This window comes from Bufo gargarizans, chromosome 5 (genome assembly GCF_014858855.1).
Source record: "Bufo gargarizans isolate SCDJY-AF-19 chromosome 5, ASM1485885v1, whole genome shotgun sequence".
NCBI lineage: Eukaryota > Metazoa > Chordata > Amphibia > Anura > Bufonidae > Bufo > Bufo gargarizans.
The window spans coordinates 143,940,579-144,012,667 of NC_058084.1; positions in this window are offsets into that span (position 1 = coordinate 143,940,579).

Genomic DNA, 72,089 nt, shown 5'->3' on the forward strand with positions numbered 1-72,089 from the left:
TTCCCGCTTACAAAATGTATCTGATAGCATATGTTTACAGACGATGTTCATTATGCAAAAGGATACTTATAAAGAGAACAATTGGTATTACACCAATAACATTACAGTACAATACAGTTGAGGGTGAGGCACATACCCTCAGTTTGCCTCATAAAAAGTAACAGGAAATCAGGAGACAATGCAAGTATCCAATCGTTATTGAGCTTACAATCCTTTGATAGAAACTGAATTCTAAGTTCTTCACTTTAGCAAGAAAATAAAATAAAATTGAGACTGTAAAATATAAGGTCTATTGAGCAGCGCAACGGCCCATGCTAGAAGATGATAAGTAATTCATTGTGCATAATAGGGACTCAACATCCAGGGGGACCATGTCTTTTTCTTTAAAGTCTGGCTTAACATTGAGTCTGGGAGAAGTCTCTCAAGTCTACATGTGGTATTTAGAGTTTGGATTACTTCGGAGATTGCTGGAGGATTCACTGCCTTCCAATGTCTAGTGATAACCAATTTAGCACTGAGTAAGATATGTCCTATAACACGTCTGTCATCAAACAGTAGATCATCTATATAAAGGAATAAAAGGGCTAATGCCGGGGAAGGAGACAACCGTATACCAGTGGTTTGAGCAATCAGATCAAATATCGAACCCCAAAAGAGAGTGAGTTTAGGACATGCCCAAAGTATATGGAGAAGAGAGCCGGTATTACCACATTCACGCCAGCAACAAGACGAAGTACCAGGGTAAATGATGCTCAGGCGATGACTGCGTATAGTACCACCTAAGAAGGGTTTTAATCCCGGCTTCATAATGTGCAACACACTTAAATGTAATTCCAATAAAACGGACTGCCTCAGCCCATCTCTCCTCCGAAAATGAAATTAGCTCACTTTCCCACTTCAATAAGGGAGGAGATTTGCTAAAATTAGCCTTCTCATTTAGTATATTGTATAAATGATGAGTGGTATGATGCCTGAATAGAGAAGGTGACTGGAAAATCCTAATCACCTCTGATTGAGATCTAGGAGGGGAGAGAAGGAAATTACTGAGGCAGTGGTCTATTCTAATATAGGAAAGAAATTGGGAGGAAGGTAAGCAGTATAATTGGCGTATTTTATCAAAGGAAATCATGGCCGAATTCTCCACTAATTGGGCAGCGGACATAATGCCAGCTGCGGTCCAGGGTGAGAGATCAATATTGTTTATACACAAACTTAGAGTGTTCATCGATACATGCGGTAAAATATTGAGATTGGTTGTGCCTTGTGATAAGTGGAACTTGGACCACAGTACAATAGCCTGTTTCACCATAATCAGAGGATGATCTATTCTCTTAGGTTTTAATAGAGATAGGTATTGTAAATCCTTCAACGATCCATTAGGGGTAAGTATGGATCCCATCTTAACCCACGGTTTTGTTGAAAGTGGATTCCACCACTCTCTAGTAAAAGAAAGATTAATAGAGAGAAAGTAATCTTTAATGGAGGGAAGGCCCAGTCCACCCACTTGTCTCCTTCTAAACATAATAGATTGGGCCACTCTAGGACGACTAGACTTCCATATATAGCTATTAATAATTTTTTGAGCGTCTCTGAAGAAGGAATCAGGAACTGGAACAGGTAGCGCACGGAAAATACAAATGAGCTTGGGTAAAGTCATCATTTGAAAGGACGCTTTTTTTTTTCATATATATATATATTGCAGTTGCCTGGCTTCCCGTGTGTGAGAGGCTGCAGGCTCAGTCATAGACAGCACTGTGTGCACAGTGCACACCATTCATACAGGGTGTGACAGAAAATACCTTGCAGATAAAAAAAATTATATTTAATATTTTTCTGTGATCTAATCACATTTGCAAGCCCGTGTGTGTCAGGCGCCCACACATACTGTATTGTGGCCCTGGCTAGTGGCTGGCTAGGCCTGCACTCATACCGTTACAGGGTGTCATTCGCCCAAATACCTTTCAGAAAAAAAATTATATTTAAAATTTAACTGTGATCTAATCACATTAGCAAGCCCGTGTGTGTCAGGCGCCCACACACACTGTATTGTGTCCACTGGCTAGTGGCTGGTTCGGCCTGCACTCATACCGTTACAGGGTGTCATTCGCCCAAATACCTTTCAGAAAAAAAATTATATTTAAAATTTAACTGTGATCTAATCACGATAGCAAGCCCGTGTGTGTCAGGCGCCCACACACACTGTATTGTGTCCACTGGCTAGTGGCTGGTTCGGCCTGCACTCATACCGTTACAGGGTGTCATTCGCCCAAATACCTTTCAGAAAAAAAATTATATTTAAAATTTAACTGTGATCTAATCACATTTGCAAGCCCGTGTGTGTCAGGTGCCCACACATACTGTATTGTGTCCACTGGCTAGTGGCTGGTTCGGCCTGCACTCATACCGTTACAGGGTGTCATTTGTCCAAATACCTTTCAGAAAAAAAAAATCTATTTAAAATTCAACTGTGATCTAATCACATTTGCAAGCCCGTGTGTGTCAGGTGCCCACACATACTGTATTGTGTCCACTGGCTAGTGGCTGGTTCGGCCTGCACTCATACCGTTACAGGGTGTCATTTGCCCAAATACCTTTCAGAAAAAAAAAATCTATTTAAAATTCAACTGTGATCTAATCACATTTGCAAGCCCGTGTGTGTCAGGCCCCCACACATACTGTATTGTGTCCACTGGCTAGTGGCTGGTTCGGCCTGCACTCATACCATTACAGGGTGTCATTCGCCCAAATACCTTTCAGAAAAAAAACCTCTATTTTAAATTTAACTGTGATCTAATCACATTTGCAAGCCCGTGTGTGTCAGCCAGGCCCACACAGACTGTACTGTGCCCACTGCCCACCACTTATTTAGAGTGGCACAGTACCTTGCACGCATAGTAACACTTATCTAATAAAAAATGACAGGCAGAGGCAGGCCACGCCGCAGGGGCCGTCGTGTTCGTGGTGCTGTGATTTCCACTGGCCCTGGAATAATGCCCAGTGTTCAGAGGTCACGTACCCTGAACCCCAAAAATTCTGAGAAAATAGTTGACTGGCTTACACAGGACACCCAATCTTCAACAGCTTCCGCTAAGAACTTTAGCGCACCATCCTCCTCCAGCTCAGCTTTGGTCACCACTCTCCTGCCCGCCGCCACCACCACCACTACCATCACATGAAATTAGTGATGCGCAACCATTATTGCCAGGGGATGTAGATAACAGGAATATGTCTCAGTCAGGCAGCATTACACACATGGACGTACAGTGTGATGATGATGATGATGATGTTGTACCCGCTGCTGCTTCCTTTGCTGAGGTGTCAGATACAAGTGAAGCGGTTGATGATGACGATGTGTCTGTGGATGCCACGTGGGTGCCTGCTCGTAGAGAAGAAGAAGAGGGGGAAAGTTCAGAAGGGGAGACAGAGAGAAGGAGGAGATGAGTTGAAAGCAGGGGGAGGTCGTCGCAAGGAGCTAGTGGCACAGTCAGACAGCATGTATCGGCACCCGGGGTCAGCCAGACAGCACGCCAATCAACGCATGCTGTTGCCACCACCAGAATGCCGTCATTGCAAAGCTCAGCAGTGTGGCATTTTTTTGTGTGTCTACCTCTGACAACAGCGATGCCATTTGCAACCTGTGCCAAAAGAAACTGAGTCGTGGGAAATCCAACACCCACTTAGGTACAACTGCTTTGCGAAGGCACATGATCGCACATCACAAACGCCTATGGGATCAACACAAAAGCTCAAAGCCACCATCCTCCTCCTGGTCCAGCATCTTCAGCCACGTCAACCACTGCTGTCCTCCTTGCCCCCTCTAAACCACCCGCCACTCCGCCTCTCACCTTGAGCAGTTCCTTTTCATCTGCCCACAGTCAGGTGTCTGTTAAGGAAATGTTTGAGCGGAAGAAGCCAATGTCACAGAGTCACCCCCTTGCCCGGCGTCTGAAAAGCTGGCTTGACGGAACTCGTAGCCCGCCAGCTTTTACCATACCAGCTGGTGGAGTCTGAGGCCTTCAAAAAATGTGTTGCTATTGGAACACTACAGTGGAAGGTACCCGGCCGAATTTTTTTTTTCTAATAAGGCAATCCCAAACCTCTACTCAGTGATTGAAAAGGAAGTCATGGCATCTCTGGCATACAGTGTTGGGGCAAGGGTCCATCTGACCACTGATACCTGGTCTGCAAAGCACGGTCAGGGCAGGTATATCACCTACACTGCGCATTGGGTCAACCTGCTGACGGCTGCCAAGCATGGAATGTGTGGTTCTGCAGCGGAGTTGGTGACACCGCCACGACTTGCAGGCAGGCCTACTGCCACCTCCTCTACTCCTCCTACTCCATCCTCTTCCATAACCTCATCGGCTGAGTCCTCTTCTGCTGCGGCGTCTGGCTGCACATCAACTGACCCCCTCCCCAGCTCCACAGGGGCTATTCCACATCCCGGATACGACAGTGTCACGCTGTCTTGGGGTTGACTTGCCTGAAAGCAGAGAGCCACACCGGACCAGCACTCCTGTCCGCCCTGAACGCACAGGTGGATCAGTGGCTGACCCTGCACCAACTGGAGATCGGCAAAGTGGTGTGTGACAATGGAAGCAATTTGTTGGCGGCATTGAATTTGGGCAAGTTGTCACATGTGCCGTGCATGGCACATGTGTTGAATCTGATTGTGCAACGCTTTGTGTCTAAGTACTCAGGCTTACAGGACGTCCTCAAGCAGGCCAGGAAGGCGTTCCTACACGGCCATGGCACACTTTGCAGACATTCAGCGCCGAAACAACATGCCAGTGAGGTGCTTGATTTGCGACAGCCCGTCTGCTCCAACAAGAAAAAGCCGCCAACAAGTATTTGTATGACCGGGGTGCTAGGACAGCCTCTGCAGAGCTGGGAATTATTTTTGCCACGTTACTGGACGCTCATGCGCAATGCCTGTAGGCTCATGCGTCCTTTTGAGGAGGTGACAAACCTAGTCAGTCGCACCAAAGGCACCATCAGCGACCTCATCCCATTTGTTTTCTTCCTGGAGCGTGCCCTGTGAAGAGTGCTGGATCAGGCTGTAGATGAGCGTGAAGAGGAAGAGTTGTGGTCAACATCACCACCAGAAACAGCCTTGTCATCATCGCTTGCCGGACCTGCGGCAACGCTGCAAGAGGAGTATGAGGAAGAGGAGTCAGAGGAGGAATGTGGCTTTGAGGAGGAGGAAGACCAACCACAGCAGGCATCCCAGGGTGCTCGTTGTTGTCACCTATCTGGGACCCGTGGTCTTGTACGTGGCTGGGGGGAAGAACAGACCGTCAATGACATCAGTGAGGAGGAGGAACGGGAAATGAGTAGCTCAGCATCCAACCTTGTGCAAATGGGGTCTTTCATGTTGTCATGTCTGTTGAGGGACCATCGTATAAAAAGGATGAAGGAGAATGACCTGTACTGGGTGGCCCCCGGTATGAGCAGAAAGTGGTGGAAATGTTACCAAATTACCGGAAGTCAGAAAGAATGCAGCAGTTCAAAACCAAACTAAAAAATATGCTTTACACAGCTTATAAGGGGGATGTCACAGCACAACGGGAATCTAACTGGGGAAGAGGTCAAAGTAATCCTCCTCCTACCACGACCACGGCAGCAAGGACAGGACGCTTTACAGATGTGTTGTTGATGGAGGACATGCAGAGCTTTTTCAGTCCTACACATCGCCACAGCCCTTCGGAATCCAGCCTTAGAGAACGACTCGACGGACAGGTGGCAGACTACCTCGCCTTAACTGCAGATATCGACACTCTGAGGAGCGATGAACCCCTTGACTACTGGGTGTGCAGGCTTGACCTGTGGCCTGAGCTATCCCAGTTTGCGATAGAACTTCTGGCCTGCCCCGCTTCAAGTGTCCTGTCAGAAAGGACCTTCAGTGCAGCAGGAGGCATTGTCACTGACAAAAGAAGTCGCCTCGGTCAAAAAAGTGTTGATTACCTCACCTTCATTAAGATGAATGAGGCATGGATCCAGAAGGGACTGACAGTAGGGGATACGTTTAACTAACAAAAGGCCTGATGACATGCCTTGGCCTCAAAATGGTCCCCACGCTGCTGTATTTAATGTCTGCATACCGGATGACTTTCGTGAATTCTCCGCCACCAACTAGGGTTCAAGCCGCATGTTTTAGTCACCTTTCTGCCTTGAAAACATCAATTTTTCCGGCCGCTGATACAACAGCGGCTGCAACAATAACATTGTTTTTCAGGCATGTGTACATGCCTAATTTTTCTGGCCTCTGGTGCTGCACTGTGGCTGCAAAAAAAAAAAAAAAAAAGGCACATACAAGTGTAATTTCCCCTTTCGTGATCATTACCTTGTTATGGTGAAGGGGCTTGCGTATCACAATGAAGCGATCATCACCTCTATGAGTGTGTTGGCAATGTTGCCACACCCCAGATGATAAGGCCGTTGTTTCATTATGATCAGACCAAAAGCGATCGGGACGGCTGTATGTTTTTTCATTGAAAAAACTTACATTTTTTTAGTTATCTTTTTTTAAGTTGTATGGGTGGGTTTTTAATACATAAAATAAAAAAATCATAATAAAGTCTCTTAAAGGGTTTCTACCACTTCCGTGTCACATATTTAGCTGTCAGACACTAGCGATCCGCTAGTGTCTGCTCTGCCCAACCATCCTAATATAATTGCTTTTGGGGCAGCCGTTTTGCTAAAAAAAGAACTTTTATTAATATGCTAATGAGCCTCTAGGTGCTATGGGGGCGTCATTAGCTCCTAGAGGCTCCGTCTACCTTCAGAAACTGCCGCCGCCCAGCGCGTCCCTCCAGCCCGCCTATCTCTTCCTGAATGCGATCCTCCTTGTGAGCGCCTGTATTCGGCGCATGCGCAGTGAATGTCTGACAGCTTCCCTGCTCAGACATCTCCACTGCGCCTGTTCCTCGGAGCACTATGGCGTCATCGCGCAGGCGCAGTGGAGATGTCTGAGCAAGGAAGCGGTCAGACATTCACTGCGCATGCGCAGAATACATACGCTCACAAGGAGGATCGCATTCAGGAAGAGATAGGCGGGCTGGAGGGAGGCGCTGGGCGGCGGCAGTTTCTGAAGGTAGACGGAGCCTCTAGGTGCTAATGACGCCCCATAGCACCTAGAGGCTCATTAGCATCTTAATAAAAGTTCTTTTTTTTAGCAAAACGGCTGCCCCAAAAGCAATTATATTAAGATGGTTGGGCAGAGCAGACACTAGCGGATCGCTAGTGTCTGACAGCTAAATATGTGACACCAAAGTGGTAGAAACTAGGGATGAGCGAACTCGAACTGTATAGTTCGGGTTCGTACCGAATTTTGGGGTGTCCGTGACACGGACCCGAACCCGGACATTTTCGTAAAAGTCCGGGTTCGGGTTCGGTGTTCGTCGCTTTCTTCGCGCTTTTGTGACGCTTTCTTGGCGCTTTTTGAAAGGCTGCAAAGCAGCCAATCAACAAGCGTCATACTACTTGCCCCAAGAGGCCATCACAGCCATGCCTACTATTGGCATGGCTGTGATTGGCCAGAGCACCATGTGACCCAGCCTCTATTTAAGCTGGAGTCACATAGCGCCGCCCGTCACTCTGCTCTGATTAGCGTAGGGAGAGGTTGCGGCTGCGACAGTAGGGCGAGATTAGGCAGATTAACTCCTCCAAAGGACTTGATTAACTGATCGATCTGCAGCTGTGGATCATTGAGCTGCTGATCCTCAATTGCTCACTGTTTTTAGGCTGCACAGACCGTTTGTCAGTCTCATTTTTCTGGGGTGATCGGCGGCCATTTTGTGTCTTGTGGTGCGCCAGCACAAGCTGCGACCAAGTGCATTTAACCCTCAATGGTGTGGTTGTTTTTTGGCTAAAGCCTACATCAGGGTGAAGCTGTCACACCAAGTGCATTTATCCAGCAATAGTCTGTTCATTTTTTGGCCATATACAAAATCAGGGGCAAGCTGCGCCTGTCACCAAGTGCATTTAACCCTCAATGGTGTGGTTGTTTTTTGGCTAAAGCCTACATCAGGGTGAAGCTGTCACACCAAGTGCATTTAACCAGCAATAGTCTGTTTATTTTTTGGCCATATACTACATCAGGGGCAAGCTGCGCCCGTCACCAAGTGCATTTAACCCTCAGTAGTGTGGTTGGTCAAGCTGTGACACCAAGTGCATTTAACCAGCAATAGTCTGTTCATTTTTTGGCCATATACAAAATCAGGGGCAAGCTGCGCCTGTCACCAAGTGCATTTAACCCTCAATGGTGTGGTTGTTTTTTGGCTAAAGCCTACATCAGGGTGAAGCTGTCACACCAAGTGCATTTAACCAGCAATAGTCTGTTTATTTTTTGGCCATATCCCAGTCTAATTCTGTCACTAAATCCATACCGGTCACCCAGCGCCTAAATACTAGGCCTCAAATTTATATCCAGCTAAATCTGTCCCTAGTGCTGTAGCTGGGCGAGTTATTTAGTGTCCGTTCAAGCACATTTCTTGTTCTGGGTTGAAATACAATTCCCAATTTAGCAATTTCATAATTTAGTGGTTCCTGCTATATCAGAGCTATTTGAAATCTATCCCAAAAAGGGTATATAATATTGAAGGTGCACATTGGGTCATTCAGAATAACTTCACACACACCCGCTACTGTGTATTTCCAAGTCTAATTCTGTCACTAAACCCATACCTGTCACCCAGCGCCTAAATACTAGGCCTCAAATTTAAATCCCTCTAAATCTCTCGTTACCCACCGCTGTACTGTTGTTGCTGGGCAAGATATTTAGTGTCCGTCAAAGCACATTTTTTGTTCTGGGTTGAAGTACAATTCCCAATTTAGCAATTTCATAATTTAGTGGTTTCTGCTATATCAGAGCTATTTGAAATCTATCCCTAAAAGGGTATATAATATTGAAGGTGCACATAGGGTCATTCAGAATAACTTCACACACACGCTTCTGTGCATTTCCAAGTCTAATTCTGTCACTAAATCCATACCGGTGACCCAGCGCCTAAATACTAGGCCTCAAATTTAAATCCCTCTAAATCTCTCGTTACCCACCGCTGTACTGTTGTTGCTGGGCAAGATATTTAGTGTCCGTCAAAGCACATTTTTTGTTCTGGGTTGAAGTACAATTCCCAATTTAGCAATTTCATAATTTAGTGGTTTCTGCTATATCAGAGCTATTTGAAATCTATCCCTAAAAGGGTATATAATATTGAAGGTGCACATTGGGTCATTCAGAATAACTTCACACACACCCGCTACTGTGTATTTCCAAGTCTAATTCTGTCACTAAACCCATACCTGTCACCCAGCGCCTAAATACTAGGCCTCAAATTTAAATCCCTCTAAATCTCTCGTTACCCACCGCTGTACTGTTGTTGCTGGGCAAGATATTTAGTGTCCGTCAAAGCACATTTTTTGTTCTGGGTTGAAGTACAATTCCCAATTTAGCAATTTCATAATTTAGTGGTTTCTGCTATATCAGAGCTATTTGAAATCTATCCCTAAAAGGGTATATAATATTGAAGGTGCACATAGGGTCATTCAGAATAACTTCACACACACGCTTCTGTGCATTTCCAAGTCTAATTCTGTCACTAAATCCATACCGGTGACCCAGCGCCTAAATACTAGGCCTCAAATTTAAATCCCTCTAAATCTCTCGTTACCCACCGCTGTACTGTTGTTGCTGGGCAAGATATTTAGTGTCCGTCAAAGCACATTTTTTGTTCTGGGTTGAAGTACAATTCCCAATTTAGCAATTTCATAATTTAGTGGTTTCTGCTATATCAGAGCTATTTGAAATCTATCCCTAAAAGGGTATATAATATTGAAGGTGCACATTGGGTCATTCAGAATAACTTCACACACACCCGCTACTGTGTATTTCCAAGTCTAATTCTGTCACTAAACCCATACCTGTCACCCAGCGCCTAAATACTAGGCCTCAAATTTAAATCCCTCTAAATCTCTCGTTACCCACCGCTGTACTGTTGTTGCTGGGCAAGATATTTAGTGTCCGTCAAAGCACATTTTTTGTTCTGGGTTGAAGTACAATTCCCAATTTAGCAATTTCATAATTTAGTGGTTTCTGCTATATCAGAGCTATTTGAAATCTATCCCTAAAAGGGTATATAATATTGAAGGTGCACATAGGGTCATTCAGAATAACTTCACACACACGCTTCTGTGCATTTCCAAGTCTAATTCTGTCACTAAATCCATACCGGTCACCCAGCGCCTAAATACTAGGCCTCAAATTTATATCCCGCTGAATTTGAATACAATACATTGGGCCAAATAATATATTTGTTGTTGTGGTGAACCATAACAATGAGAAAAACATCTAGTAAGGGACGCGGACGTGGACATGGTCGTGGTGGTGTTAGTGGACCCTCTGGTGCTGGGAGAGGACGTGGCCGTTCTGCCACATCCACACGTCCTAGTGTACCAACTACCTCAGGTCCCAGTAGCCGCCAGAATTTACAGCGATATATGGTGGGGCCCAATGCCGTTCTAAGGATGGTAAGGCCTGAGCAGGTACAGGCATTAGTCAATTGGGTGGCCGACAGTGGATCCAGCACGTTCACATTATCTCCCACCCAGTCTTCTGCAGAAAGCGCACAGATGGCGCCTGAAAACCAACCCCATCAGTCTGTCACATCACCCCCATGCATACCAGGGAAACTGTCTCAGCCTCAAGTTATGCAGCAGTCTCTTATGCTGTTTGAAGACTCCGCTGGCAGGGTTTCCCAAGGGCATCCACCTAGCCCTTCCCCAGCGGTGAAAGACATAGAATGCACTGACGCACAACCACTTATGTTTCCTGATGATGAGGACATGGGAATACCACCTCAGCATGTCTCTGATGATGACGAAACACAGGTGCCAACTGCTGCGTCTTTCTGCAGTGTGCAGACTGAACAGGAGGTCAGGGATCAAGACTGGGTGGAAGACGATGCAGGGGACGATGAGGTCCTAGACCCCACATGGAATGAAGGTCGTGCCACTGACTTTCACAGTTCGGAGGAAGAGGCAGTGGTGAGACCGAGCCAACAGCGTAGCAAAAGAGGGAGCAGTGGGCAAAAGCAGAACACCCGCCGCCAAGAGACTCCGCCTGCTACTGACCGCCGCCATCTGGGACCGAGCACCCCAAAGGCAGCTTCAAGGAGTTCCCTGGCATGGCACTTCTTCAAACAATGTGCTGACGACAAGACCCGAGTGGTTTGCACGCTGTGCCATCAGAGCCTGAAGCGAGGCATTAACGTTCTGAACCTGAGCACAACCTGCATGACCAGGCACCTGCATGCAAAGCATGAACTGCAGTGGAGTAAACACCTTAAAACCAAGGAAGTCACTCAGGCTCCCCCTGCTACCTCTTCTGCTGCTGCCGCCTCGGCCTATTCTGCTGCTGCCGCCTCGGCCTCTTCCTCCGCCTCTGGAGGAACGTTGGCACCTGCCGCCCAGCAAACAGGGGATGTACCACCAACACCACCACCACCACCTCCGTCACCAAGCGTCTCAACCATGTCACACGCCAGCGTTCAGCTCTCCATCTCACAAACATTTGATAGAAAGCGTAAATTCCCACCTAGCCACCCTCGATCCCTGGCCCTGAATGCCAGCATTTCTAAACTACTGGCCTATGAAATGCTGTCATTTAGGCTGGTGGACACAGACAGCTTCAAACAGCTCATGTCGCTTGCTGTCCCACAGTATGTTGTTCCCAGCCGGCACTACTTCTCCAAGAGAGCCGTGCCTTCCCTGCACAACCAAGTATCCGATAAAATCAAGTGTGCACTGCGCAACGCCATCTGTGGCAAGGTCCACCTAACCACAGATACGTGGACCAGTAAGCACGGCCAGGGACGCTATATCTCCCTAACTGCACACTGGGTAAATGTAGTGGCAGCTGGGCCCCAGGCGGAGAGCTGTTTGGCGCACGTCCTTCCGCCGCCAAGGATCGCAGGGCAACATTCTTTGCCTCCTGTTGCCACCTCCTCCTTCTCGGCTTCCTCCTCCTCTTCTTCCACCTGCTCATCCAGTCAGCCACACACCTTCACCACCAACTTCAGCACAGCCCGGGGTAAACGTCAGCAGGCCATTCTGAAACTCATATGTTTGGGGGACAGGCCCCACACCGCACAGGAGTTGTGGCGGGGTATAGAACAACAGACCGACGAGTGGTTGCTGCCGGTGAGCCTCAAGCCCGGCCTGGTGGTGTGTGATAATGGGCGAAATCTCGTTGCAGCTCTGGGACTAGCCAATTTGACGCACATCCCTTGCTTGGCGCATGTGCTGAATTTGGTGGTGCAGAAGTTCATTCACAACTACCCCGACATGTCAGAGCTGCTGCATAAAGTGCGGGCCGTCTGTTCGCGCTTCCGGCGTTCACATCCTGCCGCTGCTCGCCTGTCTGCGCTACAGCGTAACTTCGGCCTTCCCGCTCACCGCCTCATATGCGACGTGCCCACCAGGTGGAACTCCACCTTGCACATGCTGGACAGACTGTGCGAGCAGCAGCAGGCCATAGTGGAGTTTCAGCTGCAGCACGCACGGGTCAGTCGCACTACAGAACAGCACCACTTCACCACCAATGACTGGGCCTCCATGCGAGACCTGTGTGCCCTGTTGCGCTGTTTCGAGTACTCCACCAACATGGCCAGTGGCGATGACACCGTTATCAGCGTTACAATACCACTTCTATGTCTCCTTGAGAAAACACTTAGGGCGATGATGGAACAGGAGGTGGCCCAGGAGGAGGAGGAGGAGGATGAGGAAGAGGGGTCATTTTTAGCACTTTCAGGCCAGTCTCTTCGAAGTGACTCAGAGGGAGGTTTTTTGCAACAGCAGAGGCCAGGTACAAATGTGGCCAGCCAGGGCCCACTACTGGAGGACGAGGAGGACGAGGATGAGGAGGAGGTGGAGGAGGATGAGGATGAAGCATGGTCACAGCGGGGTGGCACCCAACGCAGCTCGGGTCCATCACTGGTGCGTGGCTGGGGGGAAAGGCAGGACGATGACGATACGCCTCCCACAGAGGACAGCTTGTCCTTACCCCTGGGCAGCCTGGCACACATGAGCGACTACATGCTGCAGTGCCTGCGCAACGACAGCAGAGTTGCCCACATTTTAACCTGTGCGGACTACTGGGTTGCCACCCTGCTGGATCCACGCTACAAAGACAATGTGCCCACCTTACTTCCTGCACTGGAGCGTGATAGGAAGATGCGCGAGTACAAGCGCACGTTGGTAGACGCGCTACTGAGAGCATTCCCAAATGTCACAGGGGAACAAGTGGAAGCCCAAGGCCAAGGCAGAGGAGGAGCAAGAGGTCGCCAAGGCAGCTGTGTCACGGCCAGCTCCTCTGAGGGCAGGGTTAGCATGGCAGAGATGTGGAAAACTTTTGTCAACACGCCACAGCTAACTGCACCACCACCTGATACGCAACGTGTTAGCAGGAGGCAACATTTCACTAACATGGTGGAACAGTACGTGTGCACACCCCTCCACGTACTGACTGATGGTTCGGCCCCATTCAACTTCTGGGTCTCTAAATTGTCCACGTGGCCAGAGCTAGCCTTTTATGCCTTGGAGGTGCTGGCCTGCCCGGCAGCCAGCGTTTTGTCTGAACGTGTATTCAGCACGGCAGGGGGCGTCATTACAGACAAACGCAGCCGCCTGTCTACAGCCAATGTGGACAAGCTGACGTTCATAAAAATGAACCAGGCATGGATCCCACAGGACCTGTCCGTCCCTTGTCCAGATTAGACATTAACTACCTCCCCATAACCATATATTATTGGACTCCAGGGCACTTCCTCATTCAATCCTATTTTTATTTTCATTTTACCATTATATTGCGATGCTACCCAAAGTTGAATGAACCTCTCCTCTGCCTGTGTGCTAGGCCTAAATATATGCCAATGGACTGTTGCAGTGGTGGCTGACATGAAGCCTGATTCTCTGCTATGACATGCAGACTAATTCTCTGCTGACATGAAGCCAGATTGTCTGTTACGGGACCTCTCTCCTCTGCCTGGGTGCTGGGCCTAAATTTATGACAATGGACTGTTGCAGTGGTGGCTGACGTGAAGCCTGATTCTCTGCTATGACATGCAGACTGATTCTCTGCTGACATGAAGCCAGATCCTCTGTTACGGGACCTCTCTCCTCTGCCTGGGTGCTGGGCCTAAATTTATGACAATGGACTGTTGCAGTGGTGGCTGACGTGAAGCCTGATTCTCTGCTATGACATGCAGACTGATTCTCTGCTGACATGAAGCCAGATCCTCTGTTACGGGACCTCTCTCCTCTGCCTGGGTGCTGGGCCTGAATATATGCCAATGGACTGTTGCAGTGGTGGGTGACGTGAAGCCTCATTCTCTGCTATGACATGCAGACTAATTCTCTGCTGACATGAAGCCAGATTGTCTGTTACGGGACCTTTCTCCTCTGCCTGGGTTCTGGGCCTAAATTTATGAAAATTGACTCTTACAGTGGTGGGTGACGTGAAGCCTGATTCTCTGCTATGATATGAAGACTGATTCTCTGCTGACATGAAGCCAGATTGTCTGTTACGGGACCTTTCTCCTCTGCCTGGGTTCTGGGCCTAAATTTATGAAAATTGACTCTTACAGTGGTGGGTGACGTGAAGCCTGATTCTCTGCTATGATATGAAGACTGATTCTCTGCTGACATGAAGCCAGATTGTCTGTTACGGGACCTTTCTCCTCTGCCTGGGTTCTGGGCCTAAATTTATGAAAATTGACTCTTACAGTGGTGGGTGACGTGAAGCCTGATTCTCTGCTATGATATGAAGACTGATTCTCTGCTGACATGAAGCCAGATTGTCTGTTACGGGACCTTTCTCCTCTGCCTGGGTTCTGGGCCTAAATTTATGAAAATTGACTCTTACAGTGGTGGGTGACGTGAAGCCTGATTCTCTGCTATGATATGAAGACTGATTCTCTGCTGACATGAAGCCAGATTGTCTGTTACGGGACCTTTCTCCTCTGCCTGGGTTCTGGGCCTAAATTTATGAAAATTGACTCTTACAGTGGTGGGTGACGTGAAGCCTGATTCTCTGCTATGATATGAAGACTGATTCTCTGCTGACATGAAGCCAGATTGTCTGTTACGGGACCTTTCTCCTCTGCCTGGGTTCTGGGCCTAAATTTATGAAAATTGACTCTTACAGTGGTGGGTGACGTGAAGCCTGATTCTCTGCTATGATATGAAGACTGATTCTCTGCTGACATGAAGCCAGATTGTCTGTTACGGGACCTTTCTCCTCTGCCTGGGTTCTGGGCCTAAATTTATGAAAATTGACTCTTACAGTGGTGGGTGACGTGAAGCCTGATTCTCTGCTATGATATGAAGACTGATTCTCTGCTGACATGAAGCCAGATTGTCTGTTACGGGACCTTTCTCCTCTGCCTGGGTTCTGGGCCTAAATTTATGAAAATTGACTCTTACAGTGGTGGGTGACGTGAAGCCTGATTCTCTGCTATGATATGAAGACTGATTCTCTGCTGACATGAAGACAGATTCTCTGTAACGGGACCTCTCTCCTCTGCCTGTGTGTGTGCTGGGCCTAAATATATGCCAATGGACTGTTGCAGTGGTGGCTGACGTGAAGCCTCATTCTCTGCTATGACATGCAGACTAATTCTCTGCTGACATGAAGACAGATTCTCTGTTACGGGACCTCTCTCCTCTGCCTGTGTGTGTGCTGGGCCTAAATATATGCCAATGGACTGTTGCAGTGGTGGCTGACGTGAAGCCTCATTCTCTGCTATGACATGCAGACTAATTCTCTGCTGACATGAAGCCAGATTGTCTGTTACGGGACCTTTCTCCTCTGCCTGGGTTCTGGGCCTAAATTTATGAAAATTGACTCTTACAGTGGTGGGTGACGTGAAGCCTGATTCTCTGCTATGATATGAAGACTGATTCTCTGCTGACATGAAGCCAGATTGTCTGTTACGGGACCTTTCTCCTCTGCCTGGGTTCTGGGCCTAAATTTATGAAAATTGACTCTTACAGTGGTGGGTGACGTGAAGCCTGATTCTCTGCTATGATATGAAGACTGATTCTCTGCTGACATGAAGACAGATTCTCTGTTACGGGACCTCTCTCCTCTGCCTGTGTGTGTGCTGGGCCTAAATATATGCCAATGGACTGTTGCAGTGGTGGCTGACGTGAAGCCTCATTCTCTGCTATGACATGCAGACTAATTCTCTGCTGACATGAAGACAGATTCTCTGTTACGGGACCTCTCTCCTCTGCCTGTGTGTGTGCTGGGCCTAAATATATGCCAATGGACTGTTGCAGTGGTGGCTGACGTGAAGCCTCATTCTCTGCTATGACATGCAGACTAATTCTCTGCTGACATGAAGCCAGATTGTCTGTTACGGGACCTCTCTCCTCTGCCTGTGTGTGTGCTGGGCCTAAATATATGCCAATGGACTGTTGCAGTGGTGGCTGACGTGAAGCCTCATTCTCTGCTATGACATGCAGACTAATTCTCTGCTGACATGAAGACAGATTCTCTGTTACGGGACCTCCCTCCTCTGCCTGGGTGCTGGGCCTAAATATATGCCAATGGACTGTTGCAGTGGTGGCTGACGTGAAGCCTCATTCTCTGCTATGACATGCAGACTAATTCTCTGCTGACATGAAGACAGATTCTCTGTTACGGGACCTCTCTCCTCTGCCTGGGTGCCGGGGCCTAAATATCTGAGAATGGACTGTTCCAGTGGTGGGTGACGGGAAGCCAGATTCTCTGCTATGGAACCTCTCTCCAATTGATTTTGGTTAATTTTTATTTATTTAATTTTTATTTTAATTCATTTCCCTATCCACATTTGTTTGCAGGGGATTTACCTACATGTTGCTGCCTTTTGCAGCCCTCTAGCTCTTTCCTGGGCTGTTTTACAGCCTTTTTAGTGCCGAAAAGTTCGGGTTCGACTTCAATGGGGTTCGGGTTCGGGACGAAGTTCGGATCGGGTTCGGATCCCGAACCCGAACATTTCCGGGATGTTCGGCCGAACTTCTCGAACCCGAACATCCAGGTGTTCGCTCAACTCTAGTAGAAACCCTTTAATAGTTTATTAGAAATAATGCAGACAATTTAAAAAATCCCCAACAATTCCAATACAAATCAAGTACAAAGCTCAGAACTAAAATTATTCCAGGATGTCGTAATGGTTCATTAATTCGACAATGGTAAATCATTTCGACACACGTCCCTGGATAGGGGACGTAACAGGGATTAAACTGATAGGAATAGGACTAGTTAAGACACCACTCATATAGGGTGTCACAGCACATTGCTCCGTGCACGCGCAGTGCCCCAACTTGGGAGTAAGAGGACCGACCAAGCTGCTTTTTCCATCTCCCGGTTCCTAAAATCAATTCAGTTTGGTGTATCAGAGTTTGGTCTGTCACTGCGAAGGCAGTCGAAGATACCCAGCCTAAATTTTTTTTCACAAAAGGCAATCCCACCCTGATATGGGACCTAACAGGGATTAAACTGATGAGAATAGTACTACAGAAAATAGCACTCATATCGGGTGTGACAGTAAATTACACGGTGCAGACGCAGTGACCGTGGCGTGGATTCAAACAAAGGGGAGGGAGCCAGCAATTTTTTAACCATCTCCCCGTTCAAAAAATGTATTTAATAAATGGACCCCAGATTGGGGACGTAACAGGGATTAAACTGATGAGAAGAGAGAACTACGGGAAATACCACTCATATCGGGTGGGACAGTAAATTGCAAGGCGCAGACGCAGTGGCCGTGGCGTGGATTCAAACAAAGGGGAGGGAGCCAGCAATTTTTTAACCATCTCCCCGTTCGAAAAATCTATTTAACAAATGGACCCCAGATTGGGGACGTAACAGGGATTAAACTGATGAGAAGAGAGAACTATAGACAATAGCACTCATATCGGGTGGGACAGTAAATTGCACGGTGCAGACGCAGTGACCGTGGCGTGGATTCAAACAAAGGGGAGGGAGCCAGCAATTTTTTAACCATCTCCCCGTTCGAAAAATCTATTTAACAAATGGACCCCAGATTGGGGACGTAACAGGGATTAAACTGATGAGAAGAGAGAACTATAGAAAATAGCACTCATATCGGGTGGGACAGTAAATTGCACAGCACAGACGCAGCGACCGTGGATTCAAACAAAGGGGAGGGAGCCAGCGTTTTTTTAACCATCTCCCCATTTGAAAAATCTATTAAATTCACCTTTCCGGAACCCTTGGTGTTGTACGTGGCTGGATGGAGGAAGAAACCTTCAATGACATCAACCGGACATGGCTAGCTTGGTATCCAACCTTGTGCAAATGGGAAGTTTGCGGTTGGGCAAATGGACTGTTTGCGGTGGTTTGCGGTGCATTAAAAGGGGAGTTTGGTCTGTCAATGTCTGTGAAGCAGGCGTAACCCTTACACTACCTGATCGATACAACATCATACCTGATCGTATACACACACTGGATGTTTAAAACCACGTTGTTAAAAAAAAAATTGGATTGTTAGGTGATTTATGCCCTTTATGGATTAAAATCCAACTCTGTGTCAACTATGTAATTTTCCATGGGAGTTTTGCCATGGATCCCCCTCCGGCATGCCACAGTCTAGGTGTTAGTCCCCTTGAAACAACTTTTCCATCACTATTGTGGCCAGAAAGAGTCCCTGTGGGTTTTAAAATTCGCCTGACCATTGAAGTCAATGGCGGTTTGCCCGTTCTCGAACATTTGCGAAAACTCACGTTCGCTGTTCGCGAACGGAAAATTTTATGTTCGCAACATCTCTACTGCTAGCATCACCACTTCTTTTGTTGGGAAAAAGTGGATACGTGCTAGAGCGTCTCTAGGGATATCTGGTCCCAGGTGTTTCGGTTTTGGAATCCTACGGGCTCGGTCCACAATTAATTCTTGAGGAGAAAGCTTAGGGATAAGAGACACAAAAAGCTTCTGGATATAAGAAGGCAGTTCCATGTTAGAAATATCTTCTGGGATGCTGCAAAACATAATGTTGTTCCGTCGCAAACAATCCTCTAAATCTGCCATTTTTAGCTTTATACTTTCCATCGCATCCGCCATTTCATTATGAGCATCAATTACTTCATTTTGGGATGTTGCAAAGTCTGACATTTTAGACTCAATATGCATCACCCTTTGCTCAACATTATGAAATTTAGCAGACATGGGAGCAATTAAGGCTGCTAGATCCTTTTGCATTGCTGATTTCAGAGCCAACAGCATTTGTTTTAGAGAGTCTTCTGACACTAGCTTATCAAAGACAGGGTAATTAGTGAACAGTTCAGTCTCTTGGCTTGGGGTGAGGTAACTGGACTAACCTGAAATTCCTCAGGCAGCTCTATCCTCGGCCTCCTCTTCTGTGGGCTTGAAGAAGGTGAGCTGGATGTGCCTGCGTCGCCATCTTGTGAGTCCCGATGTCCTGATCTTACCGCTCTGATGTTCTCCGGGGTAGCGGGAAACTGAGGTGTCTTGAGGTGAGAGGGATCCAGAGGGAGAGGAAATAGAAGGTAAATGATCTGAGACCTGCGTTGGAGACGGAGCGCTCAGCGGTGGTGTGGCGGGAGCAGTAGCAGCTCCAGAGCTCCGATCGCCATCTTGGATTTTCCCTTTCTTGAAATATTTCTTTAAATTTTTGCTATTCAGCCTTGGGAGCAGTCTTTTAGATTTCCACATTGCTTGCTGAGCTGAATGGGCCTCTTTTTGGGCTGTTTCAGGTGGAATTAGATGTATTATGCTCGGTTTATATCGCTGTGGTGCAGGAGCAGCTGGGCTATGCGTCCATCCGACTCGGCAGCCAAGCCACGCCCCCCAAAGGTCTTTTTATGACCTCTTCGGGGATATTATTCATAGCAGAAATATATTAAAAATGAAGTTAAAAAAAGATTAAAAAAATAATAAAATACATAAAAGAAAAAAAAACACACCAACCAAAACCATTGCCATTATCGCCCTATTCACATGAAACTATAAGTATTATTTAACAAAACGACTGACAAAATAGGAAACTAATTCTAATAATTTATTTTGGTGGCAGTTAAATATTTGCATATTTAAAGGTATAGTTTGAAAGAAAATACTTTTTAAAATTGTTTTGTACAGTTTTCCCCAAATTAATTAATTATAAGGCCCTATGTGTCAAGTGAAAAATTGTTGCAAAAATTATTTTGGAAGTCGAAACACATTAAAAAGTTACATTTATTCGAACCACAACGTGTGCTAAATCACAAAAAAAGTGTATTTTCAGGCCTGGTTATTAAAGTGTTAACCAATAAGCACTTTCCCCACTAGTAAGTGAAAATGCTTACTGGTTATTACATGGCGCCTGTAACTGGTGGGGCAGGAGGAAGTAATAACCAGGGAGTGCCATCCTCTGCAGTGAAATAAAGCGCTCATTTATGAAAAGGAGGCAGGAACTTAATGTTGCCATTTTCCTGTAAAAATGACTTTTAACAAGTTCCAGCAGCATGGCCCCTGAAACAGAAGATTCATACTTACCTGCTTCATTCCACCCTGGTGCCCTCTGCCTCCATTTTTCGGTCCCCACACTTTTTACACCTGGCAGTGCATGGACATGGTGACATACACCGCTCCAGTCAATGACTTCCGCAGTGAAAAGGGTCTTTGTGGCCACATCACCGCTAATGCCAGTGATTGGCTGGAGAGGTGCATGTGACCATAGCCATGTACTGCCAAGTAAAAACAACGTGGGAAGCAGGTAAGTATAACTCTTCTGTTTCAGGGGCCATGCTGCAAGAACATGTTATTCATGTTCATTTCAAATAAATTTTTACTAAAAAAATCTCTTTAAGCCCCTATTACACTGCAAAATATTCAGTTCAATTACTGGGAACAAGTGTTCATAAGAGCACTCATTCATGATAACTGCCGGTATAATAGTGGCGCACATCTCTCTGTGTAATCAGGGATGTGCTACCGATAATCAATATAACTAAATAAAGGAGGAATGACTAAGATAGCGATCATTCCTCCCCAGTCACTTTACATTGGCCTGTGTAATAGGCTGATCAACAATTTTTTTATTTGCGGCCCCTTGTAATAAAACAATGTGACAATGCGGCCCTCAGACCAAAAGAGGTTGTGCACCCCTGCTTTACGTCCTCCGCCATACAAGTACGATGGAATTCGGGAGTTTAAACATGGCAGCCACTTGAAAGCTGAGCATCATAGCCGCCAATTGCCTGCTGTTTTACACAGCAGCCACGCAATGGCATTTTCTGTGATCGGCGATATCGCTGATCATGAACATTGAACCCTTCAGTTGCCGTGGTCAATTGTGGACACGATATCTGAAGCTAATTTCCCAAAGAAGCGTTGTGTTTCAAGAGCCCGAACGGTTCCCTGACACCGAGATCAAATAAGCAGTTTGGTTGCTATGGCAGCCTTGGGCCTTCTGAAGGCCTGTGGCACGGTTCCATAGGAAAACAGTAAATGTTCTGTAGGTTGCATTGACAAATCATGGGGGAGGGAACTTAAAAAAGTAGAAAAAAACGTTTTTAAAAATATACAGAACTAAGAAAAATTGAAAAATTCAAATCATCGCCTTTTTTCGTATTAAAAATTAAAATAAACAATAAAACATAAAAGTCATCAAGTCCCAAAATACCCCTTAAAGAGGTTCTCCAGGAATAAAAAAAAAGAAAATACTTAGATATTATTTTATAAAAATATATTCACAAATACCTTTCATTACTTAGAATTAGAGTTGAGCGAACACCTGGATGTTCGGGTTCGAGAAGTTCGGCCGAACATCCCGGAAATGTTCGGGTTCGGGATCCGAACCCGATCCGAACTTCGTCCCGAACCCGAACCCCATTGAAGTCAATGGGGACCCGAACTTTTCGGCACTAAAAAGGCTGTAAAACAGCCCAGGAAAGAGCTAGAGGGCTGCAAAAGGCAGCAACATGTAGGTAAATCCCCTGCAAACAAATGTGGATAGGGAAATGAATTAAAATAAAAATTAAATAAATAAAAATTAACCAAAATCAATTGGAGAGAGGTTCCATAGCAGAGAATCTGGCTTCCCGTCACCCACCACTGGAACAATTCTAGTAAGAAGCAGGGCGGCAATACCAGAGGGTTAGACGGATCGTTAGTGATAGGGATATGTGTCAAACAAGATTAGACGATATGACCAATAAATTTAGAGAGCGAGGCTACCCCCCTGATCTATTGAAAATACAGCGTAATAAAGCTGAGATTACACCACCAGATAGAACTAAGAAAGAAACAAGGATCCCCTTAGTGATTAAATACCATCCCTGGTCCCAGCGCCTTAGGACTATTGTTAATCAACATTGGCACATATTATCTAAGTCCTATCCACGGATAGGAGAGTTCCAGAGGCCACCCATGATATGCTATAAACGGGCAGAAAATATTAGGGATAAAATAGTCCGGGCGGATGTGGGAAGTAATAAAATAGAAAGAGGACAGAGTACTTTATCTACACCTAGACGGGGCACTTTTCCTTGTTTAAACTGTGTCAATTGTTCCAGCGTTATAAAGGGTTCATGTTTCTCCCACCCTCACTCAGGTGAAAATATTCCAATAAGGGGCACGTTCACTTGTGATAGTAGATTTGTGGTTTACATTCTTAAATGTCCATGTGGATTACTATATGTGGGGGAAACCTCAATGAGAATGAAGGACAGACTAAGTAAACACAAATCTACTATCCGTAAACAGAATTTATTACTCCCAATACCCCTTCATTTTTATGATAAAAAACACAACATCTCGCAGTTGAGGTATCAGATTATTGAAGGTGTATCATTACCCCGTCGAGGGGGTGACAGAAATAAATTGTTATTGAAAAGGGAGGCTTACTGGATCCATCGTCTTCAGACAATGGAGCCCAGGGGCCTCAATCGTGAGTACAATGTGTCCTGCTTCCTATAAGGCATTCGGCCTTATGCAATCTGATAAATATATTTCTTTTTTTCTTCAGCGTGATTAATCACTGCAAGAATGGACTATGTGACTGAAAATCTTCGCCAGTATAGAGTGGATATGTTTTTTGCGAATTTTCAATTGCGAATTTTCAGTTGCGAATTTCCAGTTGCGAATTTTCAATTGCGAATTTTCAATTTTCAATTGCGAATTTTCAGTTGCGAATTTTCAATTGCGAATTTTTCAATGCGAATTTTTCATTGCGATTATTTGATGCGAATTTTATTTAATGAGGGAGGCGGAGCTTCTTTGATGATGTCAGTTCTTTGTGTTTCATTTATGTATAAATAGCTGGAGTGTAAGATGTTTTATGCAGTCTGATGAAAGCACATCTGTGCTGAAACGCGTCACTATGCCATTTTGAATATGTGACTGAATAAATCTACATTGTGATCTACATCAGCGAAGTGCCGGTCCTTTCCTTTGAAACCACCACTGGAACAGTCCATTCTCAGATATTTAGGCCCCGGCACCCAGGCAGAGGAGAGAGGTCCCGTAACAGAGAATCTGTCTTCATGTCAGCAGAGAATTAGTCTGCATGTCATAGCAGAGAATGAGGCTTCACGTCAGCCACCACTGCAACAGTCCATTGGCATATATTTAGGCCCAGCACCCAGGCAGAGGAGGGAGGTCCCGTAACAGAGAATCTGTCTTCATGTCAGCAGAGAATTAGTCTGCATGTCATAGCAGAGAATGAGGCTTCACGTCAGCCACCACTGCAACAGTCCATGGGCATATATTTAGGCCCAGCACACACACAGGCAGAGGAGAGAGGTCCCGTAACAGAGAATCTGGCTTCATGTCAGCAGAGAATCAGTCTGCATGTCATAGCAGAGAATGAGGCTTCACGTCAGCCACCACTGCAACAGTCCATTGGCATATATTTAGGCCCAGCACACACACAGGCAGAGGAGAGAGGTCCCGTAACAGAGGATCTGGCTTCATGTCAGCAGAGAATCAGTCTGCATGTCATAGCAGAGAATCAGGCTTCACGTCAGCCACCACTGCAACAGTCCATTGTCATAAATTTAGGCCCAGCACCCAGGCAGAGGAGAGAGGTCCCGTAACAGACAATCTGGCTTCATGTCAGCAGAGAATTAGTCTGAATGTCATAGCAGAGAATGAGGCTTCACGTCAGCCACCACTGCAACAGTCCATTGGCATATATTTAGGCCCAGCACACACACAGGCAGAGGAGAGAGGTCCCGTAACAGAGAATCTGTCTTCATGTCAGCAGAGAATTAGTCTGCATGTCATAGCAGAGAATGAGGCTTCACGTCAGCCACCACTGCAACAGTCCATTGGCATATATTTAGGCCCAGCACCCAGGCAGAGGAGGGAGGTCCCGTAACAGAGAATCTGGCTTCATGTCAGCAGAGAATCAGTCTGCATGTCATAGCAGAGAATGAGGCTTCACGTCAGCCACCACTGCAACAGTCCATTGGCATATATTTAGGCCTAGCACACAGGCAGAGGAGAGAGGTCCCGTAACAGACAATCTGGCTTCATGTCAGCAGAGAATCAGTCTGCATGTCATAGCAGAGAATGAGGCTTCACGTCAGCCACCACTGCAACAGTCCATTGGCATATATTTAGGCCCAGCACACACACAGGCAGAGGAGAGAGGTCCCGTAACAGAGAATCTGGCTTCATGTCAGCAGAGAATCAGTCTGCATGTCATAGCAGAGAATGAGGCTTCACGTCAGCCACCACTGCAACAGTCCATTGGCATATATTTAGGCCTAGCACACAGGCAGAGCAGAGAGGTCCCGTAACAGACAATCTGGCTTCATGACAGCAGAGAATCAGTCTGCATGTCATAGCAGAGAATCAGGCTTCACGTCAGCCACCACTGCAACAGTCCATTGTCATAAATTTAGGCCCAGCACCCAGGCAGAGGAGAGAGGTCCCGTAACAGACAATCTGGCTTCATGTCAGCAGAGAATTAGTCTGCATGTCATAGCAGAGAATCAGGCTTCATGTCAGCCACCACTGCAACAGTCCATTGGCATATATTTAGGCCTAGCACACAGGCAGAGGAGAGGTTCATTCAACTTTGGGTAGCCTCGCAATATAATGGTAAAATGAAAATAAAAATAGGATTGAATGAGGAAGTGCCCTGGAGTCCAATAATATATGGTTATGGGGAGGTAGTTAATGTCTAATCTGGACAAGGGACGGACAGGTCCTGTGGGATCCATGCCTGGTTCATTTTTATGAACGTCAGCTTGTCCACATTGGCTGTAGACAGGCGGCTGCGTTTGTCTGTAATGACGCCCCCTGCCGTGCTGAATACACGTTCAGACAAAACGCTGGCTGCCGGGCAGGCCAGCACCTCCAAGGCATAAAAGGCTAGCTCTGGCCACGTGGACAATTTAGAGACCCAGAAGTTGAATGGGGCCGAACCATCAGTCAGTACGTGGAGGGGTGTGCACACGTACTGTTCCACCATGTTAGTGAAATGTTGCCTCCTGCTAACACGTTGCGTATCAGGTGGTGGTGCAGTTAGCTGTGGCGTGTTGACAAAAGTTTTCCACATCTCTGCCATGCTAACCCTGCCCTCAGAGGAGCTGGCCGTGACACAGCTGCCTTGGCGACCTCTTGCTCCTCCTCTGCCTTGGCCTTGGGCTTCCACTTGTTCCCCTGTGACATTTGGGAATGCTCTCAGTAGCGCGTCTACCAACGTGCGCTTGTACTCGCGCATCTTCCTATCACGCTCCAGTGCAGGAAGTAAGGTGGGCACATTGTCTTTGTAGCGTGGATCCAGCAGGGTGGCAACCCAGTAGTCCGCACAGGTTAAAATGTGGGCAACTCTGCTGTCGTTGCGCAGGCACTGCAGCATGTAGTCGCTCATGTGTGCCAGGCTGCCCAGGGGTAAGGACAAGCTGTCCTCTGTGGGAGGCGTATCGTCATCGTCCTGCCTTTCCCCCCAGCCACGCACCAGTGATGGACCCGAGCTGCGTTGGGTGCCACCCCGCTGTGACCATGCTTCATCCTCATCCTCCTCCACCTCCTCCTCATCCTCGTCCTCCTCGTCCTCCAGTAGTGGGCCCTGGCTGGCCACATTTGTACCTGGCCTCTGCTGTTGCCAAAAAACCTCCCTCTGAGTCACTTCGAAGAGACTGGCCTGAAAGTGCTAAAAATGACCCCTCTTCCTCCTCCTCCTCCTCCTCCTCCTGGGCCACCTCCTCTTCCATCATCGCCCTAAGTGTTTTCTCAAGGAGACATAGAAGTGGTATTGTAACGCTGATAACGGTGTCATCGCCACTGGCCATGTTGGTGGAGTACTCGAAACAGCGCAACAGGGCACACAGGTCTCGCATGGAGGCCCAGTCATTGGTGGTGAAGTGGTGCTGTTCTGTAGTGCGACTGACCCGTGCGTGCTGCAGCTGAAACTCCACTATGGCCTGCTGCTGCTCGCACAGTCTGTCCAGCATGTGCAAGGTGGAGTTCCACCTGGTGGGCACGTCGCATATGAGGCGGTGAGCGGGAAGGCCGAAGTTACGCTGTAGCGCAGACAGGCGAGCAGCAGCAGGATGTGAACGCCGGAAGCGCGAACAGACGGCCCGCACTTTATGCAGCAGCTCTGACATGTCGGGGTAGTTGTGAATGAACTTCTGCACCACCAAATTCAGCACATGCGCCAAGCAAGGGATGTGCGTCAAATTGGCTAGTCCCAGAGCTGCAACGAGATTTCGCCCATTATCACACACCACCAGGCCGGGCTTGAGGCTCACCGGCAGCAACCACTCGTCGGTCTGTTGTTCAATACCCCGCCACAACTCCTGTGCGGTGTGGGGCCTGTCCCCCAAACATATGAGTTTCAGAATGGCCTGCTGACGTTTACCCCGGGCTGTGCTGAAGTTGGTGGTGAAGGTGTGTGGCTGACTGGATGAGCAGGTGGAAGAAGAGGAGGAGGAAGCCGAGAAGGAGGAGGTGGCAACAGGAGGCAAAGAATGTTGCCCTGCGATCCTTGGCGGCGGAAGGACGTGCGCCAAACAGCTCTCCGCCTGGGGCCCAGCTGCCACTACATTTACCCAGTGTGCAGTTAGGGAGATATAGCGTCCCTGGCCGTGCTTACTGGTCCACGTATCTGTGGTTAGGTGGACCTTGCTACAGATGGCGTTGCGCAGTGCACACTTGATTTTATGGGATACTTGGTTGTGCAGGGAAGGCACGGCTCTCTTGGAGAAGTAGTGCCGGCTGGGAACAACATACTGTGGGACAGCAAGCGACATGAGCTGTTTGAAGCTGTCTGTGTCCACCAGCCTAAATGACAGCATTTCATAGGCCAGTAGTTTAGAAATGCTGGCATTCAGGGCCAGGGATCGAGGGTGGCTAGGTGGGAATTTACGCTTTCTATCAAATGTTTGTGAGATGGAGAGCTGAACGCTGGCGTGTGACATGGTTGAGACGCTTGGTGACGGAGGTGGTGGTGGTGGTGTTGGTGGTACATCCCCTGTTTGCTGGGCGGCAGGTGCCAACGTTCCTCCAGAGGCGGAGGAAGAGGCCGAGGCGGCAGCAGCAGAATAGGCCGAGGCGGCAGCAGCAGAAGAGGTAGCAGGGGGAGCCTGAGTGACTTCCTTGGTTTTAAGGTGTTTACTCCACTGCAGTTCATGCTTTGCATGCAGGTGCCTGGTCATGCAGGTTGTGCTCAGGTTCAGAACGTTAATGCCTCGCTTCAGGCTCTGATGGCACAGCGTGCAAACCACTCGGGTCTTGTCGTCAGCACATTGTTTGAAGAAGTGCCATGCCAGGGAACTCCTTGAAGCTGCCTTTGGGGTGCTCGGTCCCAGATGGCGGCGGTCAGTAGCAGGCGGAGTCTCTTGGCGGCGGGTGTTCTGCTTTTGCCCACTGCTCCCTCTTTTGCTACGCTGTTGGCTCGGTCTCACCACTGCCTCTTCCTCCGAACTGTGAAAGTCAGTGGCACGACCTTCATTCCATGTGGGGTCTAGGACCTCATCGTCCCCTGCATCGTCTTCCACCCAGTCTTGATCCCTGACCTCCTGTTCAGTCTGCACACTGCAGAAAGACGCAGCAGTTGGCACCTGTGTTTCGTCATCATCAGAGACATGCTGAGGTGGTATTCCCATGTCCTCATCATCAGGAAACATAAGTGGTTGTGCGTCAGTGCATTCTATGTCTTTCACCGCTGGGGAAGGGCTAGGTGGATGCCCTTGGGAAACCCTGCCAGCGGAGTCTTCAAACAGCATAAGAGACTGCTGCATAACTTGAGGCTGAGACAGTTTCCCTGGTATGCATGGGGGTGATGTGACAGACTGATGGGGTTGGTTTTCAGGCGCCATCTGTGCGCTTTCTGCAGAAGACTGGGTGGGAGATAATGTGAACGTGCTGGATCCACTGTCGGCCACCCAATTGACTAATGCCTGTACCTGCTCAGGCCTTACCATCCTTAGAACGGCATTGGGCCCCACCATATATCGCTGTAAATTCTGGCGGCTACTGGGACCTGAGGTAGTTGGTACACTAGGACGTGTGGATGTGGCAGAACGGCCACGTCCTCTCCCAGCACCAGAGGGTCCACTAACACCACCACGACCATGTCCACGTCCGCGTCCCTTACTAGATGTTTTTCTCATTGTTATGGTTCACCACAACAACAAATATATTATTTGGCCCAATGTATTGTATTCAAATTCAGCGAGATATAAATTTGAGGCCTAGTATTTAGGCGCTGGGTGACCGGTATGGATTTAGTGACAGAATTAGACTTGGAAATGCACAGAAGCGTGTGTGTGTGAAGTTATTCTGAATGACCCAATGTGCACCTTGAATATTGTATACCCTTTTAGGGATAGATTTCAAATAGCTCTGATATAGCAGAAACCACTAAATTATGAAATTGCTAAATTGGGAATTGTATTTCAACCCAGAACAAGAAATGTGCTTGAACGGACACTAAATAACTCGCCCAGCTACAGCACTAACGAGAGATTTAGCAGGATATAAATTTGAGGCCTAGTATTTAGGCGCTGGGTGACAGGTATGGGTTTAGTGACAGAATTAGACTTGGAAATACACAGTAGCGGGTGTGTGTGAAGTTATTCTGAATGACCCAATGTGCACCTTGAATATTATATACCCTTTTAGGGATAGATTTCAAATAGCTCTGATATAGCAGAAACCACTAAATTATGAAATTGCTAAATTGGGAATTGTATTTCAACCCAGAACAAGAAATGTGCTTGAACGGACACTAAATAACTCGCCCAGCTACAGCACTAACGAGAGATTTAGCAGGATATAAATTTGAGGCCTAGTATTTAGGCGCTGGGTGACAGGTATGGGTTTAGTGACAGAATTAGACTTGGAAATGCACAGTAGCGGGTGTGTGAAGTTATTCTGAATATCCCTATGTGCACCTTCAATATGATCTACCCTTTTAGGGATAGATTTCAAATAGCTCTGATATAGCAGAAACCACTAAATTATGAAATTGCTAAATTGGGAATTGTATTTCAACCCAGAACAAAAAATGTGCTTTGACGGACACTAAATAACTTTCCCAGCCACAACAGGACAGCGGTAACGAGAGATTTAGCGGGATATAAATTTGAGGCCTAGTATTTAGGCGCTGGGTGACCGGTATGGATTTAGTGACAGAATTAGACTGGGATATGGCCAAAAAATAACCACACTATTGCTGGTTAAATGCACTTGGTGATGGGCGCAGCTTGCCCCTGATGTAGTATATGGCCAAAAAATGAACAGACTATTGCTGGTTAAATGCACTTGGTGTCACAGCTTGACCAACCACACTACTGAGGGTTAAATGCACTTGGTGACGGGCGCAGCTTGCCCCTGATTTAGTATATGGCCAAAAAATGAACAGACTATTGCTGGTTAAATGCACTTGGTGTGATAGCTTGACCAACCACACTACTGAGGGTTAAATGCACTTGGTGTGACAGCTTCACACTGATGTAGGCTTTAGCCAAAAAACAACCACACCATTGAGGGTTAAATGCACTTGGTCGCAGCTTGTGCTGGCGCACCACAAGACACAAAATGGCCGCCGATCACCCCAGAAAAATGTGACTGACAAACGGTCTGGGCAGCCTAAAAACAGTGAGCAATTGAGGATCAGCAGCTCAATGATCCACAGCTGCAGATCGATCAGTTAATCAAGTCCTTTGGAGGAGTTAATCTGCCTAATCTCGCCCTACTGTCGCAGCCGCAACCTCTCCCTACGCTAATCAGAGCAGAGTGACGGGCGGCGCTATGTGACTCCAGCTTAAATAGAGGCTGGGTCACATGGTGCTCTGGCCAATCACAGCCATGCCAATAGTAGGCATGGCTGTGATGGCCTCTTGGGGCAAGTAGTATGACGCTTGTTGATTGGCTGCTTAGCAGCCTTTCAAAAAGCGCCAAGAAAGCGTCACAAAAGCGCGAAGAAAGCGACGAACACCGAACCCGAACCCGGACTTTTACGAAAATGTCCGGGTTCGGGTCCGTGTCACGGACACCCCAAAATTCGGTACGAACCCGAACTATACAGTTCGAGTTCGCTCATCCCTACTTAGAATGGCTTGTTTTGTCTAGGGAGCAATCATTAGGGGGAACAAAATGGCCGCCGTCCTATCAATACACACAAAACCTGTCCTAATTAGTGATGAGCAGCAGGGGCTATATTCGCGAATTTGAGAATTTGTAATCTCCATTCATTATTTTCTTTATTGCGAAATAATATTCACATATTGTGAACGTGCAAAACAGACATGACCTAGTTTAGCAACTGTTCTGAAACTACCCAAAGTTTAATGAGATTAGAAAATATGGTTGGCAGCAGTTTTTGCGACAGTGAGGAAGAACTCCTGATCACTGTAAGTAATTTGACATTACAGCAGAGTATTTGATTACATTTCACATGCATGTCAGAACAATCACTTTATATGCAGATAGAGTGTTTTAAAATATTTTCGATTGCGAAAATCGTCGCTAATAATGCATATTTTTTTTGCAATACATACAACTTCACATTTTATCAAGGCCCCAGTAGATATTACTGATTGGTGCACTAAGTATTGTTGTGACATTACAGCACTATGTCTATAGCATGTATGTATGGACAGCAGAGAAACATATCTCACATTGCACATCCATTTTCCTGCCACACACTATATACTATACACACGCACACACACACAGTCGATAGATTAGAGTTTGTGTCCTGTTGGTCAGGACTCAGGAGAAGCTTTCTTTGTCTGACCGCCAGTATTTGCTGGTTCATTTAGAGTTACAAGGGTGCACCACGGGGAGGCAAACCAGCTTTATACCCCATACCGTACCGTCACTCCACTAGACAGGTACATCTCTGCTCAGCTGGCCAATATCCGATTGCTCAGACCCCACACACATACAATCGCAATACAATCCGATCTTATAACGGTAACATTAAATCTAATATTTCCCCTTCAAAGACTTAAATACTTTTTGCTGTTTTGTTGAGGACATTATTTTCAATACTTGTATTTAAAAAAAATTGGGATTATATGCTTGCATCTTTATCCTGCAGTGCATGTTGAAGCGGGGCTATGATAGGACCCGGGTCCAGTCTCAGAAGCAGGCCATTGTGAGGGGGATCCGTTTCGAGCTATGGAGGAAGTTCAATAGCAGGCACACTAAGATGGCCATAGTAAAGAAATGGTTTGATCTGAAGGGGGGGAACTCGGAGCGGATCAGAGAGATCAGTTACAGAATATGCCCATGTACAGTGCTAACATTACTTTTGGATCTCTCATCAACATTCTGTTATGTATATATACAGTTATGCAAATAAGTATTTTATCCCTTTACAAATGATTACTTAGTACCTGGTGTAACACGTAGCAAATCAGCAGGTTACATCCTACATCTCTACCTCGCCATGAGTATATATATATATATATATATATATATATATATTTATACACACAGCGAGGTACAGATATATGATGTAACCGGCTGATTTTGTGCATTTATCACACATACACACATATATATAATTATATGTGTGCATATACATAAACTGCAATCATCATTCTGTATTCCAGTAAAAGGCCCAGTCCATTATTACATTGGATAAATCCCCCCACTTAATTTGCATTTGTTATGAGTTCTGAGTTGTGTGGGAATGCAATGTTGGAAGGGGGTGGAGTGGCTGCAGTACAGTGACAGGAGCTGCTGTTCCCTGTGCACTGCTGCTGGCGTTGCTGCGACCACCCTGCATCTGGTCCCACTCCCGCAAGTGGTTGACTCTCAGATGCTGGTTAAGGACAGTGGTACCCAGCCGAGCAACAGACCTCCCTCTCCTCCCCCTGGCATGGCACAACTGACAGATGGCAATTGTCTGATCGTCTTCTGCCAGGGTGAAGTAAGCCCAAACAGGTGACTTACGCACCGACCTCCTGTCAGTTCGGGTGGTGCTGGCTTGCGCCTGTTCGGGCTCAGTGCACACAGGTGCAGGTGGCACCTGCTGCTGCTGCTGCAGCCACCTCCTGCTGCCATTACAAGAGGAGCCCCTGCCACTGGGCTCCCTGGTGACCTGCAGACGTGAAGCCCCTGAGCTGGCTCTGCTGTCCCCCTCCCCCGGCTGACGCCTGGGTCTGACTAGGTGTGGGGGTTCTGTGGCTGAAACCACCCACACAGGTTCGAAGGGATGTCACTTGGGTACTGAAGGGCGGTACCCCTTCCTCCTCCTCCTCCATCTCTTCCAATAGGTCCTGAGCATCCAGACCCGGCTGCAACTCACTCTCCTGCATTGTCTCCCCCAAGATGTCTCTCTCGCTGTCGCTGTTAAACAGCAGCAGGGACGAGTCTTGGGGTCTGGGGGCTGGTCCTGTGGGAGGCGGAGAGCTGCTGCTGCTCAGATCCGGGGCAGAGGACTCCGTGCTACTGGCATGGGTAGAGGATCAGCCCCGTGCTGGCAGCGGTCCAGCACTGGAACAGACTACCCTACCACGACCACGGCTGCCGGAATGCCCACGTCCACTCATGATCGACACACAATTTTTTTAAACACCAAAAAAATATAGAAAGAAAATGAACAGGGAATTTGGGCTAACTTTATTGGGTTTGGGAAAATGGGGCAAAAATGAAATAAAATAGACTCGAAACTCTAAGACAATGACAGAAAACCCGACAATCCCAGACGAACGACGCTGACACTAATCCGTCCCTAGCACACAAAACCCTAAGACAATGACACTAAAACAACAAGCGAAAAACTTTATTTGTTTTTTTCAGACGAACAACGATGACAATATTCCCTCCTTGCATATTCACAGGTGGTCACTTAGACCAATGGTTGTCTCTAGGTTTACACGTGTGATCTAATATAAAACATAACGTTTATTGTTTATTAGTAAAACACTACACTGAACTCACATTTAAAAATTTTCAGCTATGTCTGCAATATGCATAATAACCTGCATCCTAATAGTGGCGCTATAGGGTTGGCTAGAGGATCTGGAGTCTACCCGGCTTCCCTTATCTGCTGTACTGCTTCCCTATAGTAACTACTACATGCTGATACTGATACTTGCACTGTTATTTCCACAGTGTAAAGTCACTAGCGGTCTCCGGGGAACGCTCTCTAAAGCAGGCCTCCCTGTCTATCTGGCGCTATATATTATTCACTAATGATTCAACGCAGACAGAAGCTGTCTAAAACATGCACTCTCTCGCTCTGCCCCCGACATGTTTCGCCAAACACTTGTCGTCCTCAGGGGTTCGGGCAGACTGCTAATAATCCCTCCTTAGCATACAAAACCCTAATTCAATGACACTAAAACAGCAAGCCAAAAACTTTTTTTGGGTTTTTATAGCTTTTTTCACAGACGAATGACAATGACCATGATCCCTCCCTAGCACACGAAACCCTAACACAATGACACTAAAACAGCAAGTAAAAAACTTTTTTTTTGTTTTTGTTTATTTCACAGACGAATGACAATGACAATAATCCCTCCCTAGCACACAAAACCCTAAGACTATGACACTAAAACAGCAAGCAAAATACTATTTTTTTGTTTTTATTGTTATTTTCACAGACAAACGCGATGACAATAATCCCTCCCTAGCACGCGAAACCCTAAGACTATGACACTAAAACAGCAAGCAAAATACTTTTTAACAGCTACACTATTCACTAACTAAGCTACACTGTGTATCTCCCCCTCACTAACTATCTGTATTATATATTTGAGCTAACTAACTATATAATGACCATAACACCCTGCACTGGAACCTATCAGCTACACTATTCACTAACAAAGCTACACTGAGTATTTCCCCATAGCTAACTATCTGTAATATATATACAGGTCCTTCTAAAAAAATTAGCATATTGTGATAAAGTTCATTATTTTCTGTAATGTACTGATAAACATTAGGCTTTCATATATTTTAGATTCATTACACACAACTGAAGTAGTTCAAGCCTTTTATTGAATTAATATTGATGATTTTGGCATACAGCTCATGAAAACCCCAAATTCCTATCAAAAAAAATTTGCATATCATGAAAAGGTTCTCTAAACGAGCTATTAACCTAATCATCTGAATCAACTAATTAACTCTAAACACCTGCAAAAGATTCCTGAGGCTTTTAAAAACTCCCAGCCTGGTTCATTACTCAAAACCGCAATCATGGGTAAGACTGCCGACCTGACTGCTGTCCAGAAGGCCATCATTGACACCCTCAAGCAAGAGGGTAAGACACAGAAAGAAATTTCTGAACGAATAGGCTGTTCCCAGAGTGCTGTATCAAGGCACCTCAGTGAGAAGTCTGTGGGAAGGTAAAAGTGTGGCAGAAAACGCTGCACAACGAGAAGAGGTGACCGGACCCTGAGGAAGATTGTGGAGAAGGAGCGATTCCAGATCTTGGGGGACCTGCGGAAGCAGTGGACTTAGTCTGGAGTAGAAACATCCAGAGCCACCGTGTACAGGCGTGTGCAGGAAATGGGCTACAGGTGCCGCATTCCCCAGGTCAAGCCACTTTTGAACCAGAAACAGCGGCAGAAGCGCCTGACCTGGGCTACAGAGAAGCAGGACTGGACTGTTGCATGTCATTCAGAAATCAAGGTGCCAGAGGCTGGAGGAAGACTGGGGAGAGGGAAATGCCAAAATGCCTGAAGTCCAGTGTCAAGTACCCACAGTCAGTGATGGTCTGGGGTGCCATGTCAGCTGCTGGTGTTGGTCCACTGTGTTTTATCAAGGGCAGGGTCAATGCAGCTAGCTATCAGGAGATTTTGGAGCACTTCATGCTTCCATCTGCTGAAAAGCTTTATGGAGATGAAGATTTTATTTTTCAGCACGACCTGGCACCTGCTCACAGTGCCAAAACCACTGGTAAATGGTTTACTGACCATGGTATTACTGTCCTGAACCCCATAGAGAATCTGTGGGATATTGGGAAGAGAAAGTTGAGAGACGCAAGACCCAACACTCTGGATGAGCTTAAGGCCGCTATCGAAGCATCCTGGGCCTCCATAACACCTCAGCAGTGCCACCGGCTGATTGCCTCCATGCCACGCTGCATTGAAGCAGTCATTTCTGCAAAAGGATTCCCGACCAAGTACTGAGTGCATAACTGAACATGATTATTTGAAGGTTGACTTTTTTTTGTATTAAAAACACTTTTCTTTTATTGGTCGGATAAAATATGCTAATTTTTTTAGATAGGAAATTTGGGTTTTCATGAGCTGAATGCCAAAATCATCAATATTAAAACAATTAAAGGCTTGAACTACTTCAGTTGGTGTGTAATGAATCTAAAATATATGAAAGTCAAAATGTTTATCAGTACATTACAGAAAATAATGAACTTTATCACAATATGCTAATTTTTGGAGAAGGACCTGTATATATGAGCTAACTAACTAACTAACTAACTATATAATGTCCCTAACACCCTGCACTGAAACCTATCAGCAACAATATTCACTAACTAAGCTACGCTGAGTATCTCCCCCTAACTATCTGATTTTATATATATATATATATATATATATATATATGAGCTAACTAACTAACTAACTATATAATGTACCTAACACCCTGCACTAGAACCTATAAGCAACACTATTCACTAACTAAGCTACACTGAGTATCTTCCCCTAACTAACTATCTGTAATACATATATATATTTATATGAATGAGCTAACTAACTATATAATGTGTAACAAAAAAGAGCTGCAAGCGGCTCACCCACAGAAGTAGAGATGAAATAGGTGCACACCCCGTGTAGATATCAAAAGTAGAAGTAATGTGTGGGGGGCACTCAAATATCCAGACCACATGGACAACTAGCCATAGATCAGGTAAAACATATTATTTAATTTAATACATAAAACAAAGGTGCCACACAATACAAAGAATAAAAAAAAAAATAAGATCACCATATGCTAAAAAAATAAATATAAGCAGGCAAATGTCCAGCAGTTGCTAAGTTAAAATGTCCACTTGTATATGCTTAGTTCATCTGCTCTTTAGTAAGTATCGCTCTTCATTATGTATGTTGCTATTTTGTCTTTCTCAATAGTTTCATCCAGAGACAATCTCTATATTATGGGACAACACGGAAACAAGTTTCACAATTTATTACAGCTGTGTATACTAATTCAATACAATACAATAAAAATGCACATAAGGATAAAAATAAAATAAAAAATGACATACAATACAGTATTCCCAATGGATTAAATTAATGGCTTCCAATATCCTTGGTCACCTGTTATTAATATGGTGAATGTCCACACAAAATGTTGCAAATACCCTAGGTATTTCTTAGGTGTATATCCTGCTTTGTTATTGTGCAGAAAATTGCTGTAGCAAGGAATTGTGCATGGATTGTGGGTCCTACTTTGATAAATGGCAAAATGTTCATATGGCTAATTAGCACATGTAGCAATAATTTGAACTGCACTAGGAATGCACCCAGTCCACACGTATCCAGTGTTCCCTGTAAGCTGCGCGGGCGCGCGGCCGCGCAGCTTCCTTTATGCCTCCGCTCAGCACCTCTGCTGGCCCGCTCACTGCTGCTGCCCGGACTTTATGTAAGGGGCTCGGGGCCTCTCTGTGCAATTTATTTTTATAACGCCTACAGTGCGATTGGCCGGCTGCGCTACCGGCCCAGTGCGCACATTAAGTAACCCATACCCTCTCCGGTGCTGCGCCACCAGCTGTGACAGTGCGAGACTCGGCACTGAGGTCACAGGTCTCGCAGGATCACGCGGGATGACTGAATGGCGGGATGACTGAATGGCGCGGCGCCGGAGAGGGTATGACGGGATTGTTCTGACAGATGAGTGGAGCAGAGTAGGTATTTTTATTTATTTATGTATGCACACACACCGGCTTCATAGGGAGGGGGGGGGGATTCAGAAAAGGGAGCCCACGCCGGCCATATGAGGGCAGGCCCACTGGCAGCAAATCCTTCATTATCATGGAATATATACAGAGATGGAGAGAGGGGCAAAATAATGAAATATATACAGAGAGGGGCAAAATAATGAAATATATACAGAGAGGTGCAAAATAATGAAATATATACAGAGAGGTGCAGTGTAGGGACACCGTGTAGGGGTTATACTGTTTATTGTACAGCATGGCACAGGGGTTATATTGTCATTTGCTGTACAGTATACTGTACATTATAATCCCTGTACCATGCCGTACAATATACAGTATAGTTCATACACCGTGCCGTACAATATACAGTATAGTTCATACACAGTGCCGTACAATATACAGTATAGTTCATACACAGTGCCGTACAATATACAGTATAGTTCATACACAGTGCCATACAATATACAGTATAGTTCATACACAGTGCCATACAATATACAGTATAGTTCATACACAGTGCCGTACAATATACAGTATAGTTCATACACTATGCCGTACAATATACAGTATAGCTCATACACTATGCCGTACAATATACAGTATAGTTCAGATACCATGCCGTACAATATACAGTATACCACCTACACTGGGGGATTATTGTGTATATTGTACGGCATGGTGTATGAATTATAATTAGAGTTGAGCGAACACCTGGATGTTCGGGTTCGAGAAGTTCGGCCGAACATCCCGGAAATGTTCGGGTTCGGGATCCGAACCCGATCCGAACTTCGTCCCGAACCCGAACCCCATTGAAGTCAATGGGGACCCGAACTTTTCGGCACTAAAAAGGCTGTAAAACAGCCCAGGAAAGAGCTAGAGGGCTGCAAAAGGCAGCAACATGTAGGTAAATCCCCTGCAAACAAATGTGGATAGGGAAATGAATTAAATTAAAAATTAAATAAATAAAAATTAACCAAAATCAATTGGAGAGAGGTTCCATAGCAGAGAATCTGGCTTCCCGTCACCCACCACTGGAACAGTCCATTCTCAGATATTTAGGCCCCGGCACCCAGGCAGAGGAGAGAGGTCCAGTAACAGAGAATCTGTCTTCATGTCAGCAGAGAATTAGTCTGCATGTCATAGCAGAGAATGAGGCTTCACGTCAGCCACCACTGCAACAGTCCATTGGCATATATTTAGGCCCAGCACCCAGGCAGAGGAGGGAGGTCCCGTAACAGAGAATCTGTCTTCATGTCAGCAGAGAATTAGTCTGCATGTCATAGCAGAGAATGAGGCTTCACGTCAGCCACCACTGCAACAGTCCATTGGCATATATTTAGGCCCAGCACACACACAGGCAGAGGAGAGAGGTCCCGTAACAGAGAATCTGGCTTCATGTCAGCAGAGAATCAGTCTGCATGTCATAGCAGAGAATGAGGCTTCACGTCAGCCACCACTGCAACAGTCCATTGGCATATATTTAGGCCCAGCACACACACAGGCAGAGGAGAGAGGTCCCGTAACAGACAATCTGGCTTCATGTCAGCAGAGAATTAGTCTGCATGTCATAGCAGAGAATGAGGCTTCACGTCACCCACCACTGCAACAGTCCATTGGCATATATTTAGGCCCAGCACCCAGGCAGAGGAGGGAGGTCCCGTAACAGAGAATCTGTCTTCATGTCAGCAGAGAATTAGTCTGCATGTCATAGCAGAGAATGAGGCTTCACGTCACCCACCACTGCAACAGTCCATTGGCATATATTTAGGCCTAGCACACAGGCAGAGCAGAGAGGTCCCGTAACAGACAATCTGGCTTCATGACAGCAGAGAATCAGTCTGCATGTCATAGCAGAGAATGAGGCTTCACGTCACCCACCACTGCAACAGTCCATTGGCATATATTTAGGCCTAGCACACAGGCAGAGCAGAGAGGTCCCGTAACAGACGATCTGGCTTCATGTCAGCAGAGAATCAGTCTGCATGTCATAGCAGAGAATGAGGCTTCACGTCAGCCACCACTGCAACAGTCCATTGGCATATATTTAGGCCCAGCACCCAGGCAGAGGAGGGAGGTCCCGTAACAGAGAATCTGTCTTCATGTCAGCAGAGAATTAGTCTGCATGTCATAGCAGAGAATGAGGCTTCACGTCAGCCACCACTGCAACAGTCCATTGGCATATATTTAGGCCCAGCACACACACAGGCAGAGGAGAGAGGTCCCGTAACAGAGAATCTGTCTTCATGTCAGCAGAGAATTAGTCTGCATGTCATAGCAGAGAATCTGGCTTCACGTCACCCACCACTGCAACAGTCCATTGGCATATATTTAGGCCCAGCACCCAGGCAGAGGAGGGAGGTCCCGTAACAGAGAATCTGTCTTCATGTCAGCAGAGAATTAGTCTGCATGTCATAGCAGAGAATGAGGCTTCACGTCAGCCACCACTGCAACAGTCCATTGGCATATATTTAGGCCCAGCACACACACAGGCAGAGGAGAGAGGTCCCGTAACAGAGAATCTGTCTTCATGTCAGCAGAGAATTAGTCTGCATGTCATAGCAGAGAATGAGGCTTCAAGTCAGCCACCACTGCAACAGTCCATTGGCATATATTTAGGCCCAGCACACACACAGGCAGAGGAGAGAGGTCCCGTAACAGACAATCTGGCTTCATGTCAGCAGAGAATTAGTCTGCATGTCATAGCAGAGAATGAGGCTTCACGTCACCCACCACTGCAACAGTCCATTGGCATATATTTAGGCCCAGCACCCAGGCAGAGGAGGGAGGTCCCGTAACAGAGAATCTGTCTTCATGTCAGCAGAGAATTAGTCTGCATGTCATAGCAGAGAATGAGGCTTCACGTCAGCCACCACTGCAACAGTCCATTGTCATAAATTTAGGCCCAGCACCCAGGCAGAGGAGAGAGGTCCCGTAACAGACAATCTGGCTTCATGTCAGCAGAGAATTAGTCTGCATGTCATAGCAGAGAATGAGGCTTCACGTCAGCCACCACTGCAACAGTCCATTGGCATATATTTAGGCCTAGCACACAGGCAGAGGAGAGAGGTCCCGTAACAGACAATCTGGCTTCATGTCAGAAGAGAATCAGTCTGCATGTCATAGCAGAGAATGAGGCTTCACGTCACCCACCACTGCAACAGTCCATTGGCATATATTTAGGCCTAGCACACAGGCAGAGCAGAGAGGTCCCGTAACAGACAATCTGGCTTCATGACAGCAGAGAATCAGTCTGCATGTCATAGCAGAGAATGAGGCTTCACGTCACCCACCACTGCAACAGTCCATTGTCATAAATTTAGGCCCAGCACCCAGGCAGAGGAGGGAGGTCCCGTAACAGAGAATCTGGCTTCATGTCAGCAGAGAATCAGTCTGCATGTCATAGCAGAGAATCAGGCTTCACGTCAGCCACCACTGCAACAGTCCATTGTCATAAATTTAGGCCCAGCACCCAGGCAGAGGAGAGAGGTCCCGTAACAGAGGATCTGGCTTCATGTCAGCAGAGAATCAGTCTGCATGTCATAGCAGAGAATCAGGCTTCACGTCAGCCACCACTGCAACAGTCCATTGTCATAAATTTAGGCCCAGCACCCAGGCAGAGGAGAGAGGTCCCGTAACAGACAATCTGGCTTCATGTCAGCAGAGAATTAGTCTGCATGTCATAGCAGAGAATGAGGCTTCACGTCAGCCACCACTGCAACAGTCCATTGGCATATATTTAGGCCTAGCACACAGGCAGAGGAGAGAGGTCCCGTAACAGACAATCTGGCTTCATGTCAGCAGAGAATCAGTCTGCATGTCATAGCAGAGAATGAGGCTTCACGTCACCCACCACTGCAACAGTCCATTGGCATATATTTAGGCCTAGCACACAGGCAGAGCAGAGAGGTCCCGTAACAGACAATCTGGCTTCATGACAGCAGAGAATCAGTCTGCATGTCATAGCAGAGAATCAGGCTTCACGTCAGCCACCACTGCAACAGTCCATTGTCATAAATTTAGGCCCAGCACCCAGGCAGAGGAGAGAGGTCCCGTAACAGAGGATCTGGCTTCATGTCAGCAGAGAATCAGTCTGCATGTCATAGCAGAGAATCAGGCTTCACGTCAGCCACCACTGCAACAGTCCATTGTCATAAATTTAGGCCCAGCACCCAGATAGAGGAGAGAGGTCCCGTAACAGACAATCTGGCTTCATGTCAGCAGAGAATTAGTCTGCATGTCATAGCAGAGAATGAGGCTTCACGTCAGCCACCACTGCAACAGTCCATTGGCATATATTTAGGCCTAGCACACAGGCAGAGGAGAGAGGTCCCGTAACAGACAATCTGGCTTCATGTCAGCAGAGAATCAGTCTGCATGTCATAGCAGAGAATGAGGCTTCACGTCACCCACCACTGCAACAGTCCATTGGCATATATTTAGGCCTAGCACACAGGCAGAGCAGAGCGGTCCCGTAACAGACAATCTGGCTTCATGACAGCAGAGAATCAGTCTGCATGTCATAGCAGAGAATGAGGCTTCACGTCACCCACCACTGCAACAGTCCATTGGCATATATTTAGGCCTAGCACACAGGCAGAGCAGAGAGGTCCCGTAACAGACAATCTGGCTTCATGTCAGCAGAGAATCAGTCTGCATGTCATAGCAGAGAATCAGGCTTCACGTCAGCCACCACTGCAACAGTCCATTGTCATAAATTTAGGCCCAGCACCCAGGCAGAGGAGAGAGGTCCCGTAACAGACAATCTGGCTTCATGTCAGCAGAGAATTAGTCTGCATGTCATAGCAGAGAATCAGGCTTCATGTCAGCCACCACTGCAACAGTCCATTGGCATATATTTAGGCCTAGCACACAGGCAGAGGAGAGGTTCATTCAACTTTGGGTAGCCTCGCAATATAATGGTAAAATGAAAATAAAAATAGGATTGAATGAGGAAGTGCCCTGGAGTCCAATAATATATGGTTATGGGGAGGTAGTTAATGTCTAATCTGGACAAGGGACGGACAGGTCCTGTGGGATCCATGCCTGGTTCATTTTTATGAACGTCAGCTTGTCCACATTGGCTGTAGACAGGCGGCTGCGTTTGTCTGTAATGACGCCCCCTGCCGTGCTGAATACACGTTCAGACAAAACGCTGGCTGCCGGGCAGGCCAGCACCTCCAAGGCATAAAAGGCTAGCTCTGGCCACGTGGACAATTTAGAGACCCAGAAGTTGAATGGGGCCGAACCATCAGTCAGTACGTGGAGGGGTGTGCACACGTACTGTTCCACCATGTTAGTGAAATGTTGCCTCCTGCTAACACGTTGCGTATCAGGTGGTGGTGCAGTTAGCTGTGGCGTGTTGACAAAAGTTTTCCACATCTCTGCCATGCTAACCCTGCCCTCAGAGGAGCTGGCCGTGACACAGCTGCCTTGGCGACCTCTTGCTCCTCCTCTGCCTTGGCCTTGGGCTTCCACTTGTTCCCCTGTGACATTTGGGAATGCTCTCAGTAGCGCGTCTACCAACGTGCGCTTGTACTCGCGCATCTTCCTATCACGCTCCAGTGCAGGAAGTAAGGTGGGCACATTGTCTTTGTAGCGTGGATCCAGCAGGGTGGCAACCCAGTAGTCCGCACAGGTTAAAATGTGGGCAACTCTGCTGTCGTTGCGCAGGCACTGCAGCATGTAGTCGCTCATGTGTGCCAGGCTGCCCAGGGATAAGGACAAGCTGTCCTCTGTGGGAGGCGTATCGTCATCGTCCTGCCTTTCCCCCCAGCCACGCACCAGTGATGGACCCGAGCTGCGTTGGGTGCCACCCCGCTGTGACCATGCTTCATCCTCATCCTCCTCCACCTCCTCCTCATCCTCGTCCTCCTCGTCCTCCAGTAGTGGGCCCTGGCTGGCCACATTTGTACCTGGCCTCTGCTGTTGCCAAAAACCTCCCTCTGAGTCACTTCGAAGAGACTGGCCTGAAAGTGCTAAAAATGACCCCTCTTCCTCCTCCTCCTCCTCCTCCTCCTGGGCCACCTCCTCTTCCATCATCGCCCTAAGTGTTTTCTCAAGGAGACATAGAAGTGGTATTGTAACGCTGATAACGGTGTCATCGCCACTGGCCATGTTGGTGGAGTACTCGAAACAGCGCAACAGGGCACACAGGTCTCGCATGGAGGCCCAGTCATTGGTGGTGAAGTGGTGCTGTTCTGTAGTGAGACTGACCCGTGCGTGCTGCAGCTGAAACTCCACTATGGCCTGCTGCTGCTCGCACAGTCTGTCCAGCATGTGCAAGGTGGAGTTCCACCTGGTGGGCACGTCGCATATGAGGCGGTGAGCGGGAAGGCCGAAGTTACGCTGTAGCGCAGACAGGCGAGCAGCAGCAGGATGTGAACGCCGGAAGCGCGAACAGACGGCCCGCACTTTATGCAGCAGCTCTGACATGTCGGGGTAGTTGTGAATGAACTTCTGCACCACCAAATTCAGCACATGCGCCAAGCAAGGGATGTGCGTCAAATTGGCTAGTCCCAGAGCTGCAACGAGATTTCGCCCATTATCACACACCACCAGGCCGGGCTTGAGGCTCACCGGCAGCAACCACTCGTCGGTCTGTTGTTCTATACCCCGCCACAACTCCTGTGCGGTGTGGGGCCTGTCCCCCAAACATATGAGTTTCAGAATGGCCTGCTGACGTTTACCCCGGGCTGTGCTGAAGTTGGTGGTGAAGGTGTGTGGCTGACTGGATGAGCAGGTGGAAGAAGAGGAGGAGGAAGCCGAGAAGGAGGAGGTGGCAACAGGAGGCAAAGAATGTTGCCCTGCGATCCTTGGCGGCGGAAGGACGTGCGCCAAACAGCTCTCCGCCTGGGGCCCAGCTGCCACTACATTTACCCAGTGTGCAGTTAGGGAGATATAGCGTCCCTGGCCGTGCTTACTGGTCCACGTATCTGTGGTTAGGTGGACCTTGCCACAGATGGCGTTGCGCAGTGCACACTTGATTTTATCGGATACTTGGTTGTGCAGGGAAGGCACGGCTCTCTTGGAGAAGTAGTGCCGGCTGGGAACAACATACTGTGGGACAGCAAGCGACATGAGCTGTTTGAAGCTGTCTGTGTCCACCAGCCTAAATGACAGCATTTCATAGGCCAGTAGTTTAGAAATGCTGGCATTCAGGGCCAGGGATCGAGGGTGGCTAGGTGGGAATTTACGCTTTCTATCAAATGTTTGTGAGATGGAGAGCTGAACGCTGGCGTGTGACATGGTTGAGACGCTTGGTGACGGAGGTGGTGGTGGTGGTGTTGGTGGTACATCCCCTGTTTGCTGGGCGGCAGGTGCCAACGTTCCTCCAGAGGCGGAGGAAGAGGCCGAGGCGGCAGCAGCAGAATAGGCCGAGGCGGCAGCAGCAGAAGAGGTAGCAGGGGGAGCCTGAGTGACTTCCTTGGTTTTAAGGTGTTTACTCCACTGCAGTTCATGCTTTGCATGCAGGTGCCTGGTCATGCAGGTTGTGCTCAGGTTCAGAACGTTAATGCCTCGCTTCAGGCTCTGATGGCACAGCGTGCAAACCACTCGGGTCTTGTCGTCAGCACATTGTTTGAAGAAGTGCCATGCCAGGGAACTCCTTGAAGCTGCCTTTGGGGTGCTCGGTCCCAGATGGCGGCGGTCAGTAGCAGGCGGAGTCTCTTGGCGGCGGGTGTTCTGCTTTTGCCCACTGCTCCCTCTTTTGCTACGCTGTTGGCTCGGTCTCACCACTGCCTCTTCCTCCGAACTGTGAAAGTCAGTGGCACGACCTTCATTCCATGTGGGGTCTAGGACCTCATCGTCCCCTGCATCGTCTTCCACCCAGTCTTGATCCCTGACCTCCTGTTCAGTCTGCACACTGCAGAAAGACGCAGCAGTTGGCACCTGTGTTTCGTCATCATCAGAGACATGCTGAGGTGGTATTCCCATGTCCTCATCATCAGGAAACATAAGTGGTTGTGCGTCAGTGCATTCTATGTCTTTCACCGCTGGGGAAGGGCTAGGTGGATGCCCTTGGGAAACCCTGCCAGCGGAGTCTTCAAACAGCATAAGAGACTGCTGCATAACTTGAGGCTGAGACAGTTTCCCTGGTATGCATGGGGGTGATGTGACAGACTGATGGGGTTGGTTTTCAGGCGCCATCTGTGCGCTTTCTGCAGAAGACTGGGTGGGAGATAATGTGAACGTGCTGGATCCACTGTCGGCCACCCAATTGACTAATGCCTGTACCTGCTCAGGCCTTACCATCCTTAGAACGGCATTGGGCCCCACCATATATCGCTGTAAATTCTGGCGGCTACTGGGACCTGAGGTAGTTGGTACACTAGGACGTGTGGATGTGGCAGAACGGCCACGTCCTCTCCCAGCACCAGAGGGTCCACTAACACCACCACGACCATGTCCACGTCCGCGTCCCTTACTAGATGTTTTTCTCATTGTTATGGTTCACCACAACAACAAATATATTATTTGGCCCAATGTATTGTATTCAAATTCAGCGGGATATAAATTTGAGGCCTAGTATTTAGGCGCTGGGTGACCGGTATGGATTTAGTGACAGAATTAGACTTGGAAATGCACAGAAGCGTGTGTGTGAAGTTATTCTGAATGACCCTATGTGCACCTTCAATATGATCTACCCTTTTAGGGATAGATTTCAAATAGCTCTGATATAGCAGAAACGACTAAATTATGAAATTGCTAAATTGGGAATTGTATTTCAACCCAGAACAAAAAATGTGCTTTGACGGACACTAAATAACTTTCCCAGCCACAACAGGACAGCGGTAACGAGAGATTTAGCGGGATATAAATTTGAGGCCTAGTATTTAGGCGCTGGGTGACAGGTATGGGTTTAGTGACAGAATTAGATTTGGAAATGCACAGTAGCGGGTGTGTGAAGTTATTCTGAATGACCCTATGTGCACCTTGAATATTATATACCCTTTTAGGGATAGATTTCAAATAGCTCTGATATAGCAGAAACCACTAAATTATGAAATTGCTAAATTGGGAATTGTATTTCAACCCAGAACAAGAAATGTGCTTGAACGGACACTAAATAACTCGCCCAGCTACAGCACTAGGGACAGATTTAGCTGGATATAAATTTGAGGCCTAGTATTTAGGCGCTGGGTGACCGGTATGGATTTAGTGACAGAATTAGACTTGGAAATGCACAGAAGCGTGTGTGTGAAGTTATTCTGAATGACCCTATGTGCACCTTGAATATTATATACCCTTTTAGGGATAGATTTCAAATAGCTCTGATATAGCAGAAACCACTAAATTATGAAATTGCTAAATTGGGAATTGTATTTCAACCCAGAACAAGAAATGTGCTTGAACGGACACTAAATAACTCGCCCAGCTACAGCACTAAGGACAGATTTAGCGGGATATAAATTTGAGGCCTAGTATTTAGGCGCTGGGTGACAGGTATGGGTTTAGTGCCAGAATTAGACTTGGAAATACACAGTAGCGGGTGTGTGTGAAGTTATTCTGAATGACCCAATGTGCACCTTGAATATTATATACCCTTTTAGGGATAGATTTCAAATAGCTCTGATATAGCAGAAACCACTAAATTATGAAATTGCTAAATTGGGAATTGTATTTCAACCCAGAACAAGAAATGTGCTTGAACGGACACTAAATAACTCGCCCAGCTACAGCACTAAGGACAGATTTAGCGGGATATAAATTTGAGGCCTAGTATTTAGGCGCTGGGTGACAGGTATGGGTTTAGTGCCAGAATTAGACTTGGAAATACACAGTAGCGGGTGTGTGTGAAGTTATTCTGAATGACCCAATGTGCACCTTGAATATTATATACCCTTTTAGGGATAGATTTCAAATAGCTCTGATATAGCAGAAACCACTAAATTATGAAATTGCTAAATTGGGAATTGTATTTCAACCCAGAACAAGAAATGTGCTTGAACGGACACTAAATAACTCGCCCAGCTACAGCACTAAGGACAGATTTAGCGGGATATAAATTTGAGGCCTAGTATTTAGGCGCTGGGTGACAGGTATGGGTTTAGTGCCAGAATTAGACTTGGAAATACACAGTAGCGGGTGTGTGTGAAGTTATTCTGAATGACCCAATGTGCACCTTGAATATTATATACCCTTTTAGGGATAGATTTCAAATAGCTCTGATATAGCAGAAACCACTAAATTATGAAATTGCTAAATTGGGAATTGTATTTCAACCCAGAACAAGAAATGTGCTTGAACGGACACTAAATAACTCGCCCAGCTACAGCACTAAGGACAGATTTAGCGGGATATAAATTTGAGGCCTAGTATTTAGGCGCTGGGTGACAGGTATGGGTTTAGTGCCAGAATTAGACTTGGAAATACACAGTAGCGGGTGTGTGTGAAGTTATTCTGAATGACCCAATGTGCACCTTGAATATTATATACCCTTTTAGGGATAGATTTCAAATAGCTCTGATATAGCAGAAACCACTAAATTATGAAATTGCTAAATTGGGAATTGTATTTCAACCCAGAACAAGAAATGTGCTTGAACGGACACTAAATAACTCGCCCAGCTACAGCACTAAGGACAGATTTAGCGGGATATAAATTTGAGGCCTAGTATTTAGGCGCTGGGTGACAGGTATGGGTTTAGTGCCAGAATTAGACTTGGAAATACACAGTAGCGGGTGTGTGTGAAGTTATTCTGAATGACCCAATGTGCACCTTGAATATTATATACCCTTTTAGGGATAGATTTCAAATAGCTCTGATATAGCAGAAACCACTAAATTATGAAATTGCTAAATTGGGAATTGTATTTCAACCCAGAACAAGAAATGTGCTTGAACGGACACTAAATAACTCGCCCAGCTACAGCACTAGGGACAGATTTAGCTGGATATAAATTTGAGGCCTAGTATTTAGGCGCTGGGTGACCGGTATGGATTTAGTGACAGAATTAGACTGGGATATGGCCAAAAAATAAACAGACTATTGCTGGTTAAATGCACTTGGTGTGACAGCTTCACCCTGATGTAGGCTTTAGCCAAAAAACAACCACACCATTGAGGGTTAAATGCACTTGGTGACAGGCGCAGCTTGCCCCTGATTTAGTATATGGCCAAAAAATGAACAGACTATTGCTGGTTAAATGCACTTGGTGTGACAGCTTCACCCTGATGTAGGCTTTAGCCAAAAAACAACCACACCATTGAGGGTTAAATGCACTTGGTGACAGGCGCAGCTTGCCCCTGATTTTGTATATGGCCAAAAAATGAACAGACTATTGCTGGTTAAATGCACTTGGTGTGACAGCTTCACCCTGATGTAGGCTTTAGCCAAAAAACAACCACACCATTGAGGGTTAAATGCACTTGGTCGCAGCTTGTGCTGGCGCACCACAAGACACAAAATGGCCGCCGATCACCCCAGAAAAATGTGACTGACAAACGGTCTGTGCAGCCTAAAAACAGTGAGCAATTGAGGATCAGCAGCTCAATGATCCACAGCTGCAGATCGATCAGTTAATCAAGTCCTTTGGAGGAGTTAATCTGCCTAATCTCGCCCTACTGTCGCAGCCGCAACCTCTCCCTACGCTAATCAGAGCAGAGTGACGGGCGGCGCTATGTGACTCCAGCTTAAATAGAGGCTGGGTCACATGGTGCTCTGGCCAATCACAGCCATGCCAATAGTAGACATGGCTGTGATGGCCTCTTGGGGCAAGTAGTATGACGCTTGTTGATTGGCTGCTTTGCAGCCTTTCAAAAAGCGCCAAGAAAGCGTCACAAAAGCGCGAAGAAAGCGACGAACACCGAACCCGAACCCGGACTTTTACGAAAATGTCCGGGTTCGGGTCCGTGTCACGGACACCCCAAAATTCGGTACGAACCCGAACTATACAGTTCGAGTTCGCTCATCCCTAATTATAATGTATATTATACGTCATGGTGTATGGATTATATTGTGCAGCACGGTGTATGAACTATACTGTTCATTATCATGATTAAGGACCAGCATGTAAATGTCCGAAATGCATAGATTTGACTGCCCTGCGTATGTGGAAGTTTTAATACCGCTGTGAATAAAGTATTCCCTGCTATCAAGAGCTGGATTTTCTCTCTTTTCTTCATGAACTATACTGTATATTGTACGGCATGGTGTAGGGATTATAACGTACATCGTACAGCATGGTGTAGGGATTATAATGTACATCATATTGCATGGTTTTGGGGTTATATTGTATATTGTACAGCATGGTGCATGAACTATACTGTATATTGTACGGCACTGTGTATGAACTATACTATATATTGTACGGCATGGTGCAGCGGTTACACTGTATTGTACGGCATGGTGCAGAGGTTACACTGTATGCTCTTTGATGTGACACTTATCTTAGGTTTTCCTAGCGCCCACCTTTGATGGCGCTGTGCCCAGCTCTGAGCCGACCCCGCTCAGCAGCTGCCAAGGCTTAGAGGGAACACTGCACGTATCACAGGGTAGTGGTTAAAGCTTTTTTAGTAGACAAAGATATGTCACAGCAGCAAACAGGTGCGTTCCTCCGCTTCTGAATGCAGCCACCCACTTTCCAAACACTCTAGATCTGATTTTTTTGAGAGTGTAAATATTCCCAAAGTTTCGCACAAAAATTTCCATAAAAAATCGTATAAGAAATCGTATAAAAGATAATATAAAAATCAATGCTGACGGTATTTGCAACGTGTGCATCAAAGTCAATGCCAATAACCCACGTTCGTGGGCTTACCTTCTCTTGTACCCAGCTGGTTTCTTGTGTTGTTAATTGTATCCGGCTACAGACCGGCGTCCCGGCTTCTGTTTTGTCGGCGTCTCAATTGAAGGTCAGTTTGTCACGTGGGTTATGCTCCCAATATTGGTCTTCCAGCGGGTTAGAGCAAGTTTTGTGTTTGAATTTGAAGATAATTAATTGAACAAGATGTATAAAATTAATACACATACAGTACAGACCAAAAGTTTGGACACACCTTCTCATTCAAAGAGTTTTCTTTATTTCCATGACTATGAAATTTGAATATTCACACTAAAGGCATCAAAACTATGAATCAACACATGTTGAATTATATACATAACAAAAAAGTGTGAAACAACTGAAAATATGTCATATTCTAGGTTCTTCAAAGTAGCCACCTTTTGCTTTGATTACTGCTTTGCACACTCTTGGCATTTTCTTGTTGAGCTTCAAGAGGTAGGCACCTAAAATGGTTTTCACTTCACAGGTGTGCCCTGTCAGGTTTAATAAGTGGGATTTCTTGCCTTATAAATGGGTTTGGGACCATCAGTTGCCTTGTGGAGAAGTCAGGTGGATACACAGCTGATAGTCCTACTGAATAGATTGTTAGAATTTGTATTATGGCAAGAAAAAAGCAGCTAAGTAAAGAAAAACGAGTACTTTAAGAAATGAAGGTCAGTCAGTCCGAAAAATTGGGAAAACTTTTAAAGTGTCCCCAAGTGCAGTCACAAAAACCATCAAGCGCTACAAAGAAACTGGCTCACATGCGGACCGCCCCAGGAAAGGAAGACCAAGAGTCACCTCTGCTGCGGAGGATAAGTTCATCTGAGTCACCAGCCTCAGAAATCGCAGGTTAACAGCAGCTCAGATTAGAGACCAGGTCAATGCCACACAGAGTTCTAGCAGCAGACACATCTCTAGAACAACTGTTAAGAGGAGACTGTGTAAATCAAGCCTTCATGGTAGAATATCTAGGAAACCACTGCTAAGGACAGGCAACAAGCAGAAGAGACTTGTTTGGGCTAAAGAACACGGAATGGACATTAGACCAGTGGAAATCTGTGCTTTGGTCTGAGGAGTCAAAATTTGAGATCTTTGGTTCCAACCACCGTGTCTTTGTGTGACGCAGAAAAGGTGAACGGATGGACTCTACATGCCTGGTTCTTACCGTGAAGCATGGAGGAGGAGGTGTGATGGTGTGGGGGTGCTTTGCTGGTGACACTGTTGGGGATTTATTCAAAATTGAAGGCATACTGAACTAGCATGGCTACCACAGCATCTTGCAGCGGCATGCTATTCCATCCGGTTTGCGTTTAGTTGGACCATAATTTATTTTTCAACAGGACAATGACCCAAAATACACCTCCAGGCTGTGTAAGGGCTATTTGACCATAAAGGAGAGTGATGGGGTGCTGCGCCAGATGACCTGGCCTCCACAGTCACCGGACCTGAACCCAATCGAGATGGTTTGGGGTGAGCTGGACCGCAGAGTGAAGGCAAAAGGGCCAACAAGTGCTAAGCATCTCTGGGAACTCCTTCAAGACTGTTGGAAGACCATTTCAGATGACTACCTCTTGAAGCTCATCAAGAGAATGCCAAGAGTGTACAAAGCAGTAATCAAAGCAAAAGGTGGCTACTTTGAAGAACCTAGAATATGACATATTTTCAGTTGTTTCACACTTTTTTGTTATGTATATAATTCCACATGTGTTAATTCATAGTTTTGATGCCTTCAGTGTGAATCTACAATTTTCATAGTCATGAAAATAAAGAAAACTCTTTGAATGAGAAGGTGTGTCCAAACTTTTGGTCTGTATTGTATGTTCTTTGAGAAAAAACAATCACCATAAAACATGAAAGGTATGTGGTAATTTGCTTATAACTGGGATTAGGGATGCAATTTTAACTAAATATGATATACAGTAAGCCCAGCATTGAGAAATGCATATAATATGAAAAAAACACACTATGAAAGAAAAAACGCATCATGGAAGAAAAAAAACCGCACAGGAATCGCATTAAAATCGCATGTACAAAAATATACGAAAAATAGCAAAATCTAAGAAATGTTATGAAATCGGTAGAATAATCGTATATGTGAAAAATCCACATTCAAGGAATCCATATCCTTCTTTTCGTAAGATCATTGAAGGGTATAAAAACCCATAATCCACTTGTAAGGGGTGTTGCCACTGAAGAAGGGGAAAGTTATCCCCAAAACGCGTCTGATAAATGTCTCACCCCACAAGAACCTGGGTCGCGATTGAACAGTGCACTGTTATCTACAATTATTTAGAGGACATCAAAATAGACGCATCGCAAAACTTGCTCTAACCCGCTGGAAGACCAATATTGGGAGCACAACCCACGTGACAAACTGACCTACAATTGAGACACCGACGAATCAAAAAGCCGGGATGCCGGTCTGTAGCCGGATACAATTAACAACACAAGAAACCAGCTGGGTACAAGAGAAGGTAAGCCCACAAACGTGGGTCATTGGCATTGACTTTGATGCACACGTTGCAAATACCGTCAGCATTGATTTTTATATGATCTTTTATACGATTTCTTATATGATTTTTTATGCAAATTTTTGTGCGAAACTTTGTGAATATTTACACTCTCTAAAAAATCGGATCTCGAGTGTTTGGAAAATGAGTGGGCTGCATTCATAAGCGGAGGAACGCACCTGTTTGCTGCTGTGACATATCTTTGTCTACTAAAAAAGCTTTAACCAATACCCTGTGATACGTGTGGACTGGGTGCATTCCTAGTGCAGTTCAAATTATTGCTACATATGCTAATTAGCCATATGAACATTTTGCCATTTGTCAAAGTAGGACCCACAGTCCATGCACAATTTCTTGCTACAGCAATTTTCTGCACAATAACAAAGCAGGATATACACCTAAGAAATACCTAGGGTATTTGCAACATTTTGTGTGGACATTCACCAGTGGTTGATTTCATATTAATAACGGGTTACCAAGGATATTGGAAGCCATTAATTGAATCCATTGAGAATACTGTATTGTATGTCATTTTAATTTTTTTTTTTATCCTTATGTGCATTTTTATTGTATTGTATTGAATTAGTATACACAAGCTGTAATAAATTGTGAAACTTGTTTCCGTGTTGCCCCGTATGTATTAGTGTGCCAATCTTCTATTGTCATAAGCTTAATTTGAAGGGTGAATCTACTTAGATTGTGCACTTTCCGTGTGTGTGAGGCTAGTGAGCTATTTCCATCAATCTATTGAAAATCTCTATATTATGTATTGCACAGTAACATATAGGATATCAATGTGTGCGTACTTTACCACTCCACGTCGTGTGCAGCCACTGCTGGACATTTGCCTTCCCTATGCTGCTGATATTTTTGTTCTGCACAGAGGATTGCTGCTGATCTATTGCTGCTCCCATATATTGCTGCTGATATATTTCTATTAGTGCTATTGTTTCCATTGCTGCCATATATTGCTGCTGATATATATCTATTGCTGCTCATATTTTTTTTTTTAAGCATATGGTGGAGTATCACTAACTATCTGTATTATAAAATATCATTACATTAGATAGCTCGTAAAGTGGATATAAAAAGTCTATACACCCCTGTTAAAATGTCAGATTTCTATGATGTAAAAAAATCTGAGACAAAGATAAATCATTTCAGAACTTTTTCCACCTTTAATGTGACCTATAAACTGTACAACTCAATTGAAAAACAAACTGAAATCTTTTAGGTAGAGGGAAGTAAAAATATAAAAATAAAATAATATGGTTGCATAAGTATGCACACCCTTAAACTAATACTTTGTTGAAGCACCTTTTGATTTTATTACAGCACTCTTTTGGGGTATGAGTCTATCAGCATGGCGCATTTTGACTTGGCAAGATTTGCCCACTCTTCTTTGCAAAAACACTCCAAATCTGTCAGATTGTGAGGGCGTCTCCTGTGCACAGGCCACAAGCAGAGCAGAGAGGAGGATGAGGCAGTTCTTTACCTTAATGTTGTAAAGTTACTTGTTCTCGTGTGTGATCAGGACAGGTTTTGAGTGAACTAATTGGACAGCGGCCATTTTGTTTCGCCTGATGATTGCTCCCCAGACAAACCAAGCTTTTATAAATAATGAAAGGTATTTGAGAATATATTTACTGTATAATAAAGTAATATTTAGATATTTTCATCTTCTTTAATTCCCGGAGAACCCCTTTAATGACATGTTTTGGGCTTTACTGATAAAGCAGTTCTTTTCATTTTTTCATTATCGTGTTGCAAGAGCTAGAACTTTTTTTATTTTTTTATCTATCCAGCTGTATGGGGGCTTGTTTGTTGTGAGACAAGTTGTAGTTTTCAAAGGTGTCATTTTTGGATATGCATAACCTACTGGTTAACTTTTATTAACTCTTTTTTGGTATAGGCATAGGAAAAACAGCAATACTGCCATTGAGTTTTTACATGATAAATTTTGTGGAGTTCATTTTATGCATAAATAAAATCATAAATGTATTATCTGTGTCAGTAAGATTACAGCAATACCAATTATGCATGTTTTTTGCAAGAAGAAAGTGTTTTTACATTACCGCATCCCAAGACCCATAACATTTTTCTTTTTCTTTCTATAGAGCTATGTGAGGGTTAGATTTTTGTGGGATTACTTAGTTTTCATTGGTATCATTTTGGGGTACATAACACTTTTTGATCGATTTTTATGCTGAAATTTTTTGGGTCTCAGAAGGTCTAAAAGATTATCTACGCATTAGTGATCTGACAGCCTCTTTTGGTTTCACTTTGTGTGTTGCTGGTATGTCCACACCTCCTGTTCAGGTGTGGATCATGTGACCTTTACCTCTCCCTATTTAGTCTGACTTTTCCCATTACTCCTTGCTTGGGATAGCTTAATTTGGTCTTGGAAGAGCTGGAGTGTGGTTTGTGTTAAAGTCCTGTTCATCCTTCATCCTCTGAAGTTAAGTGTTCCGCTTGTCGTGTTTTGTATTCACCCCCCCAGTTGTTTACTAGGCCTCAGTGAGGCGCTAGTTCCTTCACCATGGAAGGAACCGGTGGTCTCTGCCTGTCATTATCTTTAGGGCATCTGAGGGTCACTCTGCCTGTCATTATCTTTAGGGCATCTGAGGGTCTAGATTCCCGTGTATGGGTATCTCTACCATCGAGCGGTGCCCATACGGATAGGAGTTAGGGCCAGGGGCAGGGTTTTATAGGTGGTGACTCTATTCCTTCCCTAGCGGTGAGGCCTAATGTCTTTCCCTTTCCTTCTGGATTGTCTTTTGGTGTTCTCCCCTACTACATCAGTGACACTGCTGCACGGGAGACCTGCACAGCACTTAGACTGGGTTGCAATAAAAAGGCATATGGGCGGTCACTAAGGGATTCAAATATAAGCTTTTTTATTCCGTATGGTGAATAGTATAATGGAATTAAAATGGCCAAATCACGAGTTATCGGTTTTGGGTTACGTTGATGCAAAAACCTCTGAAGTCATTTATCAAACTGGTGTAAAGTAGAACTGCCTATTGAAACCAATCAGATTCCACCTTTCATTTTTAACAGCTCCTTTAAAAAATGAATTGTGGAATCTGATTTGCTGCTATGAGCAACTAAGCCAGTTCTACTTTTCACCAGTTTGATAAATGACCCCATTCCTTTTTTTTTTTTAAAGGTTTTTATTGGCCAAGCTTTTACCAGTTTGGCTCTGTCTATATCATGGGGACATTTCTATTTTTTCCATGGCCACTTTGAGTTCCCAATCCGACCCTGGCAGCATGTCAATATGCTGTAGATTTACGCTTTAAATTTGACCCTTTGCATAACAAATCTAGGCAAATCTGCAGCATTTGTATCCTGAAATCCACATGATTTGGTGCAGATTTTGTATTGTAAGGGTATTTTTAAGTGACTGATTGGTTCTCCCCTTTAATTTTGTTTAATACTTTGTGTAATAGTTTATAAGTTTCCCTTGTAACGAAGTGGGTTAGAGATAGTACCCATCCCCCACTGTGCTGATAAGACTACATTCCTGAGTGATCTCAGAGACATGCGTGATGCACACTGGAGGAGGGGCTAACAGGTTAAAACTCTGATACCCACCTTCACTTGGCAGACTTCACCAGGCCTCCATTCTAGGTAGGATGTGAGTATGACTTGCCCTATTTCTCTTGTACACCCTGGGGTGTCGGTCATGTGTTATAATGGGGTAGACAGCCATGGATTATAGCATGATTGACAGACCCCACCCCCATTTAGGCTAGTGATGTTTATTTACTTTTTATTATTCTGTATGTGATTTCTTTGTTATCGCATATTTAATCACTTAGTAAATATTTATAGCAAATATATTTACTTTGTGACCTACCATTTGAGGCCCGTTAACTGGGATACATAGATGAAAAGGACAGAAAGATATTTTATATAATGTATACTAGATCTGTAGGACCGGCCAGCCCGTTGCCCCCCTGACCCAGCTTCCCTGAGCAGACATAGGTTGCACACCACTCACCCAATGTCTTCTATGATGGCATTCCAAACTTCTTGCTCTCCTCTGTCCACCAGCAGCAGGCCTGACTAGCTGTGCCCCCCATTGTCTTCTATGCTGCATTCTGCAGCTGTCACGGCTGAGGATGGGGAAAACCCTCAGCCGTGCGATGACAGAAGATGGTAGTCACGACTCGGCCTGGAAGACAGAATTAGGGAGCTGGTCACCTCCTATTGCTTCCCTAATCTGACCCTAACTCCTAGCGACATGAGCCGACCTTGAAGGTAGGAGGGCTCATGCTCTGGAACCTCGGGTCCCTACTAGCCCTCCGCAGGTCCCTAAGCTAGGAGCTGGGTAGACTACCTGTTCCTCCTGGACATGGAGAAATAGGAGTCTAAAGATGGCCAAACTATAAAGACAGGGGAAACAGAAACAGTCATATGGCAATGGCAGGTAAGTGCAACTAGTCCTAACACCTACCTGCCACAGACACAGAGCCTGGGACCCAAGTATCAGTGCTGCTGTCCACAAACACAATAGACAGAGCACACACACCACACAGGACACCAGGAAACCATACGCTGCAAAGAATAGACATGACACACAAAAACATCCTCAGAACATCGTGTATAACAATACATAACAATTTGTTTTATAACAATTTACAATTTATGACCACAAGGGTGGCCCCCACTGGCAGATGGAATTACCAGGAGGGTGTCTCCAGCAAAGCATGGCTGAAGAACCACTCAGCTTCAGATCTCCAAAGAGGCTTTATAGCCCAAAGTGGGCAGCCAGAGTGAAGGGAAGTGTCACAGTGCACACCTACATAAACCACGTGCACACCAGACATACAAAGTGCATAACATACACACACACACCTAACAGAGAGGTTGCTAGGTGCAACCGCATGCACATTGCAGCAAGCTGCCTAGCACCAGCTCAGGCTGCTATACTGCAACAATACAAAACAACTTGTTGCCCGCGGCAACCACAAGTGAGGCAACACACTAGCGGCACTCACCTGTGGTTGAACAACCAAACCAAACCGCAGGCAACCGCCTGCAGTTCAGGAGTCACGACCATGACCATGGCCGTGACAGCAGCCTGCCCTTCCTTTTAAGTCCTCCACACTCTGCTTTTAGGGCATGCGTGTGCAATTTATGGTTCTTAAAGGGCCAGCATAAACACCCTACTTTTCCCCAGCCAATGGCTGGCCAATGCAGGGTATTTTTGACAATGAAAGGGTGCCTGAAATTGAAGTTATCTAGCTTGCTAGTTACTAGTAAAGGTGTGCTGTTCTGTTTGTTTGCCCGCATACTGACCTATGCTTGATTTTGACCCCACTGCTGCCTGACCTCACCTTAGTCTGTTTACTGATCTGACCCTTTGCTGTCTGCCCTGACCTCGGACTAGTTTTACAGATTCACACAAACTCTCCTGCCTTGACTTCAGCCTGTTTCCTGACAATCCACCCCAGTGGATCAGCTGCCAACCACACTAGGACCATATCAAGAAGTATCAGCCTGGTCACTCCACTACAGTAAAGTCTACATCCCTGTATAGTGGGCTGACAGGAATTAGCCACTTAGGTCTAGCTAAAAGTCAAAATGTTTGGTTGGTAAAGTGGTTGCACACCCACTAGCCATAAGAAGATCATTTGATTGTACAGCCTATGCCATTTTCACCACTTTGGGAAAACAGAATATTGGCACCTATCATCACTGCACAAAAGAGCTGGAGATGTCCACAGTAACTGTATGGGGCATCATTATCTTGTGCCCCGTGTGTCAGACAGTGCACTCTAGTGTATTTAATTATCAGTGCTTTGTATTGACTTCAAGAGATTGAAAAAGGTCTGGCTTCCAGGCAGCCCATGGCCAGCCAGAAATACAATATTACATGGCAGCAATTCAAAGCTCCAGTTTTGAAAGTGGGTGAAGATGTTAGAGTGGTTAGCTATATTAATGAACAGTGATGGCCTGTTCGCCCGTGAACATATGCGGGCTGCCATCTTTTTTCACAAGTCCAGCGAGGCACAGGTAAGCCCTTACCTGTGTTACCTGTGCCTGTGCGTAGGCCGGTCTGAAAACAAGTGCGGTCAGCGGGAGCAGGCAGTTCCGAGAACAGCCACCGGGGGCCTTCATCGGGCTATTCTCGGAACTGCCTGCTCCCGGTGACCGCATCAGTTTTCAGACCGGCTCGCGGCACAGGCACAGGTTAGGGCTTACCTGTGCCTCGCCGGACTTGTGAAAAAAGATGGCAGCCCACATATGTTCGCGGGCAAACAATGCGAACTGACCATTACTGTTAATGAGTTTCACTCCTGATTTATCCCTGAGACTTAAAATAAATAAATAAAAAATAACAAAAAAGTCACAAAGTCACTCCAGGAGGATGGCGGTGTAAAAAAACTGGAGAAGCAGTTTTACAGAAAAGTCTTTTAAAGATGGACCAGATTTAACAATGTGCAGTGCACATTTGATAAATTTTGCGCAAACTACGCCAATCCAGATTCGAACAAAACTGACTTTAAATATTACCTTCATGATAAATTCTCCCCATGGAGACTGATGGAGCCTCTTCACCGCCATACTAAAATACCTTACAGACTATGTGCACAGTGCTCTGCCATTAAATACTGCATATCTCTACTTAGAACAGATTAATTTCTTTCATCTATTTACTAATGTTCATTAATGTTGAGATGAAGAGATCCTCCACAATCATCTGCCTGGAGAATGTTTGTTATTAAAAGTAAATGTTGGTCTTTTTGCTGTAATTAACAATTGACCGTAAAATTTCTTCTAAACCCAGCAATTCAACCAAAACCTGCTGACAACAGAGAAAATGTATTCTTTCCTCAATGAATGCCCAAAGATTAATAGCTGTCGGAATCTTATGCTTTGTCTAAATACAAGAAGATTGATGCATTAGCTGATTTTTACGTTCCTGTCTTGTAAGAAAAAGCAGCTAGTTCTCAGGGAGAAAACAAGACAATAATCAAGGGATGTCAAGATGGTAAAGACTATAATTCCAATTGCACATAATTGAGGTCATGTGCAGTCTATTTCTTTCTCCCATTGCCAGGATGTCTGAGGGAAAAATCAACAATTGCACTGGATATCCTCAATTACCATTATATTCAACAATTGTAGCAATACCAGTAATATACTGTACTAAGAAAAATGTGAACAGATTTTTATTAGTCAATTTCTTTTCCTATAGACAGTTGAATGGTAAAAGTGCTTATTGAAGGTCATGCTATATACTGTAGGCTGAATACAGATTTAGTCTGTGTTATCCCTGAACATATCTCAAGGGCATTGCAAATGTTGAACATAAAATATGCATGGCAAAACATAATTACAAAGCAGTGTTCTTATAGCTGGTTTGTGAACTCATTGCTAGATTTATTTGTATCATTTCATTCTCTGTTCCTTTGGTGCAACCCATATTTACTTCACTTATGGCCTTTGTCTTAATGATCAATGCCATGGACAGTCATAAATATGTCAAATTCAGGGAAGGTAACCTTACTCAATCTATGTTATTCATTTAGGACACACGCTGCTGTGCCTATGTCATCTAGCAGTACTGGGGTAAAGAGGTATTTGTCATCTAGCTGCTAAGGAGATAAATCACAAATAATTTTGCTAGATTTCTTTGCATTCTTCCTTTGCACCTTAATTGAACAGTCCAATTTTAGAACACACTGCTATCCACGCCATCACTTTTAATTTCATGATGTCTTTTGTGAGTAGAATAGAAAGTTGTAAGCGAAAGGCATTCCTTTAAAATGCAAATTTAAATCAGCCAACTAAAATATAAATGATAATTGATAGCAAATAAAACCACCATAGATCAAATAAACAAAATGTGTTCAAGCAAATTTGTTTTCCTTTGCTTAGAGACATTTCTCGTAATTAAATGTAATATTTCTTAAAATGTAATTTATTTGTTACCAGGTTCATACAATTCCTTGTGTTGAGATTACAGTTAGAGATGAACGAATCTGTCACGACAGAGGGTAGGGATAAGTGGAGCCTTAAACTCCACCCCACCTATGTCCCTGGCTACTTGCACGGCCCGTCCTAACCAACGGCGTACAACTTGGCGGCAGTCCCTCGCTTAGATATGTGCAGGGGCCTAAGAAGATAACAGAAGTACCGTAACAGAGTCAGAAAAGCCAAAGTTAAAGCCAGGAGGTCACACAGGTACACAGAGAGCAATTTTATAATTAAGTCAAAACACAATCTGGAGTCAGAAGCCAAGAGGTCATGTCAATACCAGGGAGGTCACAAGGTAGAGGACAAAAACAGAGCCGAGGTCCAGAACACGCAGAAGGCACAATATTAAAATGCCGGGGAGGGTAGTAAGACCAGTCACAGGCAACCCTTGGTCAGCAGGCTACCTGTTTAAATAACAGAACATGTGGGTCACATGATGTGGCTAGCGTCACGTGACCCAAGTCCAGCCCAAACCATCTGAGCGCCGGTAATTGTCGCTCAGCACCTCTTTCAGCTAGGAGGATGCCGGTCCCCATAGAGACAAGGACGTAGGCTGGTGGTGGAGCTTCCTGTGAAGGGGATACTGTCACACTGGTGACAGGTTTACGAAGGTCTGAAAGATTATCTGCACATTAGTGATCTGACAGCCTCTTTTGGTTTTGGTTTCACTTTGTGTGTTGCTTGTATGTCCACACCTCCTGTTCAGGTGTGGATAATGTGACCTATACCTCCCCTATTTAGTCTGACTTTACCCATCACTCCTTGCTCTGGATAGCTTAATTTGGTTTTTGGAAGAGCTGGAGTGTGGTTCTAGTTGAAGTCCTGTTCATCCATCAGCCTCAGAAGTTAAGTGTTCCGTTTGTTGTATTTTGTATTCCCCCACACCTTTGTTGTTTACTAGGCCTCAGCGAGACGCTGGTTCCTTCACTAGGGAAGGAGTGGGTAGTCTCTGCCCTGTCATTACCATTAGGGCATCCGAGGGCCACCAGGGTTTTCTAAGTTTCTGTTTATGGGCATCTCTACCATCGAGAGGTGCCCATACAGCTAGGAGTTAGGGCCAGGAACAGGGTTTTATAGGTAGTGACCCTTTTCCTTCCCTAGCGTTGAGGCCTAGTGTCTTTTCCCTTCCTTCTTGTTGTCTTTTGGTGTTCTACCTTACTACATCCGTGACAGATACAGGCGACACAAACTTTTTAAGTAAAGACTTGTGAAAAGCATTATGGATACGAAAGGAGTTGGGTAATCTTAACTTTAAAGATACAGGATTAATGATGCTCACAATCTCATAAGGCCCAATGAACCGTGGTGCAAACTTATTCGAAGGTACCTTCAAAGACAAATTCTTGGTGGACAACCACACTTTATCACCCAACCCAAAATCTACTTCTCGAGAGCGCTTTTTATCTGCATTACTTTTCTGAATCTCCTGGGCTTTTCTCAGGTTCAACTGAACCTGGGCCCAGTCTGTGCACAGTTATCTAGCCATTACATCAGCCTCTGGAATTAGCGAACAGGACAGCAAAAACTAACTGAATCGCAGAAGAAAACCAAGATTACAGTAAAAAGGAGACATACCAGTAGATTAATTAACCTGGTTGTTAATGGCGAATTAAGCCAGAGACAAATGTTTCACCCACAGCTGTTGATTATCAGAGCACCTTAAATACTGCTCTAAAGACTGGTTCAAACGTTCAGTTTGACTGTTGGTTTCCGGATGAAAAGCCGTAGAAAAAAACAAAGAGATTTTACATTTATGACAAAAAGCCCTCCAAAACCTTGAAACAAGTTGGACACCTCTATCTGAAACCACATTCTCTGGAATTCCATGTAAACGTATAACATGATCAACAAACAGGGAAGCCAGAGTCTTGGCATTAGGCAATTTTTACAGAGGGATGAAGTGTACCATTTTACTAAATCTGTCCACCACCACCCACTCAACTGACTTACCCTCAGAAACCGGTAAGTCGGTGATGAAATCCATAGAAATATGGGACCACGGTCTATTCGGGATGGGCAGTGGTCATAACTCACCCACAGGACGGGACCTAAGAGTCTTGAACCTGGCACAAACCTCACATGAGGAAACATATGAGTGGACATCTCTAGACAAAGGAAGGCCACCAATAAAACCTGGAAACAAGTTCCTTGGTGGCATTAATACCCGTATGCCCACTAAAAACAGAGTTATTGCACTCACCCAACAGTCGGAGATGTAAATGACCAGGGACAAATAATTTATCACTAGGATATTGTACCGGAGCCAAGTGTTGTCCCGCAGAAATTTCAGTTGTCAAATCAGCGGAGACTGAAGCCACAATTGCTCCTGCCGGCAATATAGGTTCAGGTGGAGTGTCAGAAGGTTGGAAAGCACAGAAACTTCGGGACAGGGCACCAGCTTTAATATTTTTACTTCCTGGCCTGAAAGTAATACAGAAATTAAAACGTGTAAAGAACAATGCCCATTTAGCCTGCCTGGGATATAAATGTTTAGTAGACTACAAAAACATGAGATTTTTATGGTCAGCAAGAACTGTAACACGATGTAGGGCCCCCTCCCAAAAATTACGCCACTCCTCAAAGACCCACTTAATTGCAAGCGATTCTCGGTTCACAATATTATAATTTCTCTCGGTAGGAGAGAACTTATGAGAGAAAAATGCGCACGGTCTAAGGTTTGTGAAAGTTGATGACCCCTAGGAGAGTACCGCTCCTACCCCATCCTCTGAGGTGTTGACCTCAACCACAAAAGGCTTCTCTTGGTCAGGTTGGACCTAAATTGGAGCGTTCACAAAACATCTCTTGAGTGTTACAAAAACCTTAGTGGCTTTGGGAGACCAATTCGCAAAATCTGCTCCCTTTCTAGTTAGTCCAGTGAGGGGCTTAACGACAACCGAAAATTTCCGATAGTAATTGGAAAAATCAAAAAAACTTTGTAACACTTTTAGAGGGGAGGGCCTCACCCATTCCAGAATCGCCTGCACCTTCCCTGGATCCATCTTAAAGGATTTGGGAGAACATACCCCAAAAACTAAATTTCCTGTACCCCAAATATACAATTTTCACCTTTAGCAAATAGTTGGTTTTCTCGAAGAACCTCTAGTACCTGTCTAGTGTGGCTAACATGAGAATCCAAATTGGGTAAATAAATCAAAATATCGTCCAAATAAACGATCAAGAATGTCCCAATAAATTTCCTGAAAATATCATTGACTAAATTCTTGAAAATCGCTGCGGCATTGCTTAAAGCAAATGGCATCAATAGATATTCATAATGCATCAGGGGTGTTAAAAGCAGTTTTCCATTCATCCGCCTCCTTAATATGAATGAGATTATATGCTCCCCTGAGGTCGAGTTTAGTGAACCATTGGGCTTCAAGGACCTGATTAAACAGGTCTGGAATCAACCCCAAAGGGTATTGATTTTTGATAGTAATTTTGTTTAACTCTCGATAATCAATACAAGGTCTTAATCCACCATTTATTTTTTTTCAACAAAGAAAAATCCTGCTCCATAGGAGAAACCGAAGGTCTAATATGACCTTTTTGTAAACTTTCCTTCAGATAGTCCCTCATAGACCTCCGTTCAGGGCCAGATAAATTATAAATACGACCCTTGGATCCTGTAATAAGTTTGATAGCACAATCATGAGGGGGAAGGAAATCGGCATCAGACTTGTAAATCATATCACCGAAGTCACTGATGTAAGGGGGCAGGTTAGCAGATTCAGAAGCTATTCCAGCTTGAATAACTAGCATGCTTGAATAACAGCATGCTTCACACTTTTGCCCCCATTTCTCTAATTCACCCGTGGACCAGTTGATAATCGCATTATGAATCTGAAGCCAAGGCTTGCCCAAAACCACTTCCACGGGTAAATTTTTTAATATAAAAAACTAACAACTCTCTATATGACTAACCCCACACAGTCAAGGTTACCTCAGGCGTACAATATTCCACAGTACCGCCCACCAAAGGAGTGGAATCAATTAGTGATAAGCGTCAGGGGCTATATTCGAAATCGCTATATTTCTCAAATATTTTGCAGAATATTCGTCATATTCACGAATTTCGAGAATTTGAGATTATTTTATTGAATGAAAAAAATCGGCAATGGAAAAATCGCGTAAAGCGAATTCGTAATGCGAAATACAGGCGTGGGTCACTTTGGCTACATTTTTCAAGCTGATATGAGGTTTCCTGAGGCTGGAGAAAATTATTTGCACAGCAGAACATCAGAATCGCTTTATATGCAGATAGATTCATGTGCTCCAATATATTCGCGATTGCGCTAATCGGTGGTGATTAGAATATTTTTTTGCACTACGTGCAACTTAACATTTTAGCAGGTCTGACTACAGATTACTGATTGGTGCAGAAAGTATTGTTGTGAACTTGACATTGCTTCCTTCTCATTGGCCCACAAGCAAGAATCAGAGAGGAATCATGTGTTCAGATGGAGAAAAATGCTGAATATTCTATATAATGAAAACATAGCATTATATTCTAAATATAATTCTAGAAGTGGCGATATTCGCGATACAAATTCGCTATTCGAATATTCGTGCTTAACAGTAGAATCAATAGCTATAATATGTATAGGCTTGGGAAGAGACAAAATAGTTAATCCCAATGACAAGGCAAAATTATAGTCGATAAAATTAGAGGCGCACCCAGAATCAATGAACGCCTTCCCAGACCCTTTACACATGCCCAACGAAATAATCACCGGCAACAATACTTTTTCTTTTACTACCTCTGGGAGTACCTTATCCTTCTGATCATCAGGCCTGGAGGGTCTCTTCGAGGGAGGAATTTTGGGGCAAAGACGCACCGAGTGGTCAGATTCTCCGCAGTAGAAACAGGCACCTTTTTGACGTCTAAGATCCCTCCTGGTCATCCCAAGTTGCATGGGTTCTTCTGGGTTACTTTCCAACTTGACTCTCAAGATTGAAGAGTCCAGTTTGACCACCACCTGTGGAAAAGTCAGAAGTTCTCGCCGTCTTTCCCTAATAGGTCGATCTAGTCTGACAGCTAGGGTCATAGTCTGTTCTAAAGTGTCAGGGGTGGTATAACAGACCAACATGTCCTTCAGTTCATTGGAGAGTCCAGTCCTGAATTGACACCTAAGTGCTGGGTCATTCCAGCCATAGGAAACGCACCACTCCGTAATTGGGTGCAGTACACCTCAACAGGTCTGTCCCTCTGACAAAGCGACTTTAACTGGGACGCTGCCACCGATGACCTATCGGGTTCGTCATAGAGTACCCTGAAGGCCTAAAAAAATGCTTCAACAGTAGTTAGGCAGGGGAGTCCACGGGGAGGGAGTAGGCCCATTCTTGCGGATCTCCCTGCAGCAAAGAGATGATAATGCCTACCGGTTGCTGCTCGGAACCCGTAGAATGCGGACGTAAAAGAAAATAAAGCTTGCAGCTTTCTTTAAATGTCAGAAAATACATCTTATCCCCTGAAAAACAGTCAGGCAGTTTGACATGAGGTTCAAGATTTTGAGCGGAGGAGGCCACTACAGGTGGGGCCTGGTGCAATTCCTGCTGCTGTAGCCTCTCCGCCAAATCCTGCACCATTTGGGCGAGACTATGTACCTGGTCCGTGAGGACTCTCATAGGGTTCATGGTATAGGTAATGCCTGTGAATCTGTCACGACTGAGGGTAGGAATAAGTGCAGCCCTAAACTCCACCCCACCTATGTCCCTGCCTACTTGCATGGCCGGTCCTAGCCAACGGCGTACAACTTGGAGGCAGTCCCTCGCTTAGATATGTGCAGGGGCCTAAGAAGATAACAGAAGTACCATAACAGAGTCAGACAAGCCAAAGTTAAAGCCAGGAGGTCACCAGGTACACAGGGAGCAATCCGATAACGAAGTCCAGCCCAAACCATCTGAGCTCTGATAAATTGTGATCATCGCTCAGCACCTTTTTCAGCTAGGAGGATGCTGGCCGCGTTGAGGAGTCATGCGCGGATCGTCCTCCCCGCCCCCTGGTCCTCATGGAGACGAGGACGCAGGCCGCATCCTCGCTCCTGCACAGATGCGGGATGCTGGTGGCACCGCAAGGAGGAAGCGCGTTGCCGGCTCCCTATTACAGAGTCGAATCCAATAAAGTGGAATTTGATCCGAATTTGAGGATAATTTTGATTCGCCGTGAAGCCAAATTTCCTGATGCTTCGTGGTAGCAAATCGATTTAACCTGAAATAGTGTAAAAAACAAAAAAATCATACTTACCTCCTCCATTTGCTCGCAACGTGTCGGACTCCGTCATTTTGATTGAAGATCTCGGCCGAAATTCCATGCGTGGTGACGTATGACGGCGTCATCTTGGGCCGCGCGAGACTTTGCGCCAAATCTTTAAGTAAGATGGCGGTGGCCGGCCCGTCGCGAGCAAATGGAGGCAGTAAGTATGATTTTAAAAAGAAATTCTGTTAATTTTACACTGTTTTTACAGATGCTGCAATCATGTATGAACATGGCATCTGAGGGGTACAATGATGGGGAGTGGTGCTATCCCTGTCACTGCACCCGCTACTTACAAAAAAATGCTTGAATTTTCCAAAACTTTGTTCATCTCTAATTGCAGTCATCTACCTGTAAAATGCATCTAAAAGTTATTATTCTATTCTTTGTATGTTTCTATCCAAACAAAAGTCATGGATTTTTATATTGACTTACTTCTACAGTGGCGCCATTCTTATATTTTGTTATGCATCATGTGACCTGTGATGTCAGCTTCTTTGCCTGCTATAATGACTTTCTGTGCACCAACCTAGCGCTGCAGGATGAAAAAGTCCTGCTTCTGTGGATGGAACGTTACTGATGTCAGATCTGTGGGCTGTGCTTGTTGGAGCGAGAAGCCATGCACCCGTCACTACTGGCGTCTGCAGGCTTAGCTGCCTCATCTGTGTCATCCATCATTAACTGAGAGCTGTCAGGCATGTGCAGTTCATTCAGAAGGCATCCTCATAGCTAAGATTGAAAGAACGGGGCTGGCCAGCAGCCCCTGTGTATCACTCATAGTCCAGTGCATTGCACATCAGTACGGAGGTCCGATATGTGGGCGGGGCTTTTCAGAGAGAGAAGCCATGTGTGAGATTGTGAGAAAGTGCTCATTGTTCAATGTTTGTATATAACTGTCATTCAGAATTTTGACCACAAGAGGCCTCTGGTACTCTGTTACAGCTAAGTTACTGCTGAATTTAAATATGCAAAAGAGTGGATGACTCATGCTGCTGAGAGAAGAACGAAGAAGTGGGAGCTGAGCTGAGCTGACATGATGGAAGGGATGTTTTGTGTGACACTGAATCCAATTCCATCTTGGTGTCCGAGTGTCCTGGAGTGATCGGGGATGCAGCGGAAGGGGACTAGTCGTTGTCCCTCACCTAAATCCAGCTCTTAGGAAGAGGGATTGTTCCAGAAGAACTACTTACAACGTTTAGGCAGAAGTCTAACTACCAAGCAAGGCCGCACGTGTGCTGAGAGGCTGGTGGCCATTTCAAGTAAGAGGCATCCTCAGGCCCAGAACGGACGCAGGTCAGTACACCTGTTTACTCATTGCCTTATACTAGTGGCGCCTGAAACAACAGAGACTAAGCCTAGGCCTGAAATTAGATAGATAGATAGGGTTGTGTGATTGGCGCAGTATTATCTTTGCAGGCTCTGCTGTGTCCGCCATTGGCTAGGTTTGTCCTGTTTTTGCATAAAAAGCTGGTGTGTGTGTAGTTTTTTCGTTTTCCCTGTTCCGTGACTTTGCTGTATCCTGGGGGTCCCTCCCCGGTTCACGGTCTTACATGTGCTCACTGCATTTGACATCAGTATTAAGGTGCAATATGTGGGTGGAGCATGTCAGAGCAAAAAGCCACACCCCCTGCATGTTACTGGAGACAGAATATGGAATATCTCAACTTTATCTTTCACAACCCGATGAGCAGTAGGGGAATTCATATCACGGTAAAACCCAGGAGTGCCGGAGGAATGGTTTACTAGACAGTAACAGGTGAAATACTTTGCCTGTATAAATTGAAGAAGCAGCAGGATTTAAAGGGAACCTATCGTGTTGAACATGGTGTCTGAGCTATAGGCACCATGCTATACAGCAGGAGGAGCTGAGCAGATTGATATATAGTTTTATGGGAAAAGATTCAGTATAACCAGTATTTTTATTTATTTTTTATTATTAAGGAATTATTTTTTCATACAACATAAAACATCAACATAATCATTTCCATTTTCTTAATATCTTAAGTCTTACTCCCCCAAATCGCGCTCAAGCCCACACCCTTTTGCAATGCATCTCCCATGCCCACCGACAACAAGGCGGAACAAGGATACTGAGAAGTAGTGTTGAGCGCGAATATTCGAATTGCGAATTTTTTTTCGAATATCGCAATTTCGAGATTTCGCGAATATTTAGAATATCGTTCTATATATTCGCGAAATCAATTTATTTTTATTTTTTAATTGTTATATTTTTTCTTTCCCACTTCCCTAAAGTTGTTCTTACCTGTCCTTTGGATTCCTGGCTTCCTGGCTGCTCCAGTCAGTGCCCGTTGCCGCTTCTTAGCACTGCTATATTCCATATTAGCTAAATTACAATATATATGGGTATTTTGCGAAATTTCGTAATATTGCTCTAACTTCGTCTTTTAGAATATTCGTAATATTGCTCTAACTTCGTCTTTTAGAATATTCGTAATATTGCGCTAACTTCGTCTTTTAGAATATTCGTATTGTAATATTCTAAAAGACGAAGTGAGAGCAATATTAAGAATATACGTAAAAAGTTGAAATTGCGATGCGATTAATATAACTCGAAGTAATCGCATGGCGATTTCAACTTAACACTGCTATATTCCATATTATGGAATATAGCAGTGCTAAGTTAGTATATTATTACTATTGCTCTAACTTCGTCTTTTAGAATATTACGATACGAATATTCTAAAAGACGAAGTTAGAGCAATATTACGAAATTTCGGAAAATACACATATTAGCCTAGCCATAGTCAATTAGTCATAGGAACGTTGCTTTATACTATCAAAGGAAAAATTCGCAATACGTGATTAATTAAATCGCATATTATTCGTGATAATTGGAATAATTACGAATATTCGATTTCGACGAATATAACACGAATATTCAATCGAATATTTGCGAAATATCGCGAAATCGAATATGGCACCTCCCGCTCATCACTACTGAGAAGGTTGAGTCAGGACTCATTAAGATTTCGCCCCATATCTTAAACCATTTATCCCCAGTGTTTCTTTGTTTATATAAGATTTTTTTCATAACTTTTAATCTTATTAACGAGATTTAGCCATGTATCAATACTTGAAGCATTAAATGAAAACCAAGCCCGTGCAATCAATTGTCTTGCCAAAAACATTATCTTTAGCAAAAGAATCCTTTTATATTTATGGCATAGATAGATCACTCAACCTTGGATAGATCACTCAAAATCCAGGACTCTACCATTAATGGGATCCCCACGTTCAATTTTTGAATAGTATAGTTGTGTATTGCCCTCCAGTACTCTTCTAATTCTATATAGGTCCAAAACATATGTAGATGATCAGCCTCAGGTGTGTCACACAGTGGGCAATTGGAAGTGTTCCTCAAACCCCATTTATTAAGCCAAAAAGGTGTAATATAAATTCTGTGTAAAAAATTAAATTGAACCAGTGTATAATTAAAATTATGAGAAACTAATGCCACATTCCCCAATATATTATCCCGATCAGCTAATATATTATCCCGATTGGCCAATCCCTTCTCCAGGCTTTTTGCCCAGGGGACTGTGAATTAATAAATTGAGAAATCTTAAAGGGAACCTGTCACCAGGATTTTGGATATAGAGCTGAGGACATGGGTAGCTAGATGGCCGCTAAACAATCCGCAATACCCAGTCCCCATAGCTCTGTGTGCTTTTATTGTGTATAAAAAATTATTTGATACATATGCAAATTAACCTGAGATCGTTTTTTTTACACAATAAAAGCACAGAGAGCTATGGGGACTGGGTATTGCGGATGTGCTAGCGGCCATCTAGCAACCCATGTCCTCAGCTCTATACCCAGAATCCCGGTCGGTGACAGGTTCCCTTTAACTCTTTGTGCCAGCTTTACTATCATATCATGCAAAAATGTGGAAGTATCAATATCAAAAAACTATTTATCTTTTTACTGCCAAACGTAACTGAAAATACTGAAACCAAGATAAGTTAGGAATATTTTCTCTTTGCGCGAACCCCAAAAAAGAAAGAATATAACCATTTACAACCACCTGTGTAAGATAGCTAATTTTATTATTTTGCCAATACTGATCCCCAACCAGTTCTAGGGCCTGTAAATGATAATTATGCCAGAGGGGCGTACAACAAAGAGATCCCTTTTTCCCAAACCAATCTCTCATAGTACTCCAGGACTTAATAAATAGCTTTGCAGCAACTATATAGTCCTGTTGGGGATTAATTAATTTACGAGATTCCCAACATATTATCAGTATAAACAATATTTAATTCATTTATTTTCCTGCTCATTCTGGATTTCGAAGTCAAGGAGACTTCCTATCAGTGATTGACAGCCTGCCTTCTATGACTGTGTATACAGAGATAGATTCCAATCAATGATAGGTCCACCTCCTTGACTTCAAAGTCCAGAATGAGCAGGAATAGAAATGAATAAATTACAAATTATATTGAATCTTTTCCCATAATACTATATATCAGTCTGCATAGATCTATAACATGTTGCCCATATTTGCACTGCATTTTCATGGTGACAGGTTCCCTTTTAATGGCCATGAGAGAAAAAAGAAAAACAAGATCAGTACTGCTGTGAAGAGCTGCAGCATGAGAAGATCAATCTATTTGTGTCAGCTAAGTGCAGCAAGGCTGACAATGTGAGCAAATAACCATGAGTGATTGCCAGAGGACGGAAGCTGCAGTCATAGGCTAGTTTCACACTAGTGCTAAGCTGTTTTGGCAGGCTGTTCCTCTGCCGGAGTTCATCACATCCGGCATAGCCAGAAATTGTAGGAACATTGTCAGGTCCCATTGATTAAATGGGACCCAATGGGGATCCATCCTGTCTCCGGCATTACTGTCGAGATTCAGCTGGACAAATACCACTGCAAGCAGAGGTTTTTGTCTGGCAAAATCCAGGCACTAATGCCGGAAACAGGCTTGATCCCTGCTAGGTCCCTTTAGAGTGTATTGGCTCTGGCAGGGAAAGATAGTATTCACCCATGCCAGATATGATGAACTCTGGCAGGCTGTTCCTCTACTGGAACAGCCTACCGAAACAGTTTAGTGCTAGTGCGAAACTAGCCTTAGCTGACACCAAAATATTCATGAAAAGAATGTCATAGCAAGTTGTTATACGCCCTCACAGATCTGCAACTGCATGTAAACAAAGGGGCCAGACCA